Source organism: Taudactylus pleione, unplaced genomic scaffold (assembly GCF_031769625.1).
Source record: "Taudactylus pleione unplaced genomic scaffold, aTauple2 ptg000615l, whole genome shotgun sequence".
NCBI lineage: Eukaryota > Metazoa > Chordata > Amphibia > Anura > Myobatrachidae > Taudactylus > Taudactylus pleione.
In genome coordinates, this window is record NW_028285017.1 from 1671937 (window position 1) to 1744025 (window position 72089).

A 72089-nucleotide genomic window follows, 5' to 3' on the forward strand; every position below is an offset into this window, starting at 1 on the left:
TTTGTGAATTGTGTGGGCTGTGGCTGCACTTAAATCAACAAAGGAGCTGTGCCAAGCGTGCGCCTGTGTCCCATAAGTAAATGGCCGGCTGGCTCATTTCTTAAAGGGTGGTGTAACCCACAAAGTGCACTAGTCTCCAACAAAAATAAAAAATTATTTTCTGTGTTTGTGTGCGCCTTTAGCCGCACGTATATATCAATATAACATAAATGGAGGACCAAACTTTCTCCGATAAAAATAAAATAGGGAAAGATCAAGAACCACTTCCTCCTAGTGCTGAAGCTGCTGCCACTAGTCATGACATAGACGATAACATGCTATCAACGTCGTCTGGTAAGGCCGATGCCCAATGTCATAGTGGAGGGCACATACAATCCCAAATTACAAAGTTCAGGAAAATGACCTTGAAAAAAACATTTAAATCATCTGAAGAGAAACGTAAACCTGCCAATATGCCATTTACGACACGGAGTGGCAAGGAACGGCTAAGGTCTTTCCCTATGTTCATGACTAGTGGTTCAGCTTCACATGACGATGGAAGCCCTCCTCCCGCTAAAAAGATCAAACGAGTTAAGCTGGCAAAAGCACAGCGAAGAACTGTGGGTTCTAAGAATATATCACAAATCCCCAAGGAGAGCCCAAGTGTGGTGGCGGTTGTGATGCCTGACCTTCCCAGCACTGGACGGGAAGAGGTGGCTCTTTCCACCATTTGCACACCCCCTGCAAGTTCTGAAAGGAGCACCCACAGTCCACTTGCTGATATGCAAATTGAAGATGTCACTGTTGAAGTACAACAGGATGAAGATACTGGTGTAGCTGGCACTGAGGAGGAAGTTGGTGAGGAGGATTCTCATGGTGATGTGGTTTGTTTAAATCAGGCTCCGGGGGAGACAGTTGTTGTCCGTGGAATGAAAAATCCCATCACGGTCATGCCTGGGCAGAAGACCAAACAATCCACCTCTTTGGTCTGGCAATATTTCTATCCAAATCCGGACAACAACTGTCTTGCCATATGTACCATATGTAAATGTGAAATAGTAGGGGTAGGGACGTTAACCACCTAGGAACATCCTCCTGTCAGGGCTCAGCTGGGGATCGGCTCCCACTTACCGCGCCGCCGGCTTCCCCTGTCATCCTGGGTGGTCGGGCAGCTTGCGCGATGGCGGGGGAGAAGCTGAGTATTCTCCCCACATGCAGTGGCTTCCTGGTGGGCTGGTATCCGGCATTGCAAGTCCGGACATGGGCGCCGCCATGACAGTCGGCCCATGTGACTGTATCCTTCTCCCTGATAGGTCCGTGATCAGCTGATGCTGTGCACCTGTCTAAGGGTTCCCCTGGGTATAAAACTGTTCCACAGGTTCCAGGAAATTGCCTGAACAACGGTTGTCTCCTAGCGTGCTATAGTGAGTTCCCGGTCCAGGTTCCTAACCTTCCTTGTAGTAGCAGTGTTATCATCTCTACCTTGGTGCCTTCCGTCTCTGTAACATCCGTGCAGCAGTGTATACCATCTCCACCTGTGTGCCTCCCGTCTCTGGTGAATATCCGTGCCGCAGTGTATACCATCTCTACCTGTGTGCCTCCCTTCTCTGGTGAATACCCGTGCAGCAGTGTTACCACCTTTACCTGTGTGCCTATATGTCTCTGGTGAATACCCGTGCCATCCCCACCTGTGTGCCTTACATCTCCAGTGAACATCCGTGCTACAACGTATACCACCTCTACCCATGTGCCTTCTATCTCTGGTGATGTCTCAAGTAACCGTGAGTTGCTGCCCACTTGAAATCCTTATTGACATTAGATCCTCGTGTCAAGGTGTTTTTCTATACAGTGTTTTAAGGGACTGTTTGGTGCCTTGCAGGCATATCCTCGCTGGGCCACGGGTGTAGTGTCTCTATCCCTGCAGGGCTTGGGTACCTGGTCAAAGGACCGTGACCTGCTCACGGGGTACAGCTAAGCCCATATCCCAATTGGGGGGGTCACTGGCGAACACCATCCTGTGGGTTAGACTCTGCACCTTTGCCCAGGTCTTGCCAACACTCAAGACCTGTGGATGAGGAGAACGTACATCCAGGCCCCTCGTCTCCGCTTCTTTCCCCAACTTAGGCCCACCACGTCCTCTTCTCTAGTCTCAGATGTGACAGTTTGTTCAGGCCAAATGGAGGCTGCAGGATCCCAAGGTACTGGGTCTCTACAAGAGTTGACCTCTCGGATGGACAACCAAGAGGCGGCTCAACAACAAGTGGCTCAGTACTTACAGGAGCTCTCGAGGCAACTGGTTTCTATACAAACCACATTGGCCTCTATTCTTCCCGCTCCTCCGGCTGCAGCTCCCGCACCTCCTCCATCAGTTCCTCCACTGGTCGCTCCTACCCCCAAACCCCGACTCCAGTTAGCTACTCCAGAAAGGTTTGATGGTGATCCCAGGCGGTGCCGCGGATTCATTAACCAATGTGAGATCCAGTTTGAGTGCCTTCCCCAGAATTTCCCCACGTCTCGGGCAAAAGTGGCATATGTTATATCCCTGTTAACAGGATCAGCGCTAGACTGGGTCTCCCCTCTATGGGAACAGGCTGACCCCATCGTATCTACTTACGAGGAATTTGTTTTAGCATTTAAGAGAATTTTTGATGAGCCAGGCCGTTCTGCATCTGCATCTTCTGATCTTCTCCATGTGCGTCAGGGCGCACGATCCGTAGGGAGGAGTCTCCAGATGGATCCTGATAAACTAAAAGCAATCTCGGAGTGGCCCCTACCTACTTCTTTAAAAGGTACTCAGCGTTTCTTAGGAATCGCGTACTATTATAGGAGATTTATTCCTCATTTTTCTACACTGGTAGCACCCATTACCTCCCTCACAAGGAAAGGAGCCAATCCTTCTAAATGGTATGTTCCAGCAGTACAAGCCTTTCAAAAATTAAAAAGATCCTTTTCGGGAGCTCCAATTCTCTGCCAGCCGCGAATTGACAAACCGTTCATTGTGGAGGTGGACGCATCCTCTGTTGGAGTAGGGGCGGTATTATCTCAGACTGCTGAAGACGGGAAGACTCATCCCTGTGGATTTTTCTCCCGTAAATTTTCTCCTGCAGAAAGGAATTATATTATTGGTGACCAAGAACTGTTAGCTATGCGTTTAGCCTTGGAGGAATGGCGGTATCTTCTTGAAGGGGCTAAATTTCCTGTTACGATTATTACAGACCATAAGAATCTAATCTATCTGCAAACTGCACACCGGTTGAATGCCAGGCAGGCACGATGGTCACTTTTCTTTTCTAGGTTTGATTTAAAACTTCAGTTTCATCCAGGTGTGTTGAACAAAAAAGCTGATGCATTATCTCGCTCCTTTATGACCAAGTTGGAGGAGGAGGAGTGCTCTCAAGTTCGTCCCATTTTAGACCCAATGGTGTTTGCTCCTACTCAAGTAGTATCTCTACCACCTGGGAAAATTTTTGTACCTCCTAATTTACGAAAAAAAATCCTGGTTTGGGCTCATACATCCTTGTTTGCAGGTCACACTGGAATCACCAAAACCTACCAGTTCTTACTTCGATCTTACTGGTGGCCGACCATGAAGAATGATGTCACGGAGTATGTCCGCTCCTGTATCAAATGCGCCCAACATAAAACTCCGCGTAGACAGATGGTTGGTCCTGTTTGTCCCTTGTCTATCCCAGCTGCTCCATGGACCCACATCTCAATGGATTTTATTTCTGAATTACCTCGGTGCAAGGGGCATAACGTGGTATGGGTAGTCGTGGATCGCTTTTCTAAAATGGCACACTTTATTCCACTTGTTCGCCTTCCTTCTGCTCTTCAATTAGCAAAAATTTTTATTCGAGACATCTTCAGATTACACGGTCTCCCCAAGGAAATAGTCTCTGTTCGACGTGTTCAATTTACAGCCAAATTCTGGAGAGCCCTGTGTCTCACCTGTGGAATTAAACTGAACTTTTCCTCAGCCTACCACCCACAGTCGAATGGTCAAATGGAAAGGGTCAATCAAGAGCTGGAGACCTTCATTAGGCTCTTTGTGTCATCTTCCCAGGATGATTGGGTGGACCTCATATCATGGGCAGAGTTCTCTCATAATTTTAAATTCCATTCTTCCCCTAAATCCACTCCTTTTTTTACGGTTTTTAGTAGACACCCATGAGTTCCAGATTTCCAGAAGCTTCCATCTATAGATGTCCCGGCTGTGAATCAGGAGATCCAATCCTTTTCAGTTTTATGGAATAAAATTCACCTATCCCTAAAGCAATCTTCAAGGAATTACAAGAAATTTGCGGACAGAAGACGTTTGGCTGTTCCACTGTTGAGAGTTGGGGACAGGGTTTGGTTATCTTCCAAGAATATTCGCTTAAGAGTCCCGTCCATGAAACTTGCTCCACATTTTATTGGGCCATATCGTATCCTTAAGATAATCAGTCCAGTAACATAAATTGGAACTTCCTCCTCAAATGAAGATTTCAAATACTTTTCATGCTTCTCTCTAACGACCCCTGGTGCTCAATCAATTTCAGAATTGTTCTCCTAAATTGCCTCAAGTCAAGACATCACAAGGCACTGAATTTGAGGTGGAGAAGATCCTGGATTCCCAGCACAAATTCAACACCATTCAATATCTCATCGATTGGAAGGGCTATGGCCCCGAGGAAAGGGCCTGGATCAGAGCCTCTGATGTACACGCTCCGCGACTAATCCAGAGTTTTCATAGGAGATTTCCAGGTAAGCCTGATCGGTGTTCAGTGCCCACCCTTAAAGGAGGGGGTACTGTCAGGGTTCAGCCGGGGATCGGCTCCCGCTTCCTGCACCGCCGGCTTTACCTGTCATCCTGGTTGGTCGGGCAGCTTGCACGACGGTGGGGGAGAAGCTGAGTATTCTCCCCGCATGCAGTGGCTTCCTGGTGGGCTGGTATCCGGCATCATAAGTCCGGACATGGGCGCCGCCATGACAGTCGGCCCATGTGACTGTATCCTTCTCCCTGATAGGTCCGTGATCAGCTGATGCTATGCACCTGTCTAAGGGTTCCCCTGGGTATAAAACTGTTCCACAGGTTCCAGGAAATTGCCTGAACAACGGTTGTCTCCTAGCGTGCTATAGTGAGTTCCCAGTCCAGGTTCCTAACCTTCCTTGTAGCAGTAGTGTTATTATCTCTACCTGTTTGCCTTCCATCTCTGTAACATCCGTGCAGCAGTGTATACCATCTCCACCTGTGTGCCTCCTGTCTCAGGTGAATATCCGTGCCGCAGTGTATACCATCTCTACCTGTGTGCCTCCCGTCTCTGGTGAATACCCGTGCAGCAGTGTTACCACCTTTACCTGTGTGCCTATACGTCTCTGGTGAATATCCATGCAGCAGTGTATACCATCTCTACGTGTGTGCCTCCCATCCCTGGTGAATACCCGTGCAGCAGTGTTACCACCTTTACCTGTGTGCCTATACATCTCTGGTGAATACCCGTGCCATCCCCACCTGTGTGCCTTATGTCTCCAGTGAACATCCGTGCTACAATGTATACCACCTCTACCCATGTGCCTTCTATCTCTGGTGACGTCTCAAGTAACCGTGAGTTGCTGCCCACTTGAAATCCTTATTGACATTTGATCCTCGTGTCAAGGTGTTTTTCTATACAGTGTTTTAAGGGACTGTTTGGTGCCTTGCAGGCATATCCTCGCTGGGCCACGGGTGTAGTGTCTCTATCCCTGCAGGGCTTGGGTACCTGGTCAAAGGACCGCAACCTGCTCACGGGGTACAGCTAAGCCCATATCCCAATTGGGGGGGTCACTGGTGAACACCATCCTGTGGGTTAGACTCCGCACCTTTGCCCAGGTCTCACCAACACTCAAGACCTGTGGATGAGGAGAACGTACATTCAGGCCCCTCATCTCCGCTTCTTTCCCCAACTTAGGCCCACCACGTCCTCTTCTCTAGTCTCAGACGTGACACCTCCCTTATACGTCACCTGCAGCGCATTCATAAAAAGTTACTGTTAAGTTCAGAAACTTTGGCTAAGACCATAAGCAGTCCAGGGACACCTAAATCCCTTTTTCCTGTTTTATCCAAGGAATCGGTGGATGAGGACGACATCTTGCCTCCGTAGAGCCAGTTTGTGCAGGGACACATTAATTGCCAGCTTGTTTTGTGGGAGCCCAAACAAACCAATCATTTCAGCCACAGTCATGTGGCAGATCCTGGTGCTGAAATGATTGGTTTGTTAAAGTGTGCATGTCCTATTTATACAACATAAGGGTGGGTGGGAGGGCCCAAGGACAATTCCATCTTGCACCTCTTTTTTTTCTTTGCAGTATGTACTGTTTGGGGCCTAGTTTTTCAAACCTGCCATCCTGTCTGCCACTGCAGTGTCACTCCTAGATGGCCACGTGTTTGTGCCGCCCACTCGTGTCGCTTAGCATAGTCATCCAGCTACCTCGGATGCAATCTTTTGGCCATAAAAACAATATTGTGGGGTGTGAGGTGTTCAGAATAGAATGGAAATTAGTGGAAATGAAGGTTATTGAGGTTAATAATTGCATAGGAGCAGAAAAACCCACACATTCTGTGATTTAAGCTGTTTTTATGCTTTTTTTCAAAAAAATACAGATCCAAAACACAAAACCCAGAACCCAAAACATGGAAGGGTGGTTTTGGCAAAACCAATCCAGATCCAAAACACGAAGAAAGATCCAGATCCAAAACCAAAACACAAAACACGAAAAGTGGCCGGTGCACACCCCTAAAATATATATATATATATATATATATATAGCAAACTCATTGGACCTGCACTCAGCTGATCTAAGTAAATGGTGCTTCAGTGCCCTCACGGTGTAAATGTATGAAGCAGCAAAAAATGGCGGCACTTGAAGACTTGAATGAATATTATTTAATGTACTCCTCACACATGTTACTGATGTTTTGGAGCCACATGCCCCTTTGTCAAGGTGAATAAAGAGACAAGAAGAACAACTAAAGCAACAATTACCATATACCCAGTAGAAACCTGCCAAACGAGTGTGACCGGGCACCACCCGGGACCCCAAGTGACGCTGCTGGAGTCCCGCACTAAAGACGTCATCGTGTCAGGAGTCACTGATCACCTAGACAACCAGGACGCCTGCACTTAGACGCAGCTCGTCGTCCAGAATGGAAATGGAAAACCAGAAACAGTGACATAGCTAAAGAAAAACAAAGCCACCAGACTAAATACCATGAAGAAATAGTGACACTGAACTAGCAGTAATGAAATACCCAGTGAGCATAATATACAGAAAAAAACTGTAAAAAAACACAAAACAAAAGTCAAAAAATAAATAAAAACCAATAAAATTGGAAAAAACAGCCTCTCCCTATTGGGTAGAAAAAGAACAAACTCATGAAGAACAAGATTAGAGAAAGAGTAAGATCACATAGTCCACACTAGAAACAATACAGATCATGGCAATCTTAAGCAAAATTGATGGACATATCAAATAAGTCAGATCTTGAAATTAATCCAGATTCATATAGACATAGGGGATTGTAAAACTCAAATAGGTGGGGTACCACTAATCCCCATAGAAGTTAAGCCCCGGTGTTCCTAAATGGATTAAGAATATTAATGAAACACGTTCCAATTGATTTTCTCATTGAGCCCAGTCGGGTTTATGGTGTTAAGATTGTAGATCCTCTTGGCTTCGATGAGTATGCGGGCTGCCCGATCGCCCCCCTCTTATAGTCTTAGGTACATGATCAATAGCCATATGTCTCAGGTCTGAAAGTACATGTTTCTTTCCAAAAAAATGTCAGGCTACCGGCTGATCAGAACCTTTACCGGAGAGGGCTGACTTGATGGCAGATCGATGCAGTGCCATCCATTCTCTCATTGTCCTAGTAGTTTTTCCAACGTAGTACAAATTACAGGGGCAAAAAATTAGGTATACTATATATGTGGAAGTACAAGACAATACATGTCTGATGTAATAGACTCGTCCAGACTGTGGATGGATAAATGACTGACCCGTGTCCATATGCTGGCAGGTGGTACACTTTAAACATTTATAGTAACCCGGCTTCTTAGATAGAAAGGAACCTATAGAGGTATCGTTAGTGGTAAAACCAGTGATGTCGCTATGAACCACCATGTCCTTTATATTGCAGTCCCTAGTAAAACAAGCAAGGGGTCTTTTATTTTTAAATGAAGGGAGGGCCCTATCTGTATTGGTGATGGGCCATAATGCCCAGGTGGCTCGATGGACAACTGCACTGGAAGTGCTGAATTGACTTTTCCAGGTAATAACACCCTCTGAATCCTTTACTTTAGGTGTAAATAGAGAGCTCCTCAGAGTATTAAGTACTTCCCTTTTCTGTTTGTACAGCAAAGCAGGATCGTAGCCACTTTGTAAAAACTTGTCAACGATAGAATCAAGACTAGCTTCAACCTTAGTAAAGTCACTAGTGATCCTAGCCTCCCTAATCATCTGCGATTTGGGAAGGCCCTTCTTAAGGGCCGGTGGATGGTGACTGCTAGCCTGCAGTAAGGTGTTTTTATCGGTTGGTTTAGTATAAATCCCCATGCTGATCTGACCATTGGCTGTGGAGACCTGTACATCCAGATAATTTAATGAATCGAAGCTGTATTGATACGTAAGTTTGATACGCAAATTTCTTGAATTGATAGTACACATGAGATCTAGAAATCCTTTCTCTCCCCCGGACCACAGCATGAAGAGATCATCAATGTATCTCGCAAACATAATGATGTGTTCAGATACCCTATTGTCACTGTAAAACAGGAGGCACCCTTCTTAAACAAGTAGATGTTAGCATACAAAGGGGCGACATTACTCCCCATGGCACAGCCAGTCCAATGGAGAAAGAAGCATATATTGAAAAGGAAGTAATTTCTCATAAGGGTCAATTCAAGTAACTTGTAACTTTAGAAAAAGGTCATGATTGATACTAGAGACCTTTTCTGAATTTAGGAAATCCTTCATAGCTTCCAGTCCACCTTTGAGAGGGATAGACGTGTAGAGGCTCCAGACATCTATTACGCAGATGAGCGTATTCTCAGGTATCATGCCCAACCCTTCCAGACAACTGAGGAAACTAGAAGTATCCTTAAAAAAAGTAAGTTGTTTCAATAAAATGGTTGAATTATGCCGACACTCCTGCATGTACTGAGGACACAGTCAGCGACCCCCACACTGCCAGCACTCCCACACTGTGGACACCACCAGCACCCCTGCACTGCTGACACTGTCAGCACTCATGCACTGAGGACACTGCTGGCACCCCCGCTCTGCCGACTTTGCCATCACCCTGCATTGAGAACACCACTACACTGCCAACACAGTCAGCAAACCTGCACTGAGGACACTGCTGGCACCCTTGCACTGCCGACATCGCCTGTACCCTTCACTGAGGACACTGCCAGCACCACAGCACTGCTATTCTATGTACTGAGGACATTGCCAGCAACCCCCGCACTGCCAACACAGCCAGAAAATCTACACTGAGGACACTCTACTGGCACCCCCACTCTGCCAACATCGCCGGCACCCTGCATTAAGAACACCCTTGTACTGCCAACACAGTCAGCAAACCTGCACTGAGGACACTGCTGGCACCCCTGCACTGCCAACATTGCTGGTACCCTACACTGAGGACACTGTCAGCACCACTGCATGGCCAAACCACATGCCGAGGACACTGTCAGCAACCCCTACAATGCCGACGCAGCCAGCAAACCTGCACTAAAGACACCACTGACACTGCCGACATCATCAGTACCCTTCACTGAGGACACTGCCAACACCAATGCACTGCCATTCCATGTACTGAGGACACCGTCAGCAGCCCTGCTATGCCAACACTTCTGTCACAGTATGTGCACTATTGGTGTATCCAACCCACACGGTATAACACATCCTCCTGATGAAGTCCAAAATCGTTTTGATGGACGAAACACATTGAGGTGGTGTGTGGTATGATCCTCTACCAGTGACATTCTTATGCAATTAAGCTTGAACATTTTATATTTCATGTACGGGCATTTGATATGCTTATTTTCTGTTGATTAAATTTGTGTGTATAGTATTACACTATGGTCTTTCTATTTTTCTCTATGTGTTGATTCACTTTGGTCTGTATGGAGGGAAAAGCCTGATGGTTTCCAGAAGTTGGACATATAAGGAATTATTGAGATTGTTCTTGCTGTTGAATAAGTGGTGAATTTCACTATATAAGGTACACCCCCATCTACGCAGAGGGTGATTACCTTTGGTGATGGTTACATCATTTACTAATTTAATGCACTAGGAGGTGCCCTTTTCTCCACCCTTTTGTTTTACAGATATTGACGCTGCTTGGGCAGCAGTACATGGGAGTAGGAGCAGCCACCCTATACATCTGGGGAGTGCTTCTTTTGATGAACTGATATTGAAATTGCGTTGGGATTTCATTGACTTTTTTTAGGACTTAGCGCCGTGTACTACCTTTTTTCTGAATATATATATATATATATATATATCAACTGATATACTGAGTATACTTTACTGTAAAAACAAAGTGGAAAACAAAACATTGTGCTTCCAGTAACATTACTGGTCAATGAATGTACAATATAACCATGGAAAATGAGTACAGTTTTGGGAGGAAGGGAGGGACTGAAAGTAGAAAAGTGTCACTAGACACAAAGGCCAACATTAATGAGTAGTAACAACACACTGGGGGGGGGTAATGAAAACTTGATTTGTTGTCTGTGTAAAAAGTGCAGCCTTTACAAATGAATTCCTCCTCCCTCCCCCTCTGTGTTGAGACAAACAATGGGCAGGGTTATTCTGAAAAAGGACATGAACACACTGTAAAATACTTATGGACAGTTTTTGAATTATAATGTATATCTAGAACCAGTACTGTATATGAATACTGGGATGACTGTGCTGCAGTGCTGCCAGTGTCCTCAGTGACAGGTAATGGAGGTGTTGGTAGTGTGGGGATGCCAGCAGTTTCTTCAGTGCAGGTTTGCTGGCTGTGTCGGCAGTGCAGGGGTTGCTGACAGTGTCCTCAGTCCATGGAAGGGCAATGCTGCAGTGCTGGCAGTGTCCTCAGTGAAGGGTACAGGAGGTTTTGGCATTGCAGGATGCCAGTGGTGTCTTCAGTGCAAATGTTCTGGCTGTGTCGGCAGTGCAGGGGTTGCTGACAGTGTCCTAGGTACATGGAATGGCAGTGCTGCAGTGCTGGTATTGTCCTCAGTGACAGGTAACGTAGGTGTCAGCAGTGTGGGGGTGCCAGCAGTATCTTCTGTGCAGGTTTGCTGGCTGTCTCGGCAGTGCAGGGGTTGCTGAAGGTGTCCTCAGTACATGTGATGGCAGTGCTGCAGTGCTGGTATTGTCCTCAGTGATAGGTAACGTAGGTGTCAGCAGTGCGGGGGTGCCAGCAGTATCTTCTGTGCAGGTTTGCTGGTTGTGTCGGCAGTGCAGAGGTTGCTGACGGTGTATGCAGTACATGGGATGGCAGTGCTGTAGTGCTGGCAGTGTCCTCAGTGAAGGGTACCGGCAGTGATGGCTGTGCCAGAGGTGTCTATGGGTGAGGGTGGCACACAGAGCTACCGCTGCTCTGTTCATAGAGGGGGAAGGAGGAGGAGAGCTGCAGGCTGTAAAGGTGCATACACGTAGCAATTTAAAAGGACGATTTAAATGATATCGATATCATTACCGTTATCTATCAAATCATCCTTTTTTAATGTACCCTACCAACTTACCTTCAGCCAGCAATGTGCAGGCACATATGGATGATAGTGATATCGCCCATCGTCCCTGCATGCTGCACAACCTGCTGATTGCAGGTCGCTATAGTTGCTGGCAAGTTATTGGTGTGTTGGATGATCTATATAGATCGTCCAACACACCAGGGAGTATGCAGTATGATCTGCCAGCGATATTGTATTGCTGGCAGATCGCTACGTGTGTATGAACCATTGCACTGCTATGGGTGGGGGAGGGTGGCACACAAAGCCATTGATGCTGTTATCAGGGATAGGGGGAGGGGGAGAACTGCTTGGAGTGTGTGCACTAAGGATAGGACATAAAAAGACAACATTGAAAGTACTGTACAGTTTTTAATGTTGATTACAAAACATTGTTTAGACCTAAACATTGGTTCTGGAACATCGATGTTAACCATTTTTTCTATTTTTTAATGGACCTGTAGGTGCTTAAACATATAAAACACCAATAAACTTCTGAAATCATACTTATTTTATATTTAATTTATGAGGGCTTACAGTATGTTTAGTCCCACATACTGTGTATCACTCCCTTGGAATGGCGCTCTTTGGGCCTGATTCAGAGATGTACGCTAACCCAATGGCTAGGGCACATCTCCGATGGTGGGAGGACTGCACATGTGCAGCCCTCTGGCTCTGAGTCCACTTGCAGTGTCTCCTTGCTGCAGCCTGATTGACAGGCTGTGGCATTTTGGAGGCGGAGCGGGAGTGGTCCCTGGCAGTGGGATGGTAGGCATCCTCATTCAAATGAGTCTTAGTGTTTTTTTATTTTCAGGACTTGTTATTAAATATAGAGGTCCTGTTTTTTATATGTAATATTTTTAATAAAATAGCTGTCTGAAGCAGTATTATGCTACAGTGCATATGGAAAGTATTCACAGCACATCACTTTTTCCACATTTTGTTATGTTACAGCCTTACTTCAAAATTGAATAAATTCATTTTTGTCCTCAAAATTCTACACACAATACCCCATAATGACAACATGTAAAAAATTTTTTTTAGATTTTTGCAAATTTAATTTAAAAAAAACACTAAGATAGCAGATATACATAAGTATTCATGGCCTTTGTGATGAAGCTCAAAATTTAGCTCATGTGCATCTTCTTTCCACTGATCATCCTTGAGATGTTCCTACAGCTTAACTGGAGTCCACATGTGGTAAATTCATTTGATTGGACATAATTTTGAAATGCATACACCTGTCTATATAAGGTATCAAACTTGACAGTGCATATCAGAGCACAAAACAAGCATGAAGTCCAAGGAATTGTCTGTAGACCTCCGAGACAGGATTGTCTCAAGGCACAAATCTGGTGAAGGGTACAGAAATATATCTGCTGCTGAGAAGGTCCCATTGAGCACAGTGGCCTCCATCATCCTTAAATGGAAGAAGTTTGGAACCACCAGGACTCTTCCTAGAGTTGGCCGTCCATTTAAACTGAGCGATCAGGGGAGAAGGGCCCTAGTCAGGGAGGTGACCAAGAACCCGATGGTCACTCTGTCAAAGCTACAGCATTCCTCTGTGGAGAGACAAGACCCTTCCAGAAGGACAACCATCTCTGCAGTAATCCACCAATCAGGCCTGTATGGTAGAGTGGCCAGATGGAAGCCACTCCTTAGTAAAAAGCACATGGCAGCCCACCTGGAATTTGCCAAAATGCACCTGAAAGACTCTCAGACCAGGAGAGACAAAGATTGAACTCTTTGGCAAGAATGCCAGGCATTCTATTTGGAAGAAACCAGGCACCACTCATCGCCTGGCCAATGCCATCCCTACAGTGAAGCTTGGTGGTGGCAGCATCATGCTGTGGGGATGTTTTTCAGTGGCAGGAACTGGGAGACTAGTCAGGATAGAGGGAAAAGATAATTCAGCAGTGTACAGAGACATCCTGGATGAAACCCTGCTCCAGAGCACTCTTGACCTCAGACTGGGGCAACGGTTAATCTTTTAGCAGGACAATGACCCTAAGCACACAGCCAAGATATCAAAGGAATGGCTTAAGGACAACTCTGTGAATGTCCTTGAGTGGCCCAGCCAGAGCCCAGACTTGAATCCAATTGAACATCCCTGGAGAGATCTGATAATGGCTGTGCATCAACGCTTCCCATCCAACCTGATGGATCTTGAGAGGTACTGCAAAGAGGAATGGGCGAAACTGCCCAAAGATAGGTGTGCCAAGCTTGTGGCATCATATTCAAAAATACTTGAGGCTGTAATTGCTGTCAAAAGTGCATCAACAAAGTATTGAGCAAAGGCTGTGAATACTTATGTACATGCGATTTTTTATATTTTTTTTATTAAATTTGAACAAATCTCAAAAAAAACTTTTTACACGTTGTCATTATGGGGTATTTGGTGTAGAATTTTGAGGAGAAAATTAAATGTATTCCATTTTGGAATAAGGCTGTAACTTAACAAAATGTGAAAAAAGTGACGCACTGTGAATACTTTCCAGGATGCACTGTATGTACTTTACCTCTATTTACTTTTATGTTAGTACATGAAATATCATCTGGAAATCATCTGTTGGAGTTGCAATAAAGGATTTTATTGAAATATACTGTATGCTATTGATTCCTCTTTATGTGAAGAAATTTATAAGGTAACCTTTAAACCTGAAGGGGTAATAAGAGGTGTTTGCTTTAAATATATCAAAAGGTATGTATATTGAACATCAGGTGGATGGGACTGTTCTATCAACACCTATTTTTCAGATATAAATAATCCCTCACATTGGGTGGATCAACAATAATTTTAAAATACTACACTATGGGTCTCATTTATTAACGAGTTCTATCACCAGAATGAGTGAAACATTTCTTTGTGTATGATAAATGGTGCTTCAGCAAATCAGCTCCCAACTGTCAACTGTTAGAAAAGTGACAGTTGAGAGCTGATTGGCTGGAGCAACATTTATCACACACAGTGACATTTGTCACTCGTTTTGGTGATAAAACTAGTTAATAAATGGGTGCCTTTGATAGTTTACGTTTGTTGTCATCATTTTGAGGTAACTATAAGGACACAAAGGGCCTGGATGGAATTGCAGAGCCGCAAATAAGCGCACACAAGAAACTGTGCAAAACTGTTCATTGTATGTGCAAATCTGTTCATTAAAATGTGAATGCAGAAGGAGGTATCGCACACCACCTTTCTGCATTTGCATGATCTCAGCTCTGCGACTGAGGCCGCAGCCTGTTGTCACCATCAGAATAATTGCGACTGATGGTTGCCGATGCTCCTTAGACCAGGCTGCGGGAGCTAAAACTTCCCACAGCCTGGCAGCTTGAGAGGCCAGAAAGTCTGCATGCACCCATATGGACTCTGCCCTCGCCCCTCCTTGAAAAATGGGGCAACACGCCTCTGTTTCTGGGAAAGCTGCCAGGGAACATCCCCGCTCCACCTCCAAAACACCGCAACCTGTCAATCAGGCTGTGGCCAGGAGACACTGCAAGCGGACTCGCAGTCAGAGGGCTGCACATGCTCAGTACACCTCCTGCACATGCGCAGTCCTACCACCATCGGAGATGTGCGCTAACCATCGGGTTTCAGAACCAATGTTTAGGTCTAGACAATGTTTTGTAATTAATGTTAAAAACATTGGTACAGTACTTTCAATGTTGTCTTTTTATGTCCTATCCATAGTGCACACACTCCAAGCAGCTCTTCCCCTCCCCCCATTCCTGATAACAGCATCACTGGCTCTGTGTGCCCCCCTCTCTAACCCACAACAATGTAACAGCAGCAGCTCACCTCCTTCTCCTCCTTTCCCCTCTTTGAACACCAGAGCGGTGGGTCAGTGTGCAACCCTCACCCATTGCCAAATTTAGGTCTGTGGGGGTTCCTGGGCAACAATTGTGGGGGGGCTATCAAGTTTATTTATATATATATATATATATATATATTTATATAACAACTAGCATTCTGTGTGTACTTTCCTGTAATAACAAAGTGGAAGACAAAACATTGAGCTACATTACTGGTCAATGAATGTACAATATAACCATGGAAAATGAGTACAGTTTTGGGAGGAAGGGAGGGACTGAAAGTAGAAAAGTGTCTCTAGACACAAAGGGCAACATTAATGAGTAGTAACAACACACAGGGGGAGGGCTAATGAAAACTTGATTTGTTTTCTGTGTAAAAAGTGCAGCCTTTACAAATGAATTCCTCCTCCCTCCCCCTCTGTGTTGAGACAAACAATGGGCAGGGTTATTCTGAAAAAGGACATGAACACACTGTAAATTACTGATGGCCAGTTTATAAATGATAATGTATATCTAGAACCAGTACTGTAAATAAAATATCGAGCCATATTTTCAGGGGGACATTTCTACACTAAGAAATCAATACACACACACGCCATCCTCACTGACTCAGATCTCCACATAGTGTACATGGTGTTCACAGCCTCTAGATGAAATATGAATTTATTCTAAAAAGTTTTATTAATATTACAATAATATTATTGATATTATTATATTATTGAATTATACAAATTTATTTTTGGAGCAAAAAAAAAAAGTTTACACTGGGATTCAAACCCTAACTGCCAAGTGTGATGTGCAGTGACTTTACCACTACGCCACAATACTGGTGGATGGGAAGTACAGAATCTGTCTTTTCAGGAACTGATGACAGTTTCCTAGTGATAGTTTTTTTTGTTGCTAGTACAGTGTTTCAGTGGCTAGTACAGTGATATAGCCGCAAATGCATATAAGCCTATTTAATATGCACACAGGAAGCAAAAGAAGATGGTGCCCATCATCACCCGCTGCATGACACCGCCTGCACCCTCACTGCTGACACAGCCGGCACCCCACTGGCAGCATCCCTCGCTGCTGACACCACCGCTGCCGACACTGCCAGCACCGATGCACTGCTGCCCCACTTACTGTGGACACCGTTAGTGACCCCACACTGCCGACACTGCGGGCACTCCCACACTGAGGACACCACCAGCACCCCTGCACTGCAGACACTGTCAGCACACATGCACTGAGGACACTGCTGGCTCTCCTGCTCTGCCGACACCACCGGAACCCTGCATTGAGAACACCCCTGCACTGCCAACACAGCAAACCTGCACTGAGGCCACCGCTGGCACCCCGGCTCTGCTGACATTGCCAGCACACTGCATTGAGAACACCCCTGCACTGCCAACACATTTTGCAAACCTGCACTGAGGACACCGCTGGCACCCCCGCACTGCTGACATCACCGGTACCCTTCACTGAGGACACTGCCGGCACCACAGCGCTGCCATTCCATGTACTTAGGACACTGCCAGCAACCCCTGCACTGCCGACACAGCCAACAAACCTACACTAAAGACACCACTGGCACTGCCGACATTGCCAGTACCCTTCACTGAGGACACTGCTAGCACCGCAGCACTGCAATTCCATGTACTGAGGACTCCATCAGCAACCCCTGCACTGTCAACACAGCCAGCAAACCTGCACCGAAGATATCACTGGCACCCCTTCTCTGCTTACACCGCCAGTAACCTGCACTGTGGATTCTGCCAGCACCACAGCATAGCCATTCCATGTACTGAGGGCACCGTCAGCAGCCCTTGCAATGCTGACACAGCCAACAAACCTGCACCGTACATACCACTGGCACCCCTGCACTCCCGGCATCGCCAGTACCCTTCACTGAGGACACTGCCAGCTCCTCAGCACTGCCATTCCATGTACTGAGGACATTGTCAGCATCCCATACACTGCCGACACAACCAGCAAACCTGCACTAAAGACACCACTGGCACTGCCAACATTATCAGTACCCTACACTGAGGACACTGCCACCACCGCAGCACTGCCATTCCATGTACTGAGGATGCCATCAGCAACCATGCACTGCCGACACAGCCAGGAAACCTACACTAAAGACACCACTGGCACTCCCGCTCTGCTTACAATGCCAGTACCCTACAGTGAGGATACTGCCAGCACCACAGCACTGTCATTCCATAAACTGAGGACACCGTCAGCAACCCTGCTCTGCCAACACTGCTGTCATAGTAAGAGCACTTTTGGTGTATCCAACCCACACTGTATAACACACTGTATCCATGTTGGAAATTGGAAACTGAACTGCGACATGTTAGTACCGTCCAATGTATCACTTAGTGTAGCTGGATGCAGCCTTTTGGCCTTAACTAGATGAAATAAATTATATTGTGAGGTCATCAAAATTGATAGGAAATTACTGGAAATAAATGTTATTGAGGTTAATAATACTGTAGGAACAAAATCAGGCCCATTTTATGTGATTTTAACTGTTTTTATGATATTTTCAGAAGAAATCCAAAACCAAAACACGAGGTTCGGCACACATGAGAGAGAGAGAGAGAGAGAGAGAGAGAGAGAGAGAGAGAGAGCAACTGACATACTGTGTATACTTCTTCTAGCTACATTGCTGGTCAAATAATGTACAATATAACCATGGAAAATGAGTACTATTTTGGGATGAAGGGAAGGGCCAAAAGTACAAAAGTGTCTCAATACAAAAAGGGCAACATTAATGAGTAGTAGCAAAACAAAACACAAGGGGAGGGCTAATGAAAACTTGATTTGTTGTCTGTGGAAAAAGTGCAGCCTTTACAAATGAATTCCTCCTCCCCCCTCTGTGTTGAGACAAGAAATGGGTTAATCTGAAAAAGGACATTAACATACTGTAAATTACTGATGACCAGGTTTTGAATTATAATGTATATCTAGAACCAGTACTGTATATGAAATATCGAGCCATATTTTCAGGGGAAAATTTCTACACTAAGAAATCACTACACACACATGCCGTCCTCACTGACTCAGATCCCCACAGCCTCTAGATGAAATATGATATTATTCTAAAAAGTTTTATTGTTATTACAATAATATTATTGATATTATTATATTATTGAATTATATAAATTTATTTTTGGAGTAAAAAAAAAATGTTTACACTGGTAGTCAAACCCTAACTGCCAAGTGTAATGTGCAGTGACTTTACCACTATGCCACAATACTGGTGGATGGGAAGTACAGAATCAGTCTTTTGAGGAACTGATTACAGTTTCCTAGTGAGTTTTTTTGGTGCTAGTACAGTGTTTCAGTGGTTAGTACAGTGATTTAGATGCAAATGCATATTGCACCTTAACATAAACAATCCTCAAAACTCCTTGTTTGCCCTCTATTAAAATCCAAAGGAAACCACTACTGTATCTTTGCTACATATGTTGAACAGTATTAAGTGCTACATTACATGATACACTGGCCACCCAGTGGTGAAAGTATGAATTGCACCTTTGCTGCACTGCAGATAGCACGGCATGACAATATATGAGAATTGATGTCATGTCGAATTGAGAGCCATGGCACAGTTTTCAGAAAGGTGTATGTGGACACATCTGTATGTATATATATATATATATATATATATATATAAATAATCTCTTGTTACACCAGCCAAAGTCTGTCTCCTACTGTTTGTCTGGAATCTTTGCAAATATATATATATATATATATATATATATATATATATATATATATAATATATATGTTACAAAGATTCCCAGCAAACAGTAAAAGACAGACTATGGTGTAACGTTAGATTGCATTTGTTTTTCAGTTGTCATCAAAATCCATGCTTAAATTTATGATCCCGCCCATTACTTTCCATTATTGAGAGGTTTTTTGTAAGTGTGACATCAGCTTCAACATGATATTGAACTTGCAATAGTCAGGGATTTAATTAAATATTTGTTTTCAAATGTGGTCCTAAATGTAGTGAAATGTATTGGTGTATACTATTAAGCACTGTGCATAGGGCCTGATTCAGAGATGTAAGCTAATGCAATCGCAACTGCAATTGTGAAAAAATGCTAATGACTCAATTGCCGTCCAGTGCTTATAAATGCCTACTGAAAGCATCTCACATCCGCCGCTCATGCACAAATCTGAAAACATCAGAAACATTGAATGCAGATCAGGTGGTTATCAGCCTTCTGAGTAATCTAAGCCTCCGCAGACATTGCGGGTCTTTAGATATGCAGAAGGCTCAACTGCTGCAATTAAGATTGCAGTGATTAATTTATGCATACCCTGAAAATGGCATATAAATAATCTGACATGGCTGTGTTTTTCTAGTCAACCCCTGTTACCTTCCCAAAAGTTGACTACCTCTTTTCTTCTAGCGTAATCTCAATTCAATCACTGTGCATGTGCAGTGCAGATTGCATGCAATGGCAAACAATGCTCCTAATCAATGTAAATATAGGAATTGAGTCCATATCTGAATCAGGCAAATGTGGAATGTGTATCAGGGTAAGTGAAGGGCAGTAGGAATTGTCAAATTTACAGATCTGTTAAGGAGAAGGGCTTAAATATTAAGAGGCATAGATGGGGGTATAGTATAAGGTAGTGTTATATTAGGGAAAATATAAATATTATTGTTTATTGAAGAAAAAAGTTGTATACATTTTAATAACTAAGAAGGAAACTATTTTAAGTTTGCCAAACTTACAGAGATATTGAATTTGAATTTTATAAAATGTATTTGCTCACTTATAATAGCTACAGTAATTTATTAATTTGAATTGTGTAATAAAATTATAAACATCCTATAAGATTGGAATATGAAAATATCTTTTCATCATATCCACAGGATAAAAACGCTTCCATCATATCATTGGCTTGTTGCACACATGCCTCAGTTTCAGTATAATTTCATCTTGCTCTTTTAAAACTCTCACCAAGGATCAAGTTCAACCAATTATCATGATGACAACTATCTGCAAAGATATATGACATTGTGTCTGTGGGTTTTTGAAAAGCATTTGTGCACATTTTATTGTCCTTGACAACCAGTATATCGTAATGCTCAAGAAATGAATCTGTTGGACCCCTATTTTAAAAATAAGAGTGATGTTATAGTTATTCCTGTTAAAAAAATACAAAATTCCCCTAAAACAGCACATTCACCCCTCCAAATAAAGAGTTTATTGTTGATATACAGTACCATGACACTGGGTTTGCCTGATATGGGTTGATATGCCATATGCAATCCTCCTTCCATAAACCCATGAATATTTTGGTATGACTGGGAGCAACCTAGAGCCCATGGCTGCACCCACTTGTAGGATATAAAAATCTCCCTGGAAAAGAATGTAACTATGTTGGAGAATAAAACTAATTCCTTCAATTAAAAACTCCTGCAGCATTGGATCCTTATATGATTCACTAAAATATTTTGTGACTCCATGACACCCTGAGAATGTATGATAATGGAGTATAATGAACTAACATCTGCACTAAACATGATAAAGTCTTCCACCCAACTAATATATAATTTATTTATATTATCCCAAGAGTCTGAGAACGGTTCTTCAATTCTAGTGGTTGGAGATTAAAATCTATAAATTGAGATAGTTTGGGCATCAAAGAATCTACCCCTGAGACTATTGGTCTACCAAAAGAGTTTTTTAAATCTTAATGCACTTTGGGCAACACATATACTATGGGAATTAAAGGTTTATCATTAATGAGAAGTTTAGAGTGCTATTATTAACGTACATATTGATAAGCGCATTTATATCTTTTACAAACTTTCCTTTAGGGTCCTTTCTAAATTTTTTATATGTAACCAGTGTCACGGCCAGGGTTTCTCGGCAGGGTAGTCACTGGGTATTACCTGTGAGGTCATTATGGTAGGGGGTATCTGGCAGCAGTGCTGGTGTTTGGCGAGGGGCATTGGCTGTGCATGGTTCTATGCAGTCACATTGTCACAAGGCCTGATGAGGTCTGATGGTGTTTCCGTTCCATTGGCATGGGCACCGCCATCTTGTCTGCGGCCATGTGATTCCAGATGTCCAATCCGGGTAGGTCATGTGCTCATTCCAGCCAGTCACAGCGTGGCACTGACTATTTAGGAAGGTCCAGAGACATCCTTCCTTTGCCAGTGAAATGTGTTTCTCAGCTGCGGCTGAGAGAGAGTACCTGTTCCTTACCTGCCTGCTTGTTATACGCTTCTATCCTAAACCTTGCCTGCTCCAACCTGCTGGACTTACCCTGCACCCTACATACACCTTTTCACCTGCCTGAGTACCTGAACCTGCTGTTTCCCTGCACCTTGCTTCATATCACTCACAGCTGGAATTCACTACCTCTGCCTGCATCAGCTACAGCTCACCAAACCTGCATTCAGTTACCGCTTATCATACCTGTATTCAGTTACAGCTCATCATACCTGCATTCTGTTTCAGCTCACCATACTTGTATACTGGACTGTTCCTGCCTGTCACTATCTGGACATTTTCTTCATTAACCCCCACTACAGTTATCAAGTGCACTTTAGTGCTATACCTGGACTTTTTATTTCCCATTCCCAGGTTTTCTAAGTCACTTTTTAAAAACCCCACTTTTTCATGTAAGTCTGCTTCTGTGTCTGCTCCTATCACCACCCCGGGTCCACAACAAATTCATAACCTCACAACCAGTTCTCATGGTCATTTTTTCATACATTGAGGCATCCATGAGCACCAATCCCCCGCCCTTATCCCCTGGTTTAAAAATTAGGTCACTGTTATTCATTAAAAGTGCTAGCCTTTCTGTAAAACTTAGATAATAATGAATTTTCCTAATCCTGGCAGCTTTCAAGTCCTCTAATACATGTGCACTGAATGCATATAGGAAGCTACCCTTCATATGAGTTGGAAAATTGGACACCTCTTCCATCCCACCTTCCTCCCTTTCTACCTCAATTGATAAGAACATTTTCTTGACTGCTATTCTCCTGATGGACATCTGTGGTTCAATATAAAACTTGAATTCATTATATTTTCTTCTTTAATTTTCTCTCCCTAAAAGTTTTCTCCATTTCCAGCAATTTAATTTCTATCCTTCCCTCCATATATTTATTCTCTGGAAGTTCAGTGAATGGGGTAACTAATCATTTATTCTTCTCTATTGTTTCCTCCAGACTCTTTAAATCTCTTCTTATCTCCTCAATGATGAGATTCATTAGTGAACAGTAACAATTTCTAACAATAGTCTCCCAATCCTTCTTAAACTGTTCTATCGCTGTAGAGAAAGATGCCTTTTTCTCTCTTCCTAATCCCTTAGGTATTAGTTTGTGGGCAACATATTTCTCTAGTGTAGCCACTTCCCACCAAAAACAACTTTCAACAAATCTTTCTCTAGATTTTTCATTATATTATCTAGATTCTCATCAATTAAGTAATTGTTTCCAATTGTGGAATCAAGTAATGACTCCCACCTCTCACTCCTATTCTCTTTAAATCCTGCAGAACCTGAATACAGAAGTGGATGCACTGGGTTGGTGGTATGGTCAATGTTTAACATAGTGTTCAATAAATTTAGAATTTTACATTGTTATCAATATTATTTCATTTTAAGAAAATTTTAAAAATGTTAACTTTAGATTGATCTGCAAGTGAACTATTGACAATTAAGACACTAAGGGCCTGATTCAGACCTGTTCGCTATATGCATGCGCTCGCAAGTGGCCCGATGTTCTGCATATGTGCATGCACATACTTCGTTCTGCACGTGCGTGAACTACTCACTGTGATCACATACCGCTCACTCACCCTGCAAAGACAGCCCAGTGTAATGAGTGACAGGAGAGGCCGTTTGTGGGTGATAACAGGGGCTGTCCTGTAGTAATGGGGGGTTGGAGATGCAAACGCAGGCATGCCTGAGTGTTTCAACGCCGTTGCAGAGGCGTGCATAATTAACTGGGGCGTCATGGTACACATCACTTGGCTTTTTTTACACTGAAATGCTCACAGAGCTTGCGGTAGGGTAATGCTACCACAAGCACTGCATTCGCATCCGATGGTCCTCGATGTACCATTGTTTTAATACACTCCCTGGAGATGACTTGTGCCAATGTGCATCTCTACATACGCTAAGAGGTGTCTGCATACACAGAGTGATCGCTTGCACAGCCAAAGTGGGTGTGCTTATGCCTTGGCGAGTGATCACATCAAATGACATCAATTTTGAAAATTTGCATATGCTCAGTGCAAGCGTATGCATGTAGCGACTGGGTCTGAATCAGGCCCTAAGTTTTTATATGAATATTGTACAGTATGCACATGTCTTAGTGCAGAGGTACCCAAACTCTGCCATTACAGTACAGGTTTTAAGGCTATCAATGTTTATCAATGGATATCAACAGATGTTTAATGTAATTTGTTCTTTTAGTAACTGTATACTGTGAGGGATAAGTGAATTTCTCTGTGGCAGAATGTGTGACAGGTTGCACACCCCTTTGCCATAGTAAAATACTTTATATGTCATGCGGGATGGGCCTAATGAAAACTTACAACATTAGGATAAAAGAGGAAAAAACCCTCACTACATTTCTGTACTTTGTTTAAAAAAAAATGAAAAACAGGAAACATTCAATCAATATAAAAAAAAATTCCTGTATTCATTATAAAGGCTTGTTGCTGTTTTCACATTCCCTAGATATTGTCAATGAATCCTTTTTCAATAGAATGGTTTGCATACAGCTAAGGAGCTTTGCTTATTCTCTTTTTGCTTAAAAAGTTTCAGAGTGTTAGTGAAGGGTTGTGTGATGGCGGAATGATATTTGTTTGGTTTTTATTGATGGTTATTAGATGGTAAGTGAACATGTGGTGGTAGTGTGGTAGGTAAGGGGCGGAAGAGTGTTAAACAAATATGGTTTATATGTATGGGATATTTATTGAAAATGCACTTATTTATGTGGTTTTTATGTATTTATTATTATGCATTGTCGCTATTCCTTTTAATAAAAACAAGACCATTGTTACCTCATAACAAGTGCAACTGAACAGACACCCATATAATACCATTTTTACCTCATAATGTATGTCACTGTACAGACACCTAGGCACATTGAGTCCTATTAGGAGAAAAGTGCTGTATAGATAATATTATTATTGTTATTATTATTATTATTATTATTATTATTATTATTATTATACAGACACACAGATAATACCTTTGCTGCCACATAGTAGATGCAATTATACAGACACCAAGATAATACAATTGTTACCTTAAATTACATACACCCAGATAATTTTATTTTTCCCTCGTAACAGAAGCAATTATAGAGACACCAAGCAAATACCATTATTACCTCATAAAAGATGTAATTATACAGACACCAAGATAATTATATTGTTACCTCATATTAGATGCAAAGATACAGACACCCACATAATATCATTGTTACCTCATATTAAATGCATGTATAATGTAGGGGAGAGCAGGTTCGGATTTCTGAAATCCGAACCCCCCCGAGCCCCCCCCGATCCGCGTCGTATCCGAGTCAGGCTCGACTTTTCCCGCCTGACTCGGATCTGAAATCGAGGCAAAACATCAACATCCCGCCTTCCGGGTTTTGGATTCTATAAAAGGTACCAGCGTTGGCACGATTTTCTCACTCGGCTGTGGACAGTGAAGAGGGAGGGTGGGAGTTAGGGCTTGCTGGGCTGTGTAATGTAGTGTAGTGTAGTACTGTGCTGCGCTGTGCTGCTGTTATTCATAGGGGCTGTGTCCACTCCTGCAAAGTCAATAGGGGCTGGCTGTGTTGTGCTGTGCTGCTGTTGTCCATAGGGGCTGTGTCCACTCCTCCAAAGTTCATAGGGGCTGGCTGGGCTGTGTTGTGCAGTCAGTTGTCCATAGGGGCTGTGTCCACTCCAAAGTCTATAGGGGCTGGCTGTGCTGTGCTGTGCAGTGTCCCAGTCCTTAAGAGATGCTATAGTGTTGTCCAGGGGGTGCTCTGTCCATCAGGGGTGCTCCCCCAAGTGCAAAAAAAAATATATTTTTTCTGTGTTTGTGAATTGTGTGCACAGTAGCCGCACGTGCATCAACAAAGTAGCGCCAAGCGTGCGCCTGTGTCTTAAGTAAAGGGCCATCTGGCTCATCCGTTAAAGGGTGCTGTAACCCCCAAAATGCACTCCAAAAAATATATTTTTTTTCTGTGTTTGTGAATTATGTGCACTGTACGTGCATCCTCAAAGCAGTAGCGCCAAGCGTGCGTATATGTCCATTAAAGGGTGGTGTAACCCCCAAAGTGCACTCCAACAAAAATAAAACATTTTCTTCTGTGTTTGTGAATTGTGTGCACTGTACGTGCATCCTCAGAGCAGCAGCACCAAGCATGCATCTGTCTATTAAAGGGTGGTGTAAACCCCAAAGTGCGCTCCACAAAAAATAAAAAATTCTTATTTTTCTGTCTTTGTGAATTGTGTGCACTGTAGCTGTATGTGCATCAACAAAGGAGCAGCACCAAGCATGCGCCTCTGTCCCATAAGTAAAGAGCCGGCTCATCTGTTTAAGGTGGTGTAAAAATAATTTTCTGTGTTTGTGTGCGCCTTAGCCGCACGTATATATTAATATAACATAAATGGAGGACCAAACGTTCTCCGATAAAAATAAAATAGGGAAATATCAAGAACCACTTCTTCCTAGTGCTGAAGCTGCTGCCACTAGTCATGACATAGACGATAACATGCCATCAACGTCATCGGCCAAGGCCGATGCCCAATGTCATAGTAGAGGGCATATACAATCCCAAATGACAAAGTTCAGGAAAATGACCTTAAAAAAAATGTGAATCATCTGAGGAGAAACGTAAACTTGCTAATATATCATTAACGACACGGAGTGGCAAGTAACGGCTAAGATCTTTCCTATGTTCATGACTAGTGGTTCAGCTTCACATGATGATGGAAGCCCTCCTCCCGCTACAAAAATCAAATGAGTTAAGCTGGCAAAAGCACAGCAAAGAACACAAATCCCCTAGGAGAGTCCAAGTGTGGTGGCGGTTGTGATGCCTTACCTTCCCTGCACTGGATGGGAAGTGGTGGCTCTTTCCACCATTTGCATGCCCTCTGCAAGTGCTGAAAGGAGCACCCACAGTCCACTTGCTGATATGCAAATTGAAGATGTCACTGTTGAAGTACAACAGGATGAGGATACTGGTGTAGCTGGCGCTGAGGAGGAAGTTGGCAAGGAGGATTCTGATGGTGATGTGGTTTGTTTAAATCAGGCTCTGGGGGAGACAGTTGTTGTTTGTGGGATGAAAATGCCCATCACAGTCATGCCTGGGCAGAAGACCAAACATTTCACCTCTTTGATCTGGCAATATTTCTATCCAAATCCGGACAACAACTGTCTTCCCAACAGTACCATATGTAAAGGTGAAATAATAGGGGTAGGGACGTAAACCGCCTAGGAACATCCTCCCTTATACAGCACCTGCAGCACGTTCATAAAAATTTACTGTCAAGTTCAGAAACTTTGGCTAAGACCATAAGCAGTCCAGGGACACCTAAATCCCTTTGTCCTGTTGTATCCAAGCACCTGCAAACCACACCATCAACTCCCTCCTCATCAATTTCCTCCTTAGTCAGGATCGGAAGTAGTCCTGAAGGCCATGTCACTGACAAGACTGACTCTCCTATCCGGGATTCCTCCTGAGGATCCTGCATTGCTACGCCTACTGCTGCCACTGCTGCTGTTGCTGCTGGGAGTCGTTCATCATCCCAGAGAGGAAGTAGGAAAACCACTACTTTTACTAAACAATTGACCCTCCAACAGTCCTTAGTGAGGAGGATGAAGTACGACAGCAGTCATCCTGAAGCAAAATGTATAACTGAGGGCTTGACTGCTATGTTGGGGTTAGACGTGCGTCCGGTATCCACCATTAGTGCAGTGGAATTTAGATAATTGATGGAGTTAGTGTGTCCCCTGTTCCAACTCCCATCTAGATTCCACTTCACTAGGCAGGCGATACTGAGACTGTACAGAAATGTCAGAAAAAGTGTGCTCAGTGTCCTGAAAAATGCAGTTGTACCCAATGTCCACTTAACCACAGACATGTGGACAAGTGGAACAGGGCAGACTAAGGACTATATGACTGTGACAGCCCACTGGGTAGATGTATCATGTTACGCAGCAACAACAGCAGCATCACCAGTAGCAGCATCTCAGAAACACCTGCTCATTCCAAGGCAGGCTACGTTGTGTATCACTGGTTTCAGTAAGAGGCACACCGCCAACAACTTCTTAGAGAAACTGAAGGAAATCATTGCCCAGTGGCTTACCCGACTTGGACTCTCCTGGGGATTTTTGATATCTGACAATGCCACCAATATTGTGTGGGCATTACATCTGGGCAAATTCCAGCACGTCCCATGTTTTGCTCACACAATAGATTTGGTAGTGCAGAATTTTCTGAAAAGCAACGAGGGTGTGCAGGAGATGCTTTGGGTGGCCCGAAATATTTCTGGCCACTTTCGCCATTCAGTGACTGGAGTACTAGCAAACACTCTTGAACCTGCCCCGCCACCACCTGAAGGAAAAGGTTGTGATGCAGTGGAACTCAACCCTCTATATGCTTCAGAGGATGGAGAAGCAGCAAAAGGCCATTCAAGCCTATACATCCACCTATGACATAGGCAAAGGAGGGGGTATGCACCTGACTCAAGCGCAGTGGAGAATGATTTCCGTGTTGTGCAAGGTTCTTCAGCCCTTCAAACTTGCCACATGTGAAGTCAGTTCAGACACTGCCAACTTGAGTCAGGTCATTCCCCTCATCAAGCTTTTGCAGAAGCAGCTGGAGAAAGTGAAGGAGGAGCTAAGATGGAGCGATTCTGCTTGGCATGTGGGAATTGTGGATGAAGCCCTTCATTCGTTTTGCCAGGATTCCAGGGTTGTCAATCTATTGAAATCAGACCACTACATTTTGGCCACCATGCTCAATACTAGATTTAAAGCCTTTGTGGTGTCTCTCTTTCTGGCTGACAGAAGCCTGCAGAGGTGCATAGACCTGCTGGTGAAAACACTGTCAGCTGAAGCAGAATCTGACACGTCTACAGCTTCTTCTTCATTTTCTCCCGCAACTGGGGCTGCCAGAAAACAACTTAGGTACCCTAAGCAACCTGCTCGCAGTGAAGGGCAGGCAGGACACATTTTGGACATCTGGTCTGGACTGAAGGACCTGGCAACAATTTCTGACATTTCTATTGTAACTGCATATGATACTGTCACCATTGACAGAATGGTGGAGGATTACATCGGTGACAGCATCCAAGTAGGCATGTCAGACAGTCCGTACCTGTACTGGCAGGAAAAAGAGGCAATTTGTAGGCCCTTGTACAAACTGGCTCTATTTTACCTGAGTTGCCCCCCTCCAGTGTGTACTCTGAAAGAGTGTTTACTGCAGCCGGGAACCTTGTCAGCGAAAGGAGTAGGAGGTAGCTTCCACAAAATGTGGAGAAGATGATGTTCATAAAATTGAATTATCAACTCTTCCAGGGAGACCAGCCTCCAGAATGTACAGAGGGACCTGTGGTGGTAGATTCCAGCGGGGATGAATTAATACTCTGTGAGGATGAGGATGTACACAACACTGAAGAGGGTGAGGAATCGGTGGATGAGGAGGATGAGGACGACATCTTGCCTCCGTAGAGCCAGTTTGTGCAGAGACAGATTAATTGCCAGCTAGTTTTGTGAGGGCCCAAACGAACCAATCATTCATTCAGACCCTGGCGCTGAAATGAATGGTTTGTAAAAAATGTGCATGTCCTGTTTATACAACATAGGGGGTGGGTGGGAGGGCCCAAGGACAATTCCATCTTGCACCTCTTTTTTTTTCTTTGCATTATGTACTGTTTGGGGCCTAGTTTTTTAAACTGCCTTCCTGTGTGCCACTGCAGTGTCACTCCTAGATAGGCCACGTGTTTTTGCCACCCACTCGTGTTGCTTAGCATAGTCATCCAGCTACCTTGGTGCAAGCTTTTCGACTAAAAACAATATTGTCAGGTGTGAGGTTTTTAGAATAGCCTGGAAATGAGTGGAAATTAAAGTTATTGAGGTTAATAATAGCATAGGAGCAGAAAAACCCACAAATTCTGTGATTTTAGCTGTTTTTATGCTTTTTAAAAAAAAAAAAATACAGATCCAAAACACAAAACCCAGAACCCAAAACACGGAAGGGTGGTTTTGGCAAAACCAATCCAGATCCAAAACACGAAGAAAGATCCAGATCCAAAACCAAAACACAAAACACGAAAAGTGGCCGGTGCACACCCCTAGTATAAAGACACCCAGATGATACCATTGTTACCTCATAAAATATGCTATTATACAGACACCTAGATAATGCCATTGTTACCTCATAATATATGCAGTTTTATAGACAGCCCTTATAATATCATTGTTATATCATTATAGATGACAATGTAGACATCCAGATTTTATTGTAACCTCATAATACTGTAGATGCAATTATACCAACTCCCAGATAATACCATTGTTACCACATAAAAGATGCAGAAGATGCAATTATAAATACTCCCAAAATAATACCGTTGTTACCTCATAATAGATGCTACTGTACAGACACTCAGATAGTAATATTGTTAAGACATAATAGATGCAAATATACAAACACTCAGATAATAAAATTGTTACCTGATTATAGAAGCAATTATACATACACCCAAACAATTCTATTGTTACCTCATAATAGATTCAATTATACAGACTCCCAGAAAATACCATTGTTACCTCATATTAGATGCATTTATAAAGATACCCAGATGACACCATTGTTACCTCATAATAGATGCAATTATACAGACACCTAGATAATAGTATTGTTGCCTCAAAATAGATACAATTTTACAGACAACCAGATGCATAGGGGGGCTTTATCAAAGAGTCATGTGTCAGTGCACCTCCAATTGCCAATTCCCTTAACAGGGACATGATCTGGTAGACGATCCAGTGTCCAGTGAACTTTGAATGGTGAACGGTGAGCCGCTACATTGCAGTGATCCCATGTGAGTCTTTTCTCTGAACCCGCCCAGCAATTCGCTGTCAGCTGTCTGGAAATTGTGGGTTGAACAATCAAGGGCAGCGCTGATATTGTCCGGCAGAACACTACCAGTGCGTTGTCGGTTGAACTCTGGTGGCACTCCCGAGAGATAGAGAGAGAGAGAGAGAGAGAGAGAGAGAGGCTCCATTTACAAGATTGATAATTATCTGGAGCATTCCCAGAACTTTGCTCACTTATATGCCATTTACTTATGTTGCCACACAGCGGTACCTACAGAATCCCTGTGGATCAGTTCTTATTGTTTAATAATCAACAGCATATGGACAGGATTTTAGTATTAATTCTGTTAATTATTGTTACATTATACATCAACCAATAAGACACTGGATACATCTCAATATAAATAATAATATTTCATTTATATACTGTAGGTATCTGTATTTTATTGTGATGCAATTTTTTTGTTTTATTGAATTAAATTAATTTCTTTTCATTATTAACATAGCTGAGCTCTGACTGGTATCAATTTCTGCCATCTTACAATCTAATTGGTGAGAGATTAACAAGCATAGAATGTGATTTATTTTATATTCTCATCATATATGAGTTGGCTATGGAGAAGGGACCTTTATGCACTGAGAAGAGAGTTACATTATACAGTTCAGTACATAATTTACAACACCATATTCCAGTGTTACTGCAATGAAATGTTTTTTCCCCATAATAGCAATATTACATTCACATCACCACTGGTAGGGAGATGGGCAAGGTCCATAGGGCCCACAGAAAATTTTTTACCACAACTTTATAATAGGTACAGTAATATCTACTATTATACATTATTTAATATCAGTTACATTATATACTGTACAGTGATTGGGTACTTTAGATGCTATTGAATTAAAAAGCTCAATTGTGCAAACATCATCATAGCGTCCACCTCTAAATCTGGCCCATTGTTCCTCCACCTTGCAAGATACTGTAGTAAAAGGTGTTATACTGTACAGCAATCTCAAGAGAAGGGAATGTTCTGTATGTAGAGATAGATTCAGTTCAGACACACTGAGCTAGAATTACCATTCAGTACAGTAATTGGGGAGAGTGTGCAGGTGATAAGGTTGTGATCTGATCTCAGAGAGGGAAAGGAGTGTTAGTGACATCACATTCTGTAATTATTTTGTCTTAAAAGTGACAGTACTTGAGAAGTGCTTGAAACTGTACTGCATGTAGTGAATGGTTTTTCATATATATTTTTATATAATTCTATTACTGTTTTATTACAGTATTTCCATTTTTTCCCCCACAGAAAACAACATTAGAACATTAAGGATCCTTGTGTATCATTTGTATGATTTTTTTTTTTTTTACTTTTGATTTAATTTATAATTAAGCACTGACTACAGTACATTAATACCCATTTTACACCAGAGCTAAAACCTGGGTTATTGCAGGGTTAACCCGGGTAGCTCCTTGGTGAAAAAGGGGACAGGATTGGATTCCTTGGTCGAGTGACCCGGCAATCCAACCCAGGTAATTTGCAAGGTTTAACATGGGAATGACTCGTGAAACCCTGCAGTGTAAATGATGCTATCCAGGTCATGATGACCTGGAGCGCGCCGCATGCCGGCTTTTCCTGTTTATTATCATTTTTACTTGTAGCTTCTGCATCTTTTATCCCCAGCATCTCCTGGCTGCCCCCTATCTCTTTACTGGAGAGGAAGATCCTTTTTATTTAGGGGTCCCCACCTACCCAGAAATCCCCAACCTTCGCTGACCAGTTGGGGGGTGAATGCTTTGGCCGGGAATTGCTCCCTTGCAATCCATGCTCCTACAGAGTGTAGCATATATTCTGAATAGCATATTGGAATATATCATAAAGAAACTGTAATGGGCATGTTAAAGTATGAAATACTGTGAGTATGGTAGGCTCATCTATGCTTTAATAAGTCACGTTTTGGTTTTGAAAAACATATGCTAAGCCCACATGGTGGAGGATAGACTATATAGATAAAGAAACCTTTATATGCTTCTACGTTTCTGCCCTTAGTGACTATGGTATGATATAATTAACTTATCTATTTGATTTGACCATCTGGGCTCTGGTATTAAAATATACAGTATATCACACGTGTATATCAGTGATAAGCAAGAAAATAGAACACAGTAAATTGGCGCACAAGAGAATGCCTCTGGAGCTGGCAGCAAGTTAATGCTAGTTGGGAAGCCACCTATGTGCTGGAGTTGGGCAGGAAAACCTTGCAGGAGTCTGGAGAAGCTGCTGGAGAACTTGTGATTGATGACCGGCAGAGTTTCAAGGTTCCAAAGCCTTTAACTCAATGTTTAACATCTACATGCATCATTAACACAACCATCTGGTAAAGCCTCCCACTATTACCTGTGCAGATATGTTTTAATTGGATTGTGAATTTAATAAAGTGGGTTTTTTTACCTTTTTATAATTTTGTGTGAATAAATTATACTATATTTGAACCTATATTGTGTGTATATCCTTTTTCTTTTTTATATATGTGAGAAAATTATGTCATAAACTTGACATCCCTTGTCAAGCCAAGAGAACAATATGACTAAGGTCTTATATTGACATTTTTTTTATTTATTATTGAATGTATTTATCATTTATATGACACTTTGAAGGGTTAAGCACCAATGTTCTGGTACATTTCTTTGTATTAACATCTACATCAGTATTATCATTGAGGGTGTTCGAGATCCATAATTTGAACATAATATACCATATATAATTTTTCACTTCCTTTTTTCCGAGTATCGTATTCAGAAAAAGAGGATTACTGTCTATTAAGTGGATTCATCTATAAATATATTGATCATACCACATTGATGAATTAAGTAACATTTTATGTACTTTCGTGAACTTATTCTATGTGAAACTTGACAAAGCACCTACTGTATACCCATTTTTATTTTATTTATAACAAGGCAACCAAGACTCATGGAGCTACCATTGGCAGTGTGTTGCTAATATGATAGGTGCAACTTAGTACATAAGATAGCGACTAAGTACATGGGTCATATAAAGATAGATATGGATAATGCTACAAACATTACTGGCCTATGCGGCTACAGGTACAGTAAGGAAGATTAAAAAAATGCCAAAATGGCCACAGATTTTGAAGAGCCATGAGGCAACCGAGACTTATGGAGCCCCCAGTAGTGGTCCCACTATCCAGTACCCCTTATACAGTGCCCCCTGTAGTGGTCCTCCCTATTTAGTGACCCCAGTAGTGGTCCCCCCAATGCAGTACCCCTAGTAGTAAGCCACTTATATAGTGCCCCCAGCAGTAGCCCCCCCATGCATTGCCCCCAGTAGTGGTCCCCCTTATGCAGGCCACAGTAGTGATCCCCCCTATCCAGTGCCCTTATACAGTGCCCCCTGTAGTGGTCCCAGTATTGGTCCCCTAGCAGTAAACCCCTTATATATTGCCCCCAGTAGTTTGCCCCCAGTAGTTTCCCACCCCCAGTAGCAGTCCCCAGTAGAGGTTTCCCCTCCCAATAAAGTACCCCCAGTAGTAGCCCCCCCAAAAGTAGTATCCCCCTAGTTTTAGTCCCCAATAGTGACCCCCCAGTAGAGGTCCCCCCAGTAATGGTGTCCTCAGTAGTAGCCTCTCCCCAATGTGCAGACACATAAGTAGAAAAAAAATATATAAATATACTTACATGAATCCATGCTCAGGCTCCAGCCACTGCTCCCACCACCACACATCAGTCCTCTCTGGGCTGGCGTGCTTTGTATCTTGGGAGAGATGTCATGACGTCGCTTCCCTTTCCCACTGCAGGAGCCGGATGGGAGCCGGCTCTTGCAGTGGGCACTGCAGCCATCAATTTGAGTCTGTCTGACTCTCATTGGCTGCTGGTTAACACACACATCACTGCCATGCTGGTGGCGATGTGTGTGTAAACTGCACAGCCTGAGCCCACCTCCCACCCTCCTACTGGCGCTATTGGGTAAGCACTCAGAGGAGGGAAGGGGCTTGGCTGTGCAGCACAGGACTGGCACTGGGCACAGGGAAGCCTAGCGCCGGTTCTGTGTAAATGTGTAGCGCTGACTGCACGCACTGCGGTCGGCACTATACTGCCTAACTAGAGCGGGCCGGCACTGTGGCCTATGGTGCCCCTCCGGTCCTACGACACCAAGGGCACATACCCTGCTCGACCCCCCTTAGTTATGCCACTGCAACCTTTAAGACCAGCCATGAGGTATCTAAGACCAATGGAGCTACCATCAGAATAGATCTTAGCAGTGTGTAACTAATACTGTAAGTGCGTCTGGGTACATACAATAGCAAATCAGTACATGGGCCATTTAAAAGCTATGGATAACCATGAGGACAATTGAAAAAAAGAAAAAATGGCCACTGACACAATGGATACAGTATATAAACATTGAAAATTCGAATTCAGAGCACAATGGTAAATCTGAAATGAAGCAACCAATTACAAAACCAATATTTTTCTACAAATCTACAGACCAAGACCTTTCATTTTGTATATGATGTACCCTGCTCAGACAACGGCATCATAGAAATAGGTCACTGATAAAAGTCGACCTTCTGCTATTAATACATAGATAATTTGTTACCTATTATAGTTGAAATATTTGGTCAAGCCACTGGTATGGAACTACTGTATATTTGGTGTAGTGAATACTGTGCATTCATAAAACTGTTTTTTTCATTAAGTATTTGCATACAGTAGGTCAATAATGGCATCCTGCTATGCTGATTGTGGGTCTCATTCAGACCCGCTCGCAAGTGCTTGAGCACTCGCAAGCGGGTCGGTGTTGAGCTCTGCGCATGCACAGCTGCCGCACTGTGCATGTGAAAGCCCCAGAGTGAGAGAGAAATTCTCTCACTTCGGGGCTCACTACAAAAGGAGCGACTGTCGATGGTGATTGACAGCTCGCCCCGTTTTGTAGGTGTGGTGGCTTCCCAAATGGAGGCATTCCCAAATGAATGCCTGCTGTTTGTGGGCGTCCCCACTGACATCACCAGTGATGTCAGTGGGAGAGCTTCCGGCTCTATTAGAGCCTGAAGCTCTCTAGGGCTTGCGGAAGACGAGACCCTACCACAAGGGTCTCGTCGCAAGCCCCGATGGTCACGATTGTCTTGACCATTGCGACCATCTTCCTGGCCACTCACTAAAGCTGTAGGTGGTCACCCACAGCTTAGCGAGTGGCCAGGAGGCTGGCTCTTTTTAGAGATGCGGCCACCCTCATTCGCTGCCTAACTAGGGTGGGCCGGTACCAGGGCCGGCGCTGCCCCTCCGGTCCTACGGCACCCAGGGCACATTCACTGCTCGACCCCCCTTAGTTACGCCACTGCAACCTTTAAGACCTGCCATGAGGTATCTAAGACCCATGGAGCAACCATCGGAATAGATCTTAGCAGTGTGTAACTAATACTGTAAGTGCATCTGGGTACATACAATAGCAAATCAGTACATGGGCCATTTAAAAGCTACGGATAATAACAAGGACAATTCATAAAAGAAAAAATGGCCACTGACACAATGGATACAGTATATAAACATTGAAAATTTGAATTCAGAGCACAGCGGTAACTCTGAAATGAAGCAACCAATTACAAAACCAATATTTTTCTGCAAATCTACAGACCAAGACCTTTCATTTTGTATATGATGTGCCCTGCTCAGACAATGGCATCATAGAAATATGTTGCATTTTGCGAGCAGCTCTGAATGAGGTCCTGTGTCAATAAATTAACCTTTGTGTGTTTTTTCCTATGGTTCTCAAAATATTAAAGATTGTTTTCAAAGTACTGTATGATAAAGAAATTACACATTTCTTGGGGTTTCCAATAAATAATAAATATTTTAATGTTACTGATTTTAGTGTGTTTAATGTTCATACCAACCATGGCAAACCTGCTAGTGGTAAGGGGAGTTCTGTAATGTAAAATGCCTGCAGTATGAAAAAAAGTGTTCACTACTGTACTGTACAGTAATAATTTACTAATAAATTGTAGCTACAGCTTAGAGAATGTCACTAAACTTTGTAGTTTGAAGCACATGCAGTAACATTACTGTGATTTCAAATGATTGACCTTATTTCTCATGCTTTAGTTGTATAAAATGTTGCCTGTTTTTGCAAAATGGATATTTACAGTACTAAAGCCAAACACAGGTGTAAAAACATTATCAAAACAGACAAGCATGGCAAAACATGCAAATACAGTAGAAGTCAATAGACCTTTTAACCAACACAAGTACTGTACAGTACTTTGAATAGACAGGAATCAACTCTCAGGGGTAAATTTACTAAAGTGAGAGTTTATAGAAATGGACATGTTGCCCATAGCAACCAATCAGATTCTAGCTATTATCTTCTAGAAGGTGCTAGTGAAATGTAAAGTAGAATCTAATTGTTTGCTATAGGCAATATCTCCACTTCTAAAAACTCTCAATTTAGTAAATATACCCCTCAGGCTTACTAAGAATTGTGCTTTATATCACAAACAAAGCCCGCCCAAAATAGAAGAAATTAATAGATGTACATGTCAGCAGCGTGTTTTGCAGAGGCCTGCACAGATCATAAAGATCTGTGCAGGCTGCTGTGTGTTACAGTGTAAATAAAGAGTTAAAAATTAAAAAAGATGGCATGGGGTACCACTCAAAAGCATTACCAGCCATGGACCTTTGATCATATTCTTGTCCTGAAAATATGGGAGAAATATGGCATGGGGTTCCCCTGTATTTCCAGGAGAGCAATGGTCCTTGAAAACATTCTGAAAGTATCCTTACATTGGGGTGGGTTACAACTGAGCATCTGGCTGCTCAACACAAGAGTTTAGCACATTATTTCCATACCAGTTGTCAGATACACAGTCTAATGCTGGGTACTCACTGGCAGATATATTGGTTGGTCAATTGATCGGCCAATATATCTTGTGTGCATTGGCCAGTATGCACCAGAGATACGTCTGTGAACAACATTGTAGTGTACCAGAGATATGTCTGTGCTGCACAGCCTATGCCCAATATATCTGAATATACTGTATATTTTGGGGCACCGTGCTTTGTGTACGGGCAGTCAGATGACCGCCCATACACTTGCAGCAGAGGCTGCAGGGAGTGGGGTGTAACACGCTCACCCCCAGCCAGTGGGACTCGCGGCCTGATGACAGATGATGGTTGTTCAGTGTGTATGAACAACTATCTTCCACATATATATCTGCAGATCACTCGATTTGCAGATATATACTTTAGGTGTGTACCCAGCTTAAGTTCTGGCCGTGAGCATCCTGTGGTGTCTGATTTATTTTGGGTCCTGGCCTGTGTAGTACTTTTTGTAGAGGTGGACGCCCATCTTCAAACATTTACTTCCCTATATAAAGTGCACTGTGAGCACCATTCTTCCCTATGCTAGCTCAAACTTTCTTGTAATTTGTTTTGATATTGTGTACCGTACCTCAATATTTCTAACAATGAATCCATGCTCTTGCTCCTGACTTCTGTGTGTATACAAGTAAGTGAACCCATAGTATGTTTGTGCCCTAGATCTCTGCTCATATATACATTTCAAACCTATGCTTGTGACCATGACCATTGCTCTGTATGACCATTCCCTGTCTCCAAATTCCATATCTATTCTTGTTATCACCCATTTCACCACCCAGCTAGTCCCATTAAGAAGGCAGCAAAAGTGCAACAATTTGCAGCCTCCCAATAGCTAAAATCATACACCTGGAGAAGACCAGGGGCCTTTTCAATTCCCATACGTTGAGTTGGTACAATATTAGCCATAGTCACATTGGTGCTATGTACAATCCAGACAACTAATACCCCTATTAGGTACTAAGATGGACTAATCAATACTCAATAAAATGACAGCAGCTAAAAATAGATTTTGATTAATAAACAAATCTAACTTCAATCTCTGGAGAAAAAAATATTGACAAATAAATTCTATAAATGCTTTAGATAGCACCTAGATGGCCCATACAGTCTCATAGGCCAATAGTCTACCTGGAAACTCAAAATCTAAATCAGCCTCTCCATCCAAACTTAATCAGAAACCTTTTTCTTATTATAATTCTTACCTGTCCATCTAACAGCCCTGACAACAGCTCACCAATGATATATACTAGTCATTCCAGATTTAAAATATCAAAATCAACATTGGACCAAGCATTTACAAGTGCAAAATGGATTGTTCATGGTTAAAGCTTTAACCTTAAGTTAAAAAACTAGTCTAAAGCATTACTGCAATATTGATGCCAACAAATACTGCATTAATAAGCCTCAATTAAGCACATTATTAAACCAGTGTTCACATTTACTAGGCCATATTAATTGACAATGATTTAATATTATACATTGAAATTTAGCTCTAATTTAGCATACTCGCTATTAAATTGCTTGCACTAATAATGATACATGGTAAGTCTTTAGAACAGGTAATACTATCAGCAATATATACAGCTTTGCATATACAGTACAATATTATAATACACTGAATAATACATTTGAGTATTATAGATAAAGCATAACAAAGTGTGAATTTTATGTGTTCTAAAGCTTCCTGAGCACTGTTAGACATTTCCACAGAGACATGAGGACAAAAAAAAAACAATGTGAATACACACGTATATTAATAATACAGTTCAATTTAATTCAAATGTATTTATTTCAATGAGTTTTAATGATGGCCAGGTATTTGTTTTCAATATTAACATACTGGACAATCCAACAAAATAAATCTTTGCAGTATCAGATAAGTTAAAAAATTATTCCCTTGCATGAATAATTTTAAATGATTATCCTCATTCTGATGGATAACTGTGTCAAATGCAAGTGCATGGGACTTGTCACTACAACAAGGGATGAAGCACTCTCTTTTAAATATGAGCATTTTGGTTTCTTTGGAAACTGAACAGACCAGAAATTAGGGGATCCAAGTGCTTCTGAGTCCCGGCTTGAGTCTTCCAGCCAAGTTTAGATAACAAAATGAGGCATTGGATCTTGTGTGTTTTGGATTGCATATAAAAGTCCCTCCCTCATGAATTTGGCACTATTTCATACAGGAGAGCAGATGGTGTGAGCAGGGAGGGTTCTAGACCAAGTGGAGCCCAAGGTAAGAATTTCCTTTGGTGCTCCACCACCAAACACACTCACTAGAGATGAGCGGGCTCAGTTCCCTGAGGACCAAACCCACCCGAATTACGGGGATCTGAGGCAGATACAAGTTTTCTCAGGTTTTCCCGCCTGACTCAGACCTGGAAAAAAAAAGGCAAAACATCATCATCCCGCTGTCGGATTCTCACAGGTTTTGGATTCTATAAAGGTCCCGCGATTCACTGCAGTTTTAATTCCGGCTCTGGAGAGTGAAGAGGGAGGGAGCTGGGAGCTGTGCTGTGCTGTTGTGTTGTGTTAGGGACTGGCTTCTGTTGTCCATAAGGCTGGCTGTTGTCTTCTATAGAGGGTCTGGCTGACTGTTATCATGTCCATAGGGGCTGGCTGGCTGTAATTGTCCTGTCCATAGAAGCTGGCTGTTGTACTTGTCCTGACCATAAGGGCTAGCTGGCTGTAGTGCTGTGTTGTGTCATCAGTGCAGGGGTTCTGTGCTGCTGTCTGTTAAGGAGCTGCTGCCTATTTTCAGGGGTTCACCCATGTTAAAAAAATAAATAAACACTTTTTTTTGTGTGGTTTGTTAGCCACACCTGTCATCGACGTAGGTGCGCAGGGGTGATGTACTGCTGTCTGTCGTGGGGATGCTGGATAAAAATATATATTTTTTCTTTGTGTGCATGTCACGGTGCCAGCAACACCTTGTTGTTACTGTCATTGGAGTAGCTGTGCAGGGGTGCTGTGCTGCTGTCTGTCCAGGGGCTGCTGCCCAAAATAATAAATAAACATTTTTTTTGTGTGCGTGTCAGTCACACCTAGCTGTCACTGTCATCGGCATTGCTGCGCAGGGGTGCTGTGCTGCTGTCTGTCATGGGGCTGCATGAATATTGCATTGAAAATTTGCTGTGCTGCTGTCTGTCATGGGGATGCTGGACAAAAATATATTTTTTTCTTTGTGTGCTTGTCATGGTGCCAGCTACACCTGGTTGTTACTGTCATTGGAGTAGCTGCGCAGGGGTGCTGTGTTGCTGTCTGTCGAGGGGCTGCTGCCCAAAATAATAAATAAACATTTTTTTTGTGTGCTTGTCAGTCACACCTGGCTGTCACTGTCATCGGTGTTGGTGCACAAGGGTGCTGTACTCCTGTCTGTCAAGGGGCTGCTGCCCAAAAAATAAATAAACAATTATTTTTGTGTGTGTCAACCACACCTGTCTGTCACTGTCATCGGTGTAGGTACGCAGGGGTGCTGTGCTCCTGTCTGTCAAGGGGCTGCATGAATATTGCAATGAAAACTTTTTTTAAGTTATTGGGTTACAAAAAATTTTTGTTTTTTAATCTTAAATATAGCAGAAATGTTATACTAGCAGCTTATAAAGTTATATGCTCTAAAAAACTAAAGCCTATATTTATTTACAAACCTATATAGAATGGACATCCTAAATTCTAAAACTGTTCTATTCAAAAATGTAAACAAGAGCAAAGATTATAAGTCTAGTGTGTTATAATGATGTTAGAAAGTAGAAGGCCAAAAATTGAGTGGACCACACATGGCTGATTGATCAACCATGGTGACTGGACAAGTGTCATAAGGAAGAGGAGGCTGCAAACTGGGTGTCATATTATGAGTTTTCCATATGGGGTATGTTGCTGATAAGGGATCAGCCTGTTTATCAGTGGACACATTATTATTATAGTTGTTGTTATTTTGGGTTGCCATCTCCTGAAGGGTGTTTTCCAACAGACAGAGACTATATATCAGCTCACACACTTCCTGAGTAACAGAGCTCTGTTCTCTGGAGGGAAGCCAAATAGGTAGGAGCCCCTGTTCCAACATCTGAAGCTCTCCTCTCTCCACATTTTCTATTATAGATGAAAAAAATGTCATTGGGGACATCTAACTACTCTTTCTGTACCCTGCTCACCCTTTTTGGACAGAAAGTCCAGGATGGATGGTTTGGAAGAAGAAGGCCTAGCAACACAAGGGGATGGTCAGGTATTGGTTGGCATGCAGGCAATGGAATATCAAAGGCCTCCATGTTGTCTGTGTTCACTATTCCATATTTCAGTTTGCGATTTAGGTAGGAATAAAGTCAGCTCCAGAATCACTGGATGTCTTAGTGCATTCAGGCCAGATACGATCCATGAATTCCCAGACATATGAATTCCCAGAATTCCCAGACAGATGAATCCTTTGCTTGTGATAATCTTTGGTAATTCCTGGCAAAGGTGGGTGTTATAGCCAGACACTCTGAAGGTTGTAACTATGAACTGCTTTATAGAAAACATGTGAATGAAACCATTCCACACTGCAGAACATTATGGAGAAATCCCTTGTAGTTCAGCACCTAGAGCATCTTTTTTCATGTTCTCTGAGGCCTCTCCTGACTGTGAAGAAAGATTCTCCACACTGTAGTCTTCCATTGTGACTTTTTAATGGTGATTTCAATGTTGTCCATTGGCTGAGATCCATATCATCTGAGGAATGAGTTTTCCCCATGCAAATGAGATATTTCACATCCAGAAAGTGACTCTTATGTTTAGCCATGGTGTCATTCTCTATTATGGTAGAATTTGCACAATCTTGGTCTTGGGGGAACCGTGATGAATCAGACAGATCCTCCAGGGTAAACATCTGATCTGGTGTTGTATCTATTTCTATTATACCTCTGTGTGTGAGTTTAGTCATCTGCTGCTTGTGGTGGAGCTCTTTTCTTGCTTTCTAAATGATCTCCAGACACAACATAAAACTTAAACCTTTAAACTGAAATGATGCATTTAATGCTCTGTTTACATATCTAAGAAGTGGACAGTGGGAACAATGGCAATTTAAAGGCCACTAACTAACTCTGTTTTCTTTTAATGTCTCTGTACAGGTTGGGAAATTCCTTTACAGAACAGAAGGTTTGCAAAGGATTATTTAAGGCAATTGTTTACCTATTTTTGGAAAGTACACTTCCTGTTCCTGGTCCCCTTCTGAGATGAATAAAATCCACTCCCAGCAAGCAGACATGGTGCTCAAGAAAGAATTCCCAAGAAATACACAACATAAGACTAAACCTTAAATCTGAAATGTTGCATTTAATGTTCTGTTCCACTTGTTCACATATCTGATATGGTTAAATGTCCCTGTACAGGTTGGAAAATGCCTTTACAGAAGGTTTGCAAAGGATTTTTTAAGTCAATTGTTTTTTGGATGCACTCTTCATGGTCCCCTTCTGGGATGAAAATCCACTCCTAGCCGCAGAAGCTGGTGCAGGATTCTCAAGAAAGACACAATGTAAGGCCTTAAATCAGGGGTAGCCAACCTTCGTCCTTGAGTGCTCACGTTTTACAGACAACCTAGCTGGTGCACAGGTGTATTCATTACTCACCAAAACATTTATAAAGATCCATAGGTGGAGTTAATTATTATAGTTGTGATTCTATGAGGAGACCTGGAAAACATGCACTCTTGCTAGCTCTCGAGGACCAGGGTTATCTACCCCTGCCTCAAATCATAGATCTTATGCTTGTCAACATATCTGAGCTAGTTAAGTGGCACTTTGAGGTCACTAAATATGTTTTTTTATGTCCCTGTACAGGCTGGGAAATGCCTTTATAGAAGGTTTGCAAAGGATTATTTAAGTCAATTGTTAATTTTTTTTGGAAGCAGTCTTCCTGGTCCCCTTATGGGATGAGAAAATCAACTCCAGCAGCAGCAGCCATGCTCAAGGATTCTTCGATGGCAAGGACTGATGTGAATGTATCATTTTTTTTTTATAAATGCCTCCTCCCTCATAAAATTTCATCAGAATCTAAAAATTAAATAAAATTTACTACCAATCAACCCTTCTTGTCCCTGCCCTGCCTTCAACTACATACATACTCCAACTCCCTCAGGCATCTCTTGAATAATAAAAGTGTTTCCTGATGTGCCATGTTTGAAATTGAACTGACATGTGTTTATGCTGCCCACTTCTGCAGTTTAGCTTAGTCAGCCAGCTAACTTGGTGCAAATTTAGGGCCTAAACTAGATGAAAAAATCAATATTGTGAGATGTAAGGTGGTCAAAATTGACTGGAAATGAGTGGAAATATATGTAATTGAGGTTAATAATACTGTAGGGACAAAAGAAGGCCAATTTTATGTGATTTTAGCTGTTTTTATGATTTTTTAAGAAAAAATCCAGATCCAAAACCAAAATCGAAAAACAAAACACGGAGGGGAGGTTTCGACAGAACCAATCCACATCCAAGACCAGGGGAGATCCAGATCCAAAACCAAAACATGATGGTCAGTGCACATCTTAAACACTCACTGCCCTTATTGCCACAGACACATACATGCTATTCCTATAGACACACACATTGCCCTATAGCCTCTCACACACTCATGCTGTCCTAATAGCCTCACACACACATGCTTCCCCCATAGTCTCAAACACATGTTGCCTCCATTATTTTCAACACACATATGCTGCCCCCATAGCCACACACAGAAGCTGCCCCCATAGCCTGACACAAAAACATTACACCCATTGTCTCACATGCAAGCATGTTACCTGCAAAACCTCACACACACACACATGCTGCCTCCATAGCCTCACACTCCCACACTGCCCCCATTGCCTCACACACACAGCCCCCATAGCCTTACACACATGGCCCACATACCCTCACACACAAACATTGCCCCCATAACCTCACACACATGCTGTCTTTGCATATTGAGGTGCTCTCCCTTTCAATACATGACTTAGGCTGATTATACCCTACTGCAGTCAGCAGCACCACCAATCTCGATGGGCCTCACTTTGTATTATTGGGCGGGAGGTGGATATCTTATGTAGGATAATGGGATGGTGAATAGCCTCCTATTTGGAAGAGTGGTGTGAGTATGCAGTTGGTGATATTGCATTGTGGGCCGTTCTTTCTGCAACACCATACTGTGTCTGTCTCTTTTCTTTCTCTTATTAGTTAGTTCAATTGCAGTTCCATTTATAGTTAAAGTAGTTTATTAGCTTAAATTTCAATAAAGCTGACATTTCTTTTCTCTTCTGAAAGTCTTAGGGCAAAATTTACTAAGTGGCGGTTTGAAGGCGGTTTCTATTCTATTCTAAACCCCAGCAGTTTGGTGGCGGTTTCTATTCTATTCTAAACCCTGGGTGTTTGCTTTTGCAGCAGATTCTAAATGACAGCCCTGTTCTATTCTATTCTAAAATGTGTTTTGAATGTGGTTTGGCGGCGGTTTTGCTATCTGCAGATTTACTAAGGCCAAAACCGCTGCAAAGCTGCCATCAAAACACATTTTATAATAGAATAGAACAGGGCTGTCCTTTAGAAACTGCTGCAGAACCAAACCCCTGGGGTTTAGAATAGAATAGAAACTGGCACCAAACCGCTGGGGTTTAGAATAGAAAAGAAACAGCTGTCAAACCGCTGCGTAGTAACATTTGCCCTTAGTGTCATTATTTCAAGGTATTATTATATTGTTGGTTTACCCTGTACTGTTAGGAAAAGGGTACCCATCAGGTGATTGGGAGTTTAATGACCTGTACTGTTAGGAAAAGGGTACCCATCACTTGATTGGGAGTTTAATGCTTGTATTAAGATCACCAATTTAATTCAAGGTACCTTCATAGAATAGCTGAGCTCTGAAATGTCGGTGATCTTTATACAAGCATTTCTTTAAGTCCAAGAGTGCCACCTCAGTCTGTTCTAAGACTGACCAATGTCATATATATATATATATATATATTAGGGGTGTGCACCGGCCACTTTTCGTGTTTTGTGTTTTGGTTTTGGATCTGGATTGGTTTTGCCAAAACCACCCTTCCGTGTTTTGGGTTCTGGGTTTTGTGTTTTGGATCTGTATTTTTTTGAAAAAAAAGCCCAAAAACAGCTAAAATCACAGAATTTGTAGGTTTTTCTGCTCCTATGCTATTATTAACCTCAATAACCTTAATTTCCACTCATTTCCAGTCTATTCTGAACACCTCACACATCACAATAGTGTTTTTATGTCCAAAAGGTTGCACCGAGGTAGCTGGATGACTATGCTAAGCGACATGAGTGGGCGGCACAAACACGTGACCCATCTAGGCGTGAAACTGCAGTGGCAGACAGCATGGCAGTTTGAAAAACTAGGCCCCAAACTGTACATAATGCAAAGAAAAAAAAGAGGTGCAAGATGGAATTGTCCTTGGGCCCTCCCACCCACCCTTATGTTGTATAAACAGGACATGCACACTTTAACAAACCAAACATTTCAGCGCCAGGGTCTGCCACACAACTGTGGCAGAAATGATTGGTTCGTTTGGGCCCCCACAAAACAAGCTGGCAATTAATCTGTCCCTGCACAAACTGGCTCTACGGAGGCAAGATGTCATCCTCATCCTCCTCATCCACCGATTCCTCACACTCTTCAGTGTGTACATCCTCATCCTCACAGAGTATTAATTCGTCCCCGCTGGAACCACAGGTCCCTCTGTACGTTCTGGAGGCTGGTCTCCCTGGAAGAGTTGATAATTCATTTTATGAACATCATCTTCTCCACATTTTGTGGAAGCAACCTCCTACGCCTTTTGCTGACAAGGTTCCCGGCTGCACTAAACATTCTTTCGGAGTACACACTGGAGGGGGGGCAACTCAGGTAAAATAGAGCCAGTTTGTACAGGGACCTCCAAATTGCTTCTTTTTCCTGCCAGTACAGGTACGGACTGTCTGACATGCCTACTTGGATGCTGTCACCGATGTAATCCTTTAACTGACAGACGCACGCTTGTCGCTGCTGCTTTGAGGATGCAAGTGCGGCTACAGCCCACACAATTCACAAAGACAGAAAAAAAAAAAAGAATATTTTTATTGTTTGTGGAGCGCACTTTGAGGGTTACACCACCCTTTAACAGACAGACGCACGCGTGTCGCTGCTGCTTTGAGGATGCAAGTGCGGCTACAGCCCACACAATTCACAAAGACAGAAAAAAGAAGAAGAATATTTTTATTGTTTGTGTAGCACACTTTGAGGGTGTCACCACCCTTTAACAGACAGATGCACGCTTGTCGCTGCTGCTTTAAGGATGCAGGTGCGGCTACAGCCCACACATTTCACAAAGACCGAAAAAAAAAGAACAATATTTTTATTGTTTGTGTAGCACACTTTGAGGGTGTCACCACCCTTTAACAGACAGATGCACGCTTGTCGCTGCTGCTTTAAGGATGCAGGTGCGGCTACAGCCCACACATTTCACAAAGACCGAAAAAAAAGAACAATATTTTAATTGTTTGTGTAGCACACTTTGAGGGTGTCACCACCCTTTAACAGACAGACGCACGCTTGTCGCTGCTGCTTTAAGGATGCAGGTGTGGCTACAGCCCACACAATTCACAAAGACAGAAAAAAGAAGAAGAATATTTTTATTGTTTGTGTAGCACACTTAGAGGGTGTCACCACCCTTTAACAGACAGACGCACGCTTGTCGCTGCTGCTTTGAGGATGCAAGTGCGGCTACATCGCACACAAGTCACAAACACATTAAAAAAATAGTTTTTTATTTTTTGGAGCACTTTGAGGGTTACACCACCCTTTAACAGACAGACGCACGCTTGTAGCTGCTGCTTTGAGGATGCAAGTGCGGCTACAGCCCACACAATTCACAAAGACAGAAAAAAAAAGAACAATATTTTTATTGTTTGTGTAGCACACTTTGAGGGTGTCACCACCCTTTAACAGACAGATGCATGCTTGTCACTGCTGCTTTGAGGACAGTATCATATGCAGTGACAGTAGACTTGTCAGAAATTGTTGGCACATCCATCAGTCCGGACCAGATGTCCAAACCAGCCCTTGACTTATGACACAGGCGCACGCTTGGTGCTGCTACTATGCTGATGCACGTGCAGCTACATCGCACTCAAGTCACAAACACTTTAAAAAATAGTTTTTTTATTTTTTGGAGCACTTTGAGGGTTACACCACCCTTTAACAGACAGACGCACACTTGTAGCTGCTGCTTTGAGGATGCAAGTGCGGCTACAGCCCACACAATTCACAAAGACAGAAAAAAAAAGAACAATATTTTTATTGTTTGTGTAGCACACTTTGAGGGTGTCACCACCCTTTAACAGACAGATGCACGCTTGTCACTACTGCTTTGAGGACAGTATCATATGCAGTGACAGTAGACTTGTCAGAAATTGTTGGCACGTCCTTCAGTCCGGACCAGATGTCCAAACCAGCCCTTGACTTATGACACAGGCGCATGCTTGGCGCTGCTACTATGTTGATGCACGTGCGGCTACATCACACACAAGTCAAAAACACATTAAAAAAATAGTTTTTTAATTTTTGGATCACTTTGAGGGTTACACCACCTTTCAACAGACAGACGCACGCTTGTCGCTGCTGGTTTGAGGATGCAAGTGCGGCTACAGCCCACACAATTCACAAAGACAGAAAAAAAAAAACCAATATTTTTATTGTTTGTGTAGCACACTTTGAGGGTGTCACCACCCTTTAACAGACAGACACACACTTGTCGCTGCTGCTTTGAGGATGCAAGTGCGGCTACAGCCCACACAATTCACAAAGACAGAAAAAAAAAGAACAATATTTTTATTGTTTGTGTAGCACACTTTGAGGGTGTCACCACCCTTTAACAGACAGACGCACGGTTGTCGCTGCTGCTTTAAGGATGCAGGTGCAGCTACAGCCCACACAATTCACAAAGACAGAAAAAAGAAGAAGAATATTTTTATTGTTTGTTTAGCACACTTTGAGGGTGTCACCACCCTTTAACAGACAGACGCACGCTTGTCGCTTCTGCTTTGAGGATGCAAGTGCGGCTACATCGCACACAAGTCACAAACACATTAAAAAAATAGTTTTTTATTTTTTGGAGCACTTTGAGAGTTACACCACCCTTTAACAGACAGATGCACGCTTGTCACTGCTGCTTTGAGGATGCAAGTGCGGCTACAGCCCACACAATTCACAAAGACAGAAAAAAAAAGAACAATATTTTTATTGTTTGTGTAGCACACTTTGAGGTTGTCACCACCCTTTAACAGACAGACGCACTCTTGTCACTGCTGCTTTAAGGATGCAGGTGCGGCTACAGCCCACACATTTCACAAAGACCGAAAAAAAAAGAACAATATTTTTATTGTTTGTGTAGCACACTTTGAGGGTGTCACCACTCTTTAACAGACAGACGCACGCTTGTCGCTGCTGCTTTAAGGATGCAGGTGCGGCTACAGCCCACACATTTCACAAAGACCGAAAAAAAAGAACAATATTTTTATTGTTTGTGTAGCACACTTTGAGGGTGTCACCACCCTTTAACAGACAGACGCATGCTTGTCGCTGCTGCTTTGAGGATGCAAGTGCTGCTACAGCCCACACAATTCACAAAGACAGAAAAAAGAAGAAGAATATTTTTATTGTTTGTGTAGCACACTTTGAGGGTGGCACCACCCTTTAACAGACAGACGCACGCTTGTCGCTGCTGCTTTGAGGATGCATGTGCGGCTACATCGCACACAAGTCACAAACACATTAAAAAAATAGTTTTTTATTTTTTGGAGCACTTTGAGAGTTACACCACCCTTTAACAGACAGACGCACGCTTGTCGCTGCTGCTTAGAGGTTGCAAGTGCGGCTACAGCCCACACAATTCACAAAGACAGAAAAAAAATGAACAATATTTTTATTGTTTGTGTAGCACACTTTGAGGGTGTCACCACCCTTTAACAGACAGACGCACACTTGTCGCTGCTGCTTTAAGGATGCAGGTGCGGCTACAGCCCACACATTTCACAAAGACTGAAAAAAAAAGAACAATATTTTTATTGTTTGTGTAGCACACTTTGAGGGTGTCACCACCCTTTAACAGACAGACGCACACTTGTCGCTGCTGCTTTAAGGATGCAGGTGCGGCTACAGCCCACACATTTCACAAAGACCGAAAAAAAAAGAACAATATTTTTATTGTTTGTGTAGCACACTTTGAGGGTGTCACCACCCTTTAACAGACAGACGCATGCTTGTCGCTGCTGCTTTGAGGATGCAAGTGCGGCTACAGCCCACACAATTCACAAAGTCAGAAAAAAGAAGAAGAATATTTTTATTGTTTGTGTAGCACACTTTGAGGGTGTCACCACCCTTTAACAGACAGACGCACGCTTGTCGCTGCTGCTTTGAGGACGCAAGTGAGGCTACATCGCACACAAGTCACAAACACATTAAAAAAATAGTTTTTTATTTTTTGGAGCACTTTGAGAGTTACACCACCCTTTAACAGACGCACGCTTGTCGCTGCTGCTTAGAGGATGCAAGTGCGGCTACAGCCCACACAATTCACAAAGACAGAAAAAAAAAGAACAATGGCCCTCATTCAGAGCCGTACGCTCTGAACAGAGCGCACGCTCTGCATGAGGGCCGGGCTCCTTTTTCATGGAGCGTCCTCCTGGACGCTCATATAGCTGTGGGTCACCACCCACAGGCTATACGAGCGTGCATTTTGATGGCCGCGATGGTCGTGACCATCGCGACCATCGAAACTGCGAGCCGGAGCCTGCGGTTGAGGTTTTCAACCGCAAGCTCCGGAGTGATTTTGGCTCTATCAGAGCCAAAATCACTCCCACTGACATCACTAGTGATGTCAGTGGGCCGGCTTCTGACGGGAGGCGTTCCCATGGGAACGCCCCCGTCAGGGAGGCACGCCCCCGGCACGCCCACCAAAGGGGGCGTGCTGTCAATCAACATTGACAGCACGCCCCCTTTGATCGGACACAACGAGCGAAGGAAAGTCCTTCACTCGTCGTGTCTGGCTCATGCGCATGACGGAGCTCCCTCCGTCGTGCGCATGCTCAGTGCAGACCATCGACCCACTTGCGAGCGTACAGCCACTCGCGAGTGGGTCTGAATCAGGCCCAATATTTTTATTGTTTGTGTAGCACACTTTGAGGGTGTCACCACCCTTTAACAGACAGATGCACGCTTGTCGCTGCTGCTATGAGGACAGTATCATATGCAGTGACAGTAGACTTGTCAGAAATTGTTGGCATGTCCTTCAGTCCGGACCAGATGTCCTAACCAGCCCTTGACTTATGACACAGGCGCACGCTTGGCACTGCTACTATGTTGATGCACGTGCGGCTAAATCGCACACAAGTCACAATCACATTAAAAAATAGTTTTTTTATTTTTTGGAGCACTTTGAGGGTTACACCACCCTTTAACAGACAGACGCACGCTTGTAGCTGCTGCTTTGAGGATGCAAGTGCGGCTACAGCCCACACAATTCACAAAGACAGAAAAAAATATATATATATTTTTATTGTTTGTGTAGCACACTTTGAGGGTGTCACCACCCTTTAACAGACAGACACACGCTTGTCGCTGCTGCTTTGAGGATGCAAGTGCGGCTACAGCCCACACAATTCACAAAGACAGAAAAAAAAAGAACAATATTTTTATTGTTTGTGTAGCACACTTTGAGGGTGTCACCACCCTTTAACAGACAGAAGCACTCTTGTCGCTGCTGCTTTAAGGATGCAGGTGCGGCTACAGCCCACACATTTCACAAAGACTGAAAAAAAAACAACAATATTTTTATTGTTTGTGTAGCACACTTTGAGGGTGTCACCACCCTTTAACAGACAGACACACACTTGTCGCTGCTGCTTTGAGGATGCAAGTGCGGCTACAGCCCACACAATTCACAAAGACAGAAAAAAGAAGAATATTTTTATTGTTTGTGTAGCACACTTTGAGGGTGTCACCACCCTTTAACAGACAGACGCATGCTTGTCACTGCTGCTTTGAGGATGCAAGTGCGGCTACAGCCCACACAATTCACAAAGTCAGAAAAAAGAAGAAGAATATTTTTATTGTTTGTGTAGCACACTTTGAGGGTGTCACCACCCTTTAACAGACAGACGCACGCTTGTCGCTGCTGCTTTGAGGATGCAAGTGCGGCTACATCGCACACAAGTCACAAACACATTAAAAAAATAGTTTTTTATTTTTTGGAGCACTTTGAGAGTTACACCACCCTTTAACAGACAGACGCACGCTTGTCGCTGCTGCTTAGAGGATGCAAGTGCGGCTACAGCCCACACAATTCACAAAGACAGAAAAAAAAAGATCAATATTTTTATTGTTTGTGTAGCACACTTTGAGGGTGTCACCACCCTTTAATAGACAGATGCACGCTTGTCGCTGCTGCTATGAGGACAGTATCATATGCAGTGACAGTAGACTTGTCAGAAATTGTTGGCATGTCCTTCAGTCCGGACCAGATGTCCTAACCAGCCCTTGACTTATGACACAGGCGCACGCTTGGCGCTGCTACTATGTTGATGCACGTGCGGCTAAATCGCACACAAGTCACAAACACATTAAAAAATAGTTTTTTTATTTTTTGGAGCACTTTGAGGGTTACACCACCCTTTAACAGACAGACGCACGCTTGTAGCTGCTGCTTTGAGGATGCAAGTGCGGCTACAGCCCACACAATTCACAAAGACAGAAAAAAAAAAACCAATATTTTTATTGTTTGTGTAGCACACTTTGAGGGTGTCACCACCCTTTAACAGACAGACACACGCTTGTCGCTGCTGCTTTGAGGATGCAAGTGCGGCTACAGCCCACACAATTCACAAAGACAGAAAAAAAAAGAACAATATTTTTATTGTTTGTGTAGCACACTTTGAGGGTGTCACCACCCTTTAACAGACAGATGCACTCTTGTCGCTGCTGCTTTAAGGATGCAGGTGCGGCTACAGCCCACACATTTCACAAAGACTGAAAAAAAAAGAACAATATTTTTATTTTTTGTGTAGCACACTTTGAGGGTGTCACCACCCTTTAACAGACAGACGCACGGTTGTCGCTGCAGCTTTGAGGATGCAGGTGGAATCTAGATGGGATTTGGAACCGGGGACACACTACCTCCATCAATTGTCTAATTCCCACTGCACTAATGGCGGATACCGGACGCACGTCTAACACCAACATAGCAGTCAAGGCCTCAGTTATACGTTTTGTTTCAGGATGACTGCTTCATCCTCATCGCTAGGGACTGTTGGAGGGTCAATTGTTTAGTAAAAGTAGTGATGTTCCTACTTCCTCTCTGTGATGATGAACAACTCCCAGCAGCAGCAATAGCACTAGGAGGAAGTGGTTCTTGATCTTTCCCTATTTTATTTTTATCGGAGAAAGTTTGGTCCTCCATTTATGTTATATTGATATATACGTGCGGCTAAAGTGCACACAAACACAGAAAATATTTTTTTATTTTTGCTGGAGAGTAGTGCACTTTGTGGGTTACACCACCCTTTAAGAAATGAGCCAGCCTGCTCTTTACTTATGGGACACAGGTGCACGCTTGGCGCTGCTCCTTTGTTGATGCACGTGCAGCCACAGTGCACACAAGTCACAAACACAGAAAATATATATTTTTTTGGTTTGGAGTGTACTTTGGGGGTTACAGCACCCTTTAACGGTCAAGCCAGCCTGCCCTTTACTTATGACACAGGCGCACGCTTGGCACTACTTTGTTGATGCACATGTGGCTACTGCGCACACAATTCACAAACACAGAAAATATTTTTTTTTTTGGTTTGGACTGGAGTGTACTTTGGGGGTTACAGCACCCTTTAACGGTCAAGCTAGCCGGCCCTTTACTTATGACACAGGCGCACGCTTGGCACTACTTTGTTGATGCACGTGTGGCTACTGCGCACACAATTCACAAACACAGAAAATAATTTTTTTTTTGGTTTGGACTGGAGTGTACTTTGGGGGTTACAGCACCCTTTAACGGTCAAGCCAGCCGGCCCTTTACTTATGACACAGGCGCACGCTTGGCACTACTTTGTTGATGCACGTGTGGCTACTGCGCACACAATTCACAAACACAGAAAATAATTTTTTTTTTGGTTTGGACTGGAGTGTACTTTGGGGGTTACAGCACCCTTTAACGGTCAAGCCAGCCGGGCCCTTTACTTATGACACAGGCGCACGCTTGGCACTACTTTGTTGATGCACGTGCGGCTACTGCGTACACAATTCACAAACACACAAAAAATATTATTTTTTTAGCACTTGGGGGGAGCACCCCTGATGGACAGAGCACCCCCTGGACAACACTACAGCACCCCTTTAGGACTGGGACACTGCACAGGACTTTGGAGTGGACACAGCCCCTATGGACAACTGACTGCCCAACACAGTCCAGCCAGCCCCTATGGACTTTGAAGTAGTGGACACAGCCCCTATTAACTACAGCAGCACAGCACAACACAGCCAGCCTCTATGGACTTTGAAGTAGTGGACAACAGCAGCACAGCGCAGCACAGCACAGCACAGCACAACACTACTCTGCACTACACTACACTACACAGCCCAGCCAGCCCTAACTCCCACCCTCCCTCTTTACTGTCCACAGCCGAGTGAGAAAATGGCGCCGACTCGGGTACCTTATATAGGTTCCAAAACCCGCGAGACTCGGAAGGCGGGATGATGACGTTTTGCCTCGATTTCAGATCCGAGTCAGGCGGGAAAAGTCGAGCCTGACTCGGATCTGCCTCAGATCGGGGGGGCTCAGGGGGGTTCGGATTTCAGAAATCCGAACCCGCTCACCCCTAATATATATATATATATATATATATATGTATATATATAAATATATATATATACAATACAAGTATGTCAGGGCGCAAAAAGTTATTATCTCACTAAATGCTAAATGTCTTTTTGTGGAACAACAAGTCCCAGGATCATTTGTTGGATATAGTGGACCAATATAATCAGTCCAGTTAGCCATCCACTTACACACACCCTTTTATATGTGTCTGCGTCTTCCCCAGATTACCCAAATCCAGTCGGGAAAAGATTTAGAAAATTGAAGCAAATAAAGGGAGCACCAGGTAGTGCATTACAAGTAACAACATTTTATTCCAACAATTACATGGAAGAAATAGAATGACATGCGTACCAACGATGGTGGTATAACCACCGTGAGTATTCTCATATAAGTCAAGCAATGCCCAGCCTTACACCAGCTCTCTCTCTGGATGTTAGCACACACGGACCATTGACTCACTTAGCTTAGTCAGCCAGCTAGCTGGATGCAAACATTTGGCCCTAAACAAGATTAAATCAATATTGTGAGCTGTGAGGTGGTCAAAATTGTCTGGAAATTACTGGAAATAAATGTTATTGATGTTAATTATACTGTAGGAACAAAAAACAGGACCAAAATATGTGATTTTAGCTGTTGTTATGAGTTTTTTGAAAGAATACAGATCCAAAACCAAAAAACGCAAGGGGCGGTTTTGGCAAAACCAATTCCAGATCCAAAACATGAGAAAATACAGATCCAAAACCATACTATGGGCCTGATTCAGAGCCGTTTGCTATTTGTGGTCGCTCGTTTAAAAACAAGGGGTGGCTATTCAAATGATCCGTACGCACATTGCAGTCTATTCACACCTCTAAGTCTGAACGAGCGAGCAAAACATACGCTCGTTTATTTGTTAAAAACGCCCCCTGGCCGCTCGCATCCTACGTCATGTCCGCTATTTATTAGATTAATCGAGTACATCGACCAGCGTATGAACTGCTCGCTATTCTTGTGGTTGGTGTTTGCTACCACAAATTTGCGAGCAGTTCTGGCTATAAAATAACCCAGTGACGTGGTCAATGACGCTGCTGTTTTAAATATGCACACCCATAAAACGCCCGTTTTGACCTTTAAGCACGCCTGCGTTCGGATCTCCACTCCCCATTTTCAAACACCTTCTCCTGTTACCACCCACATACGCCTCATTCTGTCACTCAAAATAGCAGGCCCTCGCTATATTGCGTACCAACGATTTTCGGCCGCACTGACTGGTTCGCGCATGCGTACTAAAAACCGTACGCATGCGCAGATGTGCAAACATCGCTCGGAACGAGCGTACTGCCGCTAACGAGCGGCTCTGAATGAGGGCCTATGTTTCTTAGATGTGCTATATTCGTTTTTAAACTGCCATGTTTGTGCCACTGCACTGTCACTTAGTTTAACTAGTCAGCTGACTGTAGTCTTTGAACAGCTCTGAGGTGGTCAAACTGGGAATGAATGTTATTGAGGTTAATAATACTGTAGGAACAAAAACAGACCTAAAATATATGATTTTAACTGTTTTTGTCATTAAAAAACTAAAACCAAAACACTTGAGGGTGGTTTTAGCAAAATTGAAACCAAAGACAGTTTTGGCAAAACAAGACCAAAACACGTGTATCCACAAACTTATCTACTCTCTCATTGAGGGGGTCATTCAGACCCGGTCACAAGCACCAATGTGCTCGCAACTGGGTTGATGGGTAGCCCTGCGCATGCGCAATGGGCGCACTGCATGTGCGCAAGCCCCAGAGAGAGAGAGAAACTCTCTCGCTCCAGAGCTCGCTACAAAAGGGGCAGCTGTCGATGTTGATTGACTTCTCACCCCTTTTTGTAGGTGGGCCGGGGTGTTGGTTTCCAAACCGGTTTCGTTCCTTAAAGAACACCTACCATTTTGTGGGTGGTCACACTGACATCATCACTGATGTCAGTAGGGAGCTTCCTGCTCCATCAGAGCAGAAAGCTCCCTGGGGCTTGCGAGTGCCAAGACCCAACCTTAGGGTCTGGTCGCAAGCCCTGATGGTCGCGATGGTGATCACCATCGCGACCATCACCCTGGTCGCTAGCTAAGCTGTGAGTGGTATCCCACAGCTTAGCTAGCAACCAGGAGGCTGCACTAAAAAAAAGGAAGCGGCCGCCCTCATTCAGAGAGAGCGATCGCTTCTTGCGACGGCCTCTGAATGAATCCTGAGTCTCATATTCTGCTTTCTTTGAGGTTGAAGGAATTAGTGACTTTAAATCCAAGAAGACAGTATCCTCTATGTATCTATAACTGCCTCAAATGTAAAAGTAATGGTTTTCACTCTTTAGGACATTTTGATGCCATAAGACTGTTTTGAGGTTTTCAGATGGTGAGATTACCTAAATGTTCAATTGTGATATCTCTGATACATTGGATTCCCAACTAGTAATGTCTGAGTATTACTGTCCTAATGTTGCCCTCTGACTAGCCACAAAGCCTAACTCACAATTGCAGTTTAGAATTTAAAGGGAAAACCCATTGACCTTTGGCAACCAGATCATAAACAACATATCCAGTTTATCTTGCTATTGGTGGCAGGAGAAGCTGTTTTGTGAGCCTTTTTCTCAAGGAACACTACAATAGCAGACTTTGGCCCTGATTCAGAGCTGGATGCTCTGACCAGAGCGCTCGCTCTGAATCAGGGCCCACCTCCATAATTATGGAGCGTCCTCCTGGACGCTCGTATACCTGTGGGTCACCACCCACAGCCTATACGAGCGTGCAGGTTGATGGTCGCGATGGTCTTGACCATCGCGACCATCGCCACTGCGTGCCGGAGCCTGCGGTTGAGTTTCTCAACCACAAGGCCCGGAGTGGTTTTGGCTCTATCAGAGCCAAAATCACTCCCACTGACATCACTAGTGATGTCAGTGGGCCGGCTTCTGATGGTAGGCGTTCCCTTGGGAACACCCATGTCTGGGAGGCACGCCCCCAGCACGCCCACCAAAGGGGGCGTGCTGTCAATCAACATCGACAGCACGCCCCCTTTGATCAGACACAACGAGCGAAGGAAAGTCCTTTGCTCGTCGCATCTCGCGCATGCGCACGACAGAGCTCCCTCCATTGTGAGCATGCGCAATGCACACCATCGACCCACTTGCGAGCGGACAGCCGCTCGCGAGTGGGTCTGAATCAGGCCCTTTGTACAATGATCATGATGCTGTTTTTATTAAATTACAATTATATTATACCAGAATAAGAATAAATGTGTGTATTTGATAATAATCATATTTTACTAGAGCACAAAAGTGCATTTTGGCCATTTTGGAATGGTTCATTAACCATTATCTTAACACTCTAAATTAATTTCTTATGCCATTTGGATTTCACTGTACTCTCCCAAGGATCTATGTTAAACACAAATATTTCCTATGATTTGTTGTACTAACAGCAACACATCCTACTGAAAATGTCTTATAATAAAATATGTAGGGGGGAGAGTGTTACTATTATTAATGTGTTAGTTCATTTCATCTGGAATTATCTTGCTCCTACCTTTACATACAATTTTAGAGTGACACTTTATGGGCAGGAACTAAATCACTGTTGTGTTCTCTGTTGACTACACCACAGGTTCTCAAACTGAGTCCTCAGGACCCCAAAAAGTGCATGTTTTCCAGTTCTCACAGAATCACAAATCAAATAATTAGCTCCACCTTTGTCAGTGGGTACTGACTACACCTGTGCACCTGCTGGGTGACCTGGAAAACGTGAACTGTGTGGGGTCCTGAAGACCCAGTTTGAGAACCTCTGGACTACACTTTGGCCTGTGAATAATTTGACAGACAGCTTAAACCACTCCTACATTTCAATAATTCAGAGTAGGGGCCTGATTCTGAGCAATACCAATATGTATGCAAATGATCAATGTTTTTCAACTGCATGCAGTAAGTAGCAAAAAGTCGCACAGCACATGTGTCCCATCGTGTGTGTGCAAGAGTCGCAATTGAGATGATAGGTCTCAGAAATCTACTGGAAATGTATTGGGCAATCTTTGGTAGTGACTGGGAGCTGGCTATTCAAATGCATGAATATGCAGTGTAGTATGGGCATATTATGGGATTGTCACAGGTGTGTCACATAACTGGTTGCGAACTCAGATACTTAATTGCTTACAATAGAGGCCATACTCTGACAGAGCATCTACAGCTAGCATGGGGCAGGTGCTAGTTTCGATCATGCATTTGATGGTAGCTTCTAAAGACACATAAAGCAAGTCTCTCAGTCCTTGCACATTCAGACAAGTACACCAGGTAAGGCTTTTATTGCATTAGCATAAATTTGCAGATGGGACTATGGCTAAAGTGGTAACGGCAGCATGCTATCCAGATTCAGGGGGATGTGTATCAAAAATTGGAGAGAGATCAAGTGGAAAAAAAATAAAGTCAATCAGTTCTTAACTGCCATTTTATAGGATGCTTTATCTCTCTCCCAGGCTTGATACATCTGCCTCACTGACCCTAGATGTGTGAATCTGAAGAATGGTGATCAATTTAGAAAGCATGAAATTACAATGTGAACTTTTTGTAATGCAAATACATAAACACTCTTGAGTTATAAACATGAGCATAGTATGCAAATATCATGGAATTACATACACATGCTTTAATATATTTGAAATCATGAGCATACAAACAGGCATGCCTGAGCCCATGCAGCATATATGTTGCAGTATAAAATAATAAATAAAATAAATTAATTAATAATAAACCTAGCTCAGTGTCAGACTGGGGCATGAAGGGCCCACCAGGGGAATTCAGGGTAGGGGCCCATGCTTAAGGGATGAGTCTACTAATGCTCCGGCCAGCCACTAGAGTGTGTCCGGAGTCTACGGCGCATGCGCAGAAGGCCGGAAAAATGGATGTGGCGGCCATTTTCTGGCGGTCTGTGCATGCGTAGTAGACTCCGGGCACACTCTAATGTGCAGCAGTGACACCCAACGCAGGACCTCAGATAGGCAAGTTTAAAAAAAATATGGGTACAGTGAGTGCGCTCCCGGGCCACCCAGGGCCCAGGGGCCCGTGTGCCCTGCACACACTGCACCCAATATAGATACACCACTGGCTACTGTACAATGCCATTCCAATCACTGGGCCTGATTCAGAGCCGGACGCAGTGACCAGAGCGCTCGCTCTGAATCAGGGCCCTCCTACCTAAAATTGGAGCTGCCGCCTGGCCACTCGCATAGCTGTGGGTGACCACACACAGCTTATGTGAGCGGCCAAAAAGATGGTCGCGATGGTCAAGACAATCGCGACCATCGGGCTTACGATGAGACCCTGTGGTAGGGTCTCGCTGCCACAAGCCCAGGAGTGCTTTTGCCTCTATCAGAGCCAAAAGCACTCCCACTGACATCACTAGTGATGTCAGCGGCGCCGGCCCAAGATGGTAGGCATTCCCATGGGAACGCCTCCGTCTGGGCAGCATCGCCCCCGGCACGCCCACCAAAGGGGGCGTGCTATCAATCACCATCGACAGCACGCCCCCTTTGGTGCGAGACCCATAGTGATGGCTTGGCCTTCGCTATGCGGGTCTCGCACATGTGCACGGCGGAGCTCCCTCCGTCGTGCGCATGTGCAATAGGGCACCATCAACCCGCTTGCGAGCGCTCAGCGCTTGCGAGTGGGTCTGAATCAGGCCCTGTGTTCTTTACTCTAAAGCTGACAGCCAACAAAAGGACAGGGGAGTATTGAAGCTGCCGACTGATTGTCAGGAGGGAGAATCTTGGTATAGTTTTCTACAGAAGTAAATCAAACACCCATATTCATATGTGGTCCTGCTCCAACAAGTAACTGACCCTCTAGTAGAGTAACAATTTGAGAGAAAGTGTGGAATCTTACCCTAGGGGGGAGTAGCCAAGGCAGTGGTTGCCCACAAGGGATTGCCCATGGACCCATGTGGGTCAGTCTGACCCTGAACTAGCTATTAATGCAAGAATACAGACATAGCTAGGCAGATTTAATAATAGCAAAAGTCAGTTATCTTATCGACTATACTACAAAGAGGAGTATTGATAAAAGTAGCTCCTCCAAACTGTTCTCCACGTGGAAAATGGAGGAAGGCTCCTTCATGTTCCCAGGATCCATTTAGGAAATATACAGTCAGGTGCATAAATATTGGGACATTGACAGCATTTTCATATTTTGGCCTCTATTCACCACCACAATGGATTTGAAATGAAACAAACAAGATGTGCTTTAACTGCAGACTTTCAGATTTAATTTGAGGGTAATTACATCCAAATCAGGTGAACGGTGTAGGAATTACAACAGTTTCTATATGTGCCTTCAACTTCTTTTTTTGAAAATTATGTCAATGTCCCAATATTTATGCCCCTGACTGTATGTGTGTGTATATATATATATATATATATATATATATATATATATATATATATATATAATATTATTTTACAGTTTTTTATATAGTGCACATATAATGTAGTCTGCAAAGTTTTACAATAGTCACTGCCCCAGTGGAGCTTACAATCTATGTTTCTAACTACATATATACCACATACTCATATTATATAGAGTAAGGTTAATTTATTGTCATAAGTTAATTAACCTAGGAGTATTTTTTTGGATTGTGGGAGGAAGTGAGAGTACCCAGTGGAAACCCATTCAAGTAAAAACATAGAAAATGTGCAGATATAGGACTGTGGCAGTAATCAAATTTAGAACTCAGGCCTGTGGCACAAGGGCATTTGACCTGACTTTGATTCTGCTGAGGACAACCTATACCATCAGCCCTGTGTTTAAAAGGCTTAAATTAAATAAATAAAATAAAATTCTAATTCTTAAACTTTTTCTTAAAATTGTGCACCTTATTTGCATTGCAGATGCAGCAAAACACCAGTAGATGCTGGACTTCAACTTTTACCGCATAGGAATTAGTTTTAAACAATTGTTTTATTCATGCAAAAAGGATGCACATTTTGAGTGAGAAAGATGTTCTGCACAGTCAAGTCACCCAAGTCCTGGCTCGCCTTTGTTTGGTGCAACTGAAGCCACAGTGTATTAGGACACACCCATCTATTTGTATTTCTCTGTTCTGTAAATACAACGACTCAGAAATGTGTAGAGTTATAAAATTTAAATATTGTATACAGTATATGAGTTTATATACCTTTGTTATCCAGTGATTAGTTACATAGCAAAAATGATCCAAAAAAACATAGATATTTCAGACAACTATAGTGTTGTATATCTTCTAAAACTAATATGGCCAAAGCTATGTGACTAAATTTTGTGAGAGTAAACAATACTTGCCTAATTGCCATTTATCTCCTCCTTGCATCTGCAATAATTTATGGTTGTCTCATCACAAAGAAGTCATTTAGAATTTAGCCATGATGCTATGGGGTATGTTTACTAAAGTGAGAGTTTTTAGAAATGGGGATGTTGACCATAGCAACCAATCAGATTCTACACAATATATAACTAGCACCTTCTAGAATATAATTGCTAGAATCTGATTGGTTACTATGGGCAACATCTCCACTACTAAAAACTCACTTTAGTAAATATACCCCTATGAATGAGGAGAGATATTTGCATATAGCCTGGACATTGATTGAATTAAATTTTTCTTATTATGAATAATAGATTAGTTTCTTACCAATACCAGCACTACATGAGTAACATCCACTGTCTCTATAATGTGCATGTTTTGAAACTTCTGTTTTATGGACACAAAGGATTCCTCATCCAATGATAGATGAATAAACTGGCTGATACATGACAGGAATGTCCACAGTTCCTATTTTAGTAAAAATTGGAAGTAGTCTAAGATATTCCTGCTGCTTCAGCCCTGTGGTCGGAGCTAAATGAATGGTGGTAGCACAAGGGAAGAGTAACCCGGGGCCCCCTTTCTCAGGGACTCCCAGACTTGACCTTCTCTATCCCAGGTCTGGTGCTGCTGTATGGAGGTTATTCTGCTACTCCAGCCTCTGACACAAACATCAGCTCTCCCACCACCAGCGTGGCAATAGTAGTCATGCTGCTGTTGATGGGAGAGCTGCTGCTTGAGGAGGAGGCTGGAGAAATGCACACTCAGTCCCTGAACAGCCAAAGAGGAGGCTGCAGAGTTTGACACTGCTGTAGGAGTGCAGGTAGGACTTGTGCTGCTGCTCATGGAGGTGCGGTGTGAGGAGGCATACACACAGTGCACACAGCCAGAGTGGTGGTACTGACAAGAGGGAAAGTACCCCATATAAGTGCCCCAGGCTTCCCAAAGGATTAATCTGACCCTGCCTGTCATCTGATTTGACACAGATGAACAAAAAAGTAAAACTGCGACAATTTAGTCAGCAGTGAGTATTGCAGTGAGAATGCTATTTATAGTAGAGATGAGTGGTTCGATTTTACTAAAAACTGAGCACACCCAAACTATGGGATTCCAAGTCCAACCAAGTCCTGGCTCAGATCTCTATAGGGTTCTGAGTAGAGCCGAGTCACGACTCAGGTCTTCTTATCAAGTTCAAACTCGGAACTAAAATTATGTTTCTTTTGATTTCAGGTGTTGTGAGGTCATCAAAACTGGCTGTAAAGGAAATGCTATTGATGTTAATGATACTTTAGAAACAAAAACAGGTCCAAGTTACATGATATTAGCTGTGTCTATAAATTTTTTAAGAAAAACAAAACCAAAACACGAGTGGTTTACCAAAACCAAACCAAGACAATAATTTAGAACCAAAAACAAAACACGGGGGTTTGTGCACATTGTCTAGTTTATAAGCTCTAAATTAGCTTGTGCAGAGTGTCCATAAAGATATGAGGTGGTAGCTGAAAGCAGATTAATACTTCATCTGGCACCTCAAAAGAAGCTTATATAAAAACTATAGATGAGCGGGTCTGGTTCTCCGAGAACTGGACCCACTCGAACATAGGGGATCCAAATAGTATCCAAGTCCGGCTTGGTTTTTCCTGCGTAACTCGGAATCCAAAACAAGGCAAAACGTCATCACCCCGCTGTCGGATTCCTGCACCCTTTAGATTCTATAAAGGTCCTTGTGATCGATAGAAATGAGCGAGTTCAGTTCTCAGAGAACCGAATCCACCCAAGCTTTTAGTAAAACCGAGCCGCTTAACTCTGATCTCAAAACGAGGCAAAATGTCATCATCCCACTGTCGGATTCTAGCAGGTTTTATATTGTATAATAGGTTCCCTGTGATAGCCGCCATTTTCATTCCAGCTGTGAACAGTGAAGAGGAAGGAGGGCACTGTGATCGCTGATCTGATAGGGGCTGGCTACTTTCACTTGTGTCAGAGGCTGGCTGCTTAATGTCCATAGGTGCTGTCTGTTGTCCATAGGGGCTGGCTGTCTGTTGTCCATAGGGACTGGCTGGCTATGCAGGGGGTGCTCACTGCTCTGTTCATCAGGGGTGTTCTTCATCTTTGCCTCCAGTGTGAAAAATAAAATCAAGTTTTTTTCCCTGTGTTTGCGCATTAGCCACACTTATCAGCATTGTAGCTGCACAGGGGTGCTGCCTGTGTCATTTATCAAGGGGCTACTACCTCGTTCAGGGGTGCTCTCCCCCCAAGTGCCCAAAAACACCAACTAAATAAATAGAAGTGCTTTTTTTCTGTGCGTGCACGTTACCCACATTTATCAGCAACATAGCTATGCAGGGGTGCTGCCTGTGTTATTTATCAAGGGGCTGCTGCCTCATTCAGTGGTGTTCTACCCCCCAGTGTAAAAAAATAGCCAAATTAATAAGTGTGGGAGTTAGTCACACTTATCAGCAGTGCAGCTAGCTGTGCAGAGGTGCTGCCTGTGATGTTTTTCAAGGGGCTGCTGCCTCATTCCGAGGTGCTCTCCCCCCCAGTGTAAAAAAAAATAAACAAATTAATAAGTGTTTTTTTCTTCTGTGTGTGTGTGTGGGACTTAGCCACACTTATCAGCAACGGGATGTAGTTATGTGACCGGCGGCCAATCCTGATGCCGGAATGCCAGCTAGGGAATTATCACAGGTGTCAAGATACCAATGCCTGTCATAATCCCAGTGCCGGAATGCAGAGCAATGCAAGCCTGAATTAGGTAAGCATGTGCACCCATCCTCTTAGCCGTAGGGGGAGGGTTAGGTTTTGGGCACCCCAGGGGGACTTAAGGTTAGACACCCCTGAGGGAGGGTTAGGGTTATGCTAGGGGAAGGGGGGTTATGGATAGGCACCCCTGGGGGAGGTTAGGGTTAGACACCCACCCGGGAGGGTTAGGTTTAGGGTGCGAGGAAGGGGGATTAGGTTTAGGCACTAATGAAGGGAGGTTATGGTTAGGCACCCCTAAAGTATGGTTAGGGTTAGGGGGGGAGAGGGGTAGGTTAGCTGTACTTACCTCTGCTGTTGGGATTTCCTACCTTTGGCCAGCCAATGTCGGGATATACAGCCACTGGCAATATAATCCCATTCCATCAGCAATATAGCCAGCTTTGCAAGGGTGCTGCTTGTGTTGTTTATCAAGGGGCTGCTGTCTCATTCAGGGGTGCTCTCCCCCCAAGTGTAAAAAAACAGTAAAAGTGTTTTTTACAGTGTCTTTGTATGCACATTAGCCACACTTTTCAGCAACATAGTAGCACAGGGTTGTAGCCTGTGTCATTTATCAAGGGGCTGCTGCCTCGTTTAGGGGTGCTGTCCCCCAGTTTTAAAAATACAGTATATATATATATTTTTTGTGTGGTTGTGTGCATTAGCCACAACTTAGCTGCGCTATAATTGCTTGGTGACACTGCTGCAAGACCACAGTAAGTATGGTGGACAGTCACATGACAGGAGAGCAGGATCCACATACCAGTGTTGTAGCTGCCAGCTGCATTCATGATTGGGATGCAAGGCTGTCAACATCATCTATGAAGGACAATGCACCAGGGCTTAAGTGAGGCCATATAAAATCAACTTTTACTCTGTTAAAGAAAAAAAATCTAAAGCTAAGTTAGCTTTAGGGAAACAAAAAATTGGCTATATGCCATTCACTACACAAAGTGGCAAGGAAATGATAAGGCCTTGGCCTTTACTTATGTCTGGTGGTTCTAGTTGTGATGATTTAAGCCCTTCTGCTTGCAGGAGAGGTACAAACAAAATTAAAAATGTTAAGATGAGTAAGACCCTGGAACCAACTGTGTGCTCTTAAAAGTCACTTATCCCTGAGAAGAGTCCAAGTTTTTCCACGTTTGCCATGTGTGTGTCTGACCTTTCTAATACTGTACTTGAAGAGGATCCACTTTCCACCATTTGTGTGGCTTCTGCAAATGTGGGGATGAACAGCTAAGTCAACATGCTGATGTAGAAATTGAGGATGCTGCTGTAGAATTGCACCAGTAGGATGAGGAGGATATTTATGTAGTTGGCGATAACAAAAAAGATGATGAGGATGTTGATGCCGAGGATGTTTTTGTAAAAAGTGTAAATCAGTTGTTGCCCATGGTAGGAAAAATCCCATTGTTGTCATGCCTGGGCAAAGACCAAAAATTGTACTTCTCATGTGTGGAATTTTTTCCACCCAAATCTGGACAGCCTTTGCCAAGCCATTTGTAACCATTGCTAAGTCACAGTGAGTACAGGTAAGGACCTTAAATCTCTAGGAACCTCCTCCCTGTTATGTCACTTGCAGCGCATTCATCAAATTGAAGAGAATTTTTAAAGTTTAGAAACTTTGGCTAAAAAAAAACTTAACCACAATCCAGTGTCACCTAGCTGCTCCCTTCTCTCTGGATCTAAGTGCCTGAAATCTCCACCGCCAACAACACCTACATCATCATCAACATCCTTAATTGTGATAAGTAGTCCTGCATCCAATTTCATAAGCATGACTGATTCCTCTCCTATCCATGATTCCTTAGAAGGATGCTTAATGTGTTACGCCTGCTGCTGCTGCTGCTGAGGGTGAATATTCATCTTAGAAAGGGACCAAGAAGACTACTTCTAGTAGTAATTAAAAAAAACAATTGGCTATTCAACAGTCCTTTGATAGAGGAAGTAAGTATAACAGCTGTCACCAAGTTTCACAGCGGATCACTGACGATATGAGACTGTGCTAGTATTAGATGGTGAGATAGTAGGAGATCAGCTTAATAGTGTGAAAGAAGTTCAAAAGGAGGATGAGGGGGACATTTGTTTCCTATCTGATGCTAATGAGGATGTTGATGATGAGGATATTGTTTGCATAAATCAGCCACCAGTGGCAGCAGTTCTTGCTAATGAAAAAAAAAAAAATCAGTAAAGCCACTTCTTAGGTGTGGAATTATTTTAATCTAAATTCTGACAACAGTTGTGATGGCATCTGTACCATTTGTAAAGTCAAAGGTAGCAGAGGAAGTGACGTTAACCATCAATGTACCTCCTCCATTTCACATCATTTGCAGCGAGTTCATGCAATTTGTTTAACAAAATGATAATAATTTGTAAATTAATAACAAGCAGTCCAGTATCAGCTAACAGCAATTTGAACCAGTACAATAAACCTCCTCCTTAATAATTGAAAGTAGTACTTCCAATAAATGTTTTCTCAGGGCCCATACAAACCAAGGAGTTTAGCCACGAAAGTGTCAGTCCTAGTCGCTAAAGTGCTTGGTTTGTTAAACTGTGCATGTCCTTTTTAATATCCCACAAAAGAGTGGGTGGGAGGGACAATTCCATCTTGCACCTCTTTTATTTACATTTTGCACAATTTGGGTCTTTGCTGCATTATTATAGTTTATTATACTGCCATCCTGTCTGCCACTGCTGAGTGGCAATGTTTCATAGATGTCCTAAAAAATTTTAAACTGCTGTGCGTTTGTGCCGCTGCTATGTTGCTTACTTTAGCCAGTCAGTTTGCTGCGGCCTTTGGCTTATATTAGTGAAAAATGGTGAAATCAATATTGTGAGCTGTGAGGTGGTTAAAAATGCATTCAAATGCCTGAAAATGATTGTTATTAAGGTTAATAATACTGTAGGAACAAAAACATGCCCACATTATGTGGTTTTAGCTGTTTACATAATTTTTTGGAAAAAAATACAGATCCAAAAAACAAAAACAAAAAACAAAACAGCAAGGATAAAGATCCAAATCCAAAACACAAGGAGATATTGATCCAAAACTAAAACACGAGGGTTGGCGCATGACTCTAGTGATCAGTGCCATTTTCACTCAAGCTGTGGAGAGTGTAAAAACAGACATGATCTGTTCTTCTCTGTTGTTCAAGTGTGCAATGTTGTAGTTGTTCAAGGGTGCAGTGTTGTTGGCTGGGGCTACAGTACATAAAGTGGAGGGAGCTGCTGTGTCACTGTTGTCCTTTCAATTAAGGGACTCTGTTCTTCTCTGTTGTTCAAAGGTGCAGTGTTGTAGTTGTTATATAGTGCAGTGTTGTCATGGCTGGGGCTGCAGTACATCAAGTGGTCTGTGCTGCTTTGTAACTGTTGTCATGTCAATCAAGGGGCTAGGGCTGCAGTTCATAAAGGGGTGCTGTGTTGTCTAAGTGTGCTTTGTCAATCCAGGGGTGCTCTTCCCCAGTGTAAAAAAAATAAAAGTTAAAATTAATAATTATCATTCCACAAAAACAAAAATATATATTTTTTTCTTTTTTTTGGTGTGTGCTAGCTACACTATTATTGTTCGATGACACTGCCAGCCAGACCGCAGTTTATCATCCACATATTTGTGTCTCTGCAGGTGGACTGTCAGCACTCTGCAGGGCTGCTTTATTGTCCATAAAGGGATGCTGTGTTGTCCATCAAGGGGCTGCTGCCTTGTCCAGGTGTTCTCTTCCATAGTGTAAAAAAATAACAGTTAAATAAAATTAGCATTCCATAGAATTTAAAAAAAAAAAAAAATTCAGATTTTTGTGTGTGTGCTAACTACGCTATTATTATTCAGTGACACTGCTGGCCAGACTACAGTTTAACATCTACATATTGTGTCACTGTTGTCATAGAGCAGTGTCAGAGTTAGCGCAGTGTGTTTTTCTTTTTTATTCATAAAAAATATTGTGACAGTAAGTGGTAGCGTAGTGTTTTACTCATGAAAAATCTTGTGATACTGTAAGTGGTAGTGCAGTGTGTTATTCTTTTCATATTCAGAAAAAATATTGTGACACTGTAGGTCATTGATGCCACAGTGTAATTTTTAAAATTGGTACAAATTGATGTGTGCGCTGTAACCCACTTCATTCATGTTTGTTGATATGGAAAACAATCAGATGAGAGGAGAGTAGGAACTATATACTAGTGCTGGTGCTGCTGTCAGTGCCATTAGTTATGAAACTGCTAGTCCGTCTACATAATCTACTAAAGTCGATGCCCAAGGGCATATAAGGCTTAAGTCAGGGCATGTAATATCAAAGAACTAATCTTTTACAGTGGTAAAGAAAAAAACATCGAAGGGAAAATTAGCTGCAGAAAGACATAAAATTGGCAATATGCTTTTCACCACATGTAGTGGCAAGGAAAGGCTAGTTATGACTGGTAGTTCTGCGTCTGATGATGATGTAGCACAAGTGAACATGCTGACAGAAACAGAGGATGCTTCAGTGGAAGTGGACCAGGATGAGCAGGATATTTGTGTAGCTGACTCTAATAAGGATGATGAGTATGTTAATGATGATGATTGTGATGAGGAGGATTTTGTTTGTTTAAATCAGACACTTATGAAAAAAACAGTTGTTGCCCATGATAAGGAAAAGCCCATTGACATACCTGGGCACAACACCAAAAAAATCCACTTCTTTTGTGAATAATTAATTCTACCCAAATCCATACAACAATTATCAAGCAATCTGTACCCTTTGTAGTGCCACAGTAAGTAGAGGTATGAACCTTAACCATCTAGGAACCTCATCCTTGTTACGTTATCTGCAGCGCATCTTTCTAAAAAGTTTTTTCAAAATTCAGAAACTTTGGCTAACAAAGTATCAACAAGCAGTCCAGTGTTAGCTAGCTCCCTTCTTTCTGCTATATCTTCATCAACATCATTAATCAGTAAGCAATTGGTTTGTTTGGGCACCCAAAAAACAAAATACCAATGGGCAGCTGACATTGCTGGCAATGATCTCTACATGCACAAACTGGCTTTACAGAGGCAAGATGTTGTCACCAACATCATCCGAATCCTGACCCTCATCAGTGTGTACGTTATCTTCACACAATATTAATTCGTCCCCGCCATAATCCACCATTACAGGTGCCTCTGTAATTTTTGGATGTAATTGGCATAGAATTTGTAGTTCATTTTGATGGACATCATCCTTTCCACATTTTGAGGAAGTAGCCTCCTACACTGATCACTGACAAGGTTCCTGGCTGTGCTGAAAAATCTTTCTAAATATACAGTGGAGGGTGGGCAGCTTAAGTAAAGCAATGTCAATTCGTGCAATGGCCTTCAAATTGCCTTTTTTCCCTGCCAGTGGTCAAATGGACTGTCTAACATGCCTATTTGGACTCTATCATTAAAAAATTTAAAATAGTCCTCACCCATTCTTTGAATGGTGACCGAATCAGATGGAGTCATTGTAGAGATCTCATCAATTGTAGCAAATTCTTTTAGACCAGACCAGATGTCAAAACTTGGTTGTGTTGACTCATCTGCATCAACAGTGGTTCTTTTGGAAAAGTTTATTTTTTTCTCGGCAGATGCACTTGCTGGAAAAACTGAAGGAGAAGCCATCGCTGCATCAAATGGCACTTGAGCTGACAATTTACTTACCATCAGCTCTTTGCGTCTCTTTAGATCTGTGTCCATTGGGAAGAAAGACTCAAGATATGACTTAAACCTAGGATCCATCACGGTCGCCAAATTATCGACCAATTTTATGATCCTGACAATCCTTGAAGCCTGGTGAAGTGAATAATGGACTTGATCTAATAGTCAGACATATTTAGCTGAATTACTTCATTTCAGTACCTCCTTCAGTTTCTCAAGCTTCTTTTCCAACAGTCTTAGTAGGGGAATTACCTGACTCAAGCTGGCAGTGTCTGAACTCACTTCACAGGTGACTACTGTACTTCAAATGGTTTCAGCACTTTGCACAACATGGAAAATATTTTCCACTGAGCTTGAGTAAGGTACATTCCCCTCCTCTTCCTATATCATAGTATGCTATGTAGCTTTGAATGGCTTTTTGCTGTTCCTCCATCTGCTGAAGCATGTAAAGCGTGGTTCCACCTTGTAACTACCTCTTGCTTCAGCTAGTGGCTAGGCAAATTCAACATTTCCTGCAGGTGCTGCAATTTTCTAGATGTGCCTGCTGAATGGCAAAAATGTCCTGACATTTTTCAGACCACAGAGAGCATCTCCTGCATGGCCCTGTCATTTAAAAAAAAATGGCACCAAAAAGTTGATTTCATAAGCAAAACATGGGAAGTGTTGGAATTTACCCAGCTGTTATGCTCTCACAATATTGGTGGCATTGTCAGAAATCACAAATCCTGACGAGAGTCCAAATGAGGTAAGCCTTTTTGCAATGACTTCCCAGAGTCTTTGTAAAAGGTTGTAAGTGGTATGCTTCTTAGTGAAACTGGTAATATACAGAGTAGCCTGCCTCTGAATGAGCTGCTGTTTCTGAAATGCTGCTGTTGGTGTCACTGAAGGCAATAAACTCACCCAGTGGGCTGTTACAGTCATGTAATCTTGCCTTTGCTCTGATTTGCTTGTCCACATATCTGAGGTTAAGTGGACAGTGGGTACAAAGGAATTTTGGAGGCCAATAATTATGTTTTTTTAACATCCCTGCACTGGTTGGGAATTGCTTTCCTAATGAAGTGGAATCTTGATTAGGATTTGGTAGTGGGGATACAGGACCTCAATTAACTGTGTAAAACCCACTGCATTATAAGCGAATATTGAATTCACATCTTATACATGTTATGGTGTCAGTGATCCGCTGTGCAACTGGGTGACTACTGTCATACTTGCTCCTCCTTGCAAAAGATTGTTTAACAGTCAGTTTTTTAAAGTACTACTAGTAGTCTTCCTGGTCTCCTTCTGGGATGAAAATCCACTCCTAGCAACAGCAGCAGGCAAAGCACTCAAGGATTCCTCTGGGAAAGGATTGATGTGAATGATTTAAATATTTTTGTAAATGCCTCCCTTCCTCCACTTCCCTCCTCCCTCATAAATTAGCTTTTGAATCAAAAAATTAATTGAAATTTACTACTAATTAAATCCTACTTTCCCTGCCTTCAACTACTTACATACCACAACTCCCTCAGGCCTCTTGAATAATAAAAACATTTGTTTCATGATGTGCCCTGTTGGAAGTTGAACTGCCACAGCTGCTGCAATCTTTGACATGCAGTTGCTGAATGCAAAAAAATGGTCAGAAATATTTATGGCCACAGACAGCATCTCCTGCATGCCCCTTTAATTTAAAAAAAAAATTCTGAACCACCAAGTTTATTTTGTGAGCAAAACATGGGACATATTGTTCACCCATGCTCTCCCCTTCTCCCTCATACATTTTCTTCAGAATAAAACAATTAAATTAAATTTACTAACACTCAACCCTTCCTGTACCTGCCTTCAACTACATACACACTTCATCTTCCTTAGGCCTCTTGATTAATGAAAACATGTGTTTCCTTATGTGCCATGTTGGATGTTGAACTGCCACGTGTTTATGCCACCCACTGCTGCTGCTTAGCTTAGTCAGCCAGCAAACTTGGTGCAAATTTTGGGCCTAAACTGGATGAAAACAATATTGT